General features: G+C 43.4%; 1 protein-coding gene, 1 long non-coding RNA gene and 2 pseudogenes across 4 annotated transcripts; 1 reads left to right on the top strand and 3 right to left on the bottom strand.

Annotated features, from left to right (window-relative positions):
* Nucleotides 1–6,878: 6,878 nt before the first annotated feature.
* Nucleotides 6,879–29,984, top strand: LOC147268803 (uncharacterized; annotated as a pseudogene).
* A 39-nt stretch (nucleotides 29,985–30,023) lies between these two features.
* On the bottom strand, nucleotides 30,024–32,505 carry LOC147268804 (uncharacterized). 3 transcript variants are annotated; one of them, XR_015119119.1, is made up of 7 exons: nucleotides 32,434–32,505; nucleotides 32,294–32,361; nucleotides 32,150–32,205; nucleotides 32,044–32,065; nucleotides 31,442–31,570; nucleotides 30,621–30,721; nucleotides 30,024–30,481 (listed from the first exon to the last, which is right to left on the bottom strand). It is a non-coding gene; the product is annotated as an uncharacterized LOC147268804 (long non-coding RNA). The 3 variants fall into 3 exon arrangements; XR_015119124.1 differs by having other exon boundaries at nucleotides 31,810–32,065; XR_015119126.1 differs by lacking the exon at nucleotides 32,044–32,065.
* A 1,472-nt stretch (nucleotides 32,506–33,977) lies between these two features.
* On the bottom strand, nucleotides 33,978–49,977 carry LOC147268805 (uncharacterized; annotated as a pseudogene).
* Nucleotides 49,978–63,360: 13,383 nt separating this feature from the next.
* Nucleotides 63,361–68,023, bottom strand: tlnrd1 (talin rod domain containing 1). The gene has a single exon (XM_086222991.1). The coding sequence runs from the start codon at nucleotides 65,021–65,023 to the stop codon at nucleotides 63,959–63,961; it is 1,065 nt and encodes a 354-aa protein (XP_086079117.1). The 5' UTR covers nucleotides 65,024–68,023; the 3' UTR covers nucleotides 63,361–63,958.
* Nucleotides 68,024–72,089: the final 4,066 nt, after the last annotated feature.

The following is a 72,089-nucleotide window of genomic DNA, read 5'->3' on the forward strand; positions in this document are numbered from 1 at the left end:
TAATCTTAGCGAAGAAGGCAGTCCTAGTCACATGCTTTATGTGGGAGCTGAAGGAAAGGTCCTGGTCAAAAATGACCCCAAGGTTCCTTGCAGTTGTACTCGGAGTTAGGGTGACGCCATCTAGAGTAGAGATCCGATTCAAGAGTGTATCCCTGTGGTGTTTAGGTCCAAAAATGATTACCTCAGTTTTATCTGAATTGAGCATTAAGAAGTTAGAGGACATCCAGGATTTAATGTCTTTCAGGCAGTCTTGCAGATTAGTAAGCTGGCTTGTGTCGTCTGGCTCCATCGACCAGTAAAGTTGTGTGTCATCTGCATAACAGTGGAAGTTGATCGAGTGCTTCCGGATTATGTCACCTAATGGGAGCATGTAAAGAGTGAAGAGAATCGGTCCTAAAACTGAACCCTGTGGTACACCATATGTAACTCTGCGATACTCAGAATAGTCATTATTAACATTAACAAACTGAAACCTGTTAGATAAGTAGGACTTAAACCATTTTAGGGCAGTTCCTTTAATCCCAATGCATGGATGGAAGGAGGAGAAAATAGATGAGTGTAAGCAGTTGGAGGGACATAATGAGGAAGAATGGGTGGAGGAGAAAGAAGGATGATAAATTGGAGGAGGGGGTGGAAGAAGGGCAGGAGGGAGAGGATGAGGAGACAGAAGAATGAGGAGGAGGAGAAATAGAATGAAGAGTGGGAGGAGGGGGAAGTGGAAGGAGAGCAGTGGACAGGTATTGAGCAGGAGGGTGGGAAGAAGAGAGAGAAGGAAGAGGAGGAGATGAGAGGAGCAGAAGAGTCAGGAAAGGGAAAGATGGGAGGAGGTGGAAGAAAGGAAGCAGGGGGATGGGATGAGGAGGAAGATTGGGAGGAGAACAAGGAGGATAAGTGGGTAGGTGGTGGAAGAATGGGAGGAGGAAAAAAATAGATGAAGAGTGTAGGGAGTTGGAGGGATATAATGAGGAAGAATGGGGAGGAGAAAGAAGGATGATAAACTGGAGGAGGGGGTGGAAGAAGGGCAGAAGGGAGAGGATGAGGACAGAAGAATGGGGAGGAGGAAAAACAGAATGAAGAGTGGGAGGAGGGGGAAGTGGAAGGAGAGCAGTGGACAGGTATTGAGCAGGAGGGTGGGAAGAAGAGAGAGAGGGAAGAGGAGGAGATGAGAGGAGCAGAAGAGGAAAGGGAAAGATGGGAGGAGGTGGAAGAAAGGAAGCAGGGGGAATGGGATGAGGAGGAAGATTGGGAGGAGGAAAAAATAGATGAAGAGTGGGAGGAGGTGGAGGGTTCGGAGGAGGAAGAACGGGTGATGGAGAAATGATAATGAATGGGAGGTGGGGATGGAAGAATGGCAGGAGGGAGATGAAGAGGAGGAAGAGTGGGAGGAGTGGAAAATAGACAAGGAGTGGGAGGAAGAATAATAATAATGGTAATAATCCATAAACGACTATGGAGACATTTAGACAAATACAACAGGAATTCTAATGATGACATTAATAATAATAATAATAATAATAATAGTAGTAGTAATAATAATAGTAATAGCAATAATAATAACAACAACAATATCAATAATAATAATAGCAATATTATTAATAATAACAATAATAATAAAAACAATATTATTACTATTATTATTATTAATAATAATAATAGTAATAATAATGTGATCAAATGTCAGTTAAACTGGGAACATCAGTCTTGCCTGCACCAGACAATGTGAGTAATGATCAGTGGTTCAAGACTGGAAATCCTAAGAAAGAAAAGTCTTGATTGGTGGAGAACGGAGATCCTGTTTTTATTGACTTGGTAGAGAATCAACACATCTAAAGAACAACATCAACCAGAGACGTCTTTGGTCCTGTGGACCGACCCAGAGTCCAAGTCAAGTTGATCCACTTCCTGTTCTGATCATGTGATTCTGAGAGGAACCAAACCCCAGTTTCTCCACTTGCTGACAGCAACATGTCCTGGAACGTCTGACCAAGAACTCATTTGCTGCTTCAAAGCCCATCTTTTCCTTCAAGTAGGAATTTCCAAACTCAGTCCTAGTTTTTCCACTCACTTTGATCCAGACATGACAAACCAGGCTCAACAGCTCATCAAACCCTTCTTCAGAAACACAGCACATCAAGAGGAACATCTTTGTTCAGAACCAAAAATCCTCTCAGAAAATGGATTCCTTTCTACCTGCACAACACCAGATGAAATCTATTGTTTCTTCCACGGCTCCTTTCTCTTTCCTCTAAACTGTTCAACATTTTTGTGAGTTTCAGATTTATTGATGACAACATCCAGTCAGTAAAGCTGAGCTTTTCTTTAATCCAACATGCAGCAGAAAACAGACCAGAGAACTGCAGCAATCAAAACTTGGAGCAACATCAAATCAGCAGCCATCAATGAAGAACCCAACCTGGAGGACCTCTGATGATGAAAAGATGGATCTCATCTTTATTGATTCACCCAGGAAATCTTTTTCTTCCCCTCAAACGGATAAGCAGCATAGAAAATGGAGGGATCTTTTTACTGCACATGAACGCAACACGAAGGACACCGGAAGCCAAGATTTTCAGCTGAGAAAAGCACTTTTACAAACTTCCAAGTTTTAAGTTGCTGGAGTTCCTTCATTGGAGGCATTCAAAGTGGAGGTTTTGAAGATTCCAGGTTTTGTTTCTGTCCTGCGTCTGCTTGGTTTATAGATGGAGTTGAAATGACAACAGACTGAGAGCTTCTGCTCCTGTAGGTAGCAGCTGCTGAGGTTCATTGGTTTAATTTAGGCCTTTTAATGATTATGAAGGGTTTTCAATGCAGCATCAAATATTATCAGACAAACAAATCCTAAACCTTCTCAAACTGAAGCTGATTTTCTGACCAATATCAAGCCTGAGCGGATTCACTTTGATTCAAATTTGACATCATTCACTCAGTGGCGGCCGCACTCAGATGGACTCAGATGGGAGGACCGGTGCACTACGGGCCCCCCATCATCTTCATAAAAACCCATTACTGGGTTGTTGTTTTTTTGTTTATCAGTGTGTGTTGTCAAAGTCACACACACACACACACACACACACACACACACACACACACACACACACACACACACACACACACACACACAAACAGACACAGAGACACAAGTGAAGGACAGGAACTGGTAAGAGAAGGTTTACGACGTTTCTTTAGCAACAAGTCTGAGCCATGTGTAGTAGCATGGCTACTAAACCAGTCAGGTTTTGTGTCAGGTTGGATTTATTGGACCAGAATTGCTCCTCCGTGTGACTCCACATGGCCCCGGCCCTGAGTTAGTGAGTGTGGTCCATTCTAATCTGATGTGCAAGCTGCAGCGAACAGTAAACACTTCATTAAAATGTGGCAAAGCCTGACAGGAGCTCTTCCTGTTTGTTGTAATCCTGAGAATAAATGCAGGATTACTCAACAACAAGGAGGCTCAAAATGATCATCAGAAAGCTGCACCAGTTACATAATGTGTTCCAGGGGTGAAGGGGGTATCAGGTCAAGTGCCTTCCACTTCTAACGCGCTGATGGTGTCTGTCTCAATGTGGAACACACATGAGGGGAGGGAGAGAACAGAGGAAAACAACGGGGAAAACAAAAATGTAAACTTGTGGTTGTTTCTGATCAAAATCCTGTAAATCTGTGTAAACCCCTTTGTATTCTGGTGCCGTCCTCCAAACTGGACATATTTTATCTTTTGGATCTGATCTGAACTAATACAATATACAGTACAACAGTGGCAGTGAAGGAGAGCTGCTCAGGGTTGGCGTGAAGTCAGGACAGTCATAAAATGGTCCCCTGCCTCCACCTTGTGGATGCCAGCTGGAACTGCAGTCAAAGGTTCTGACAGAGGGAGACGATTGTACACCAACCCTCACTCTGTCACTGGAGGAAGCCATCGATCCCGATTAATGCAGATGACATGACGCTAATGCTTGTAAAGGTTGAAGGTCGGCAGTGACCATGGCAGATGATGGGATGGTTGAAAACCTGCAAAGACAAAGTGGAGACGACCAAACACATCATAAGAGCCCGTAAACATCAGAAGAAACCAAATATACAAAGACAAACCCCAAGATTAGATTCTGAACTCATTCACGTAGTGATGAGGAGACACAAACGCAGAAATAACTTCTCCACATGACAGGCGACTGCAGATTTCAATCAGACTGTCATCACGCAGAGGAAAGACGCGTTTCCTCGTTGCCAAGCGCAGACGCAACTTCTCTATGTCCAGGATTCACTTCTGTCATTGCTGTTTGTTCACTGTTTAGGATTTCTTCCTCCATCAACCTGCTTCTGTTGGGAAAGGAACAAATCAGCAGACAGCTGCAGGTCAGCTGATCCGGTGCTTGGACACGGCTGAATGAAGCTGGGCTTTATTTTCTTCTCCATCGGATCACCGTCAGGCTGCAGATCGATAGAAACGTAGACCAGGTGCTTCCTTCAAAGTCACAGCAAGAACTGCAGCGTCCCCAGATCACCAGTCCCACTGTCAGGTCATTCAAACAGGAATCAACTAAACCCAACCGTCATCGGGCCTCAAAGAAATACCACTCTTAGAAGAATTAGGATTCTATTGTGATGAGATGTCTCAGAATCAGACTGAGTGTGTGCTTCTTCACAGCCATGATGAAGGTTCTGGTTCGTCCTGCAGTTTGCATAGACAGTAAGAACAGATAAGATTCATGGTGGGAGGCCAGCATTGCATCAGTTAGTGGGGTCATAAGGGAATAAAGGGTCTAGAGACGGTCTGGAAGATGTCACCTTGATTCAAAGACCTGAAGCTGGCCGTTACTGGGAGGACTGGAAAGATGTGTGATGATGTCTGTGGAGTGTGTGAGGAAACAGGAGGAGGCAGAAACGCCCAGGTGTGAGGGACATAAACTCAACTGTTAGCGCTCCAAAGTCAGCCTTTTCTTTGAGAACTTCACGTGTGTGTTGCATTGTAAAACACTCCCTCTTTACAAGAAAATACATTCAACTTCAATTCTTCAGATCCAGTCTCTATCATTAAAAGGTCTTTAAGAAGAAATTCTTGTGACAAACACTCCCCCTTCATGTCTGTCCTACGCAGACGTCTGTCTGATGACGTCACCTGCACGCACACACACACACACACACACACACACACACACACACACACACACACACACACACTCTCTTTCTGGCTGAACTTACAATGTGAATGAAGACTTTGTTACTCTTGCTGTCTCTGAGTCCAGGTTCCAGTAGGCAGGTCTCCCACAGTGCAGGTTTACATCAACATCTCTGAAGATGTACTTGTGGATAAATCTGGGCCGCCGGTGTTCCTCAACAGGTCTGGGTGGTTCCCTGGACCCAGATGATGAGAGGGACGTCTGGCTCTCGTGATCTGTCTCTGGTGAGGCGTCTGCTGTCCTCCTTTCTGTACTCTGTCTTTGGTTACCAGGGTCTGGACAGTCGTTTCCCTCGACTGGGACCTCTGGATATTCGGTTGAATCCTGAAGCACAAGACAAAAGTATAAAAGGTTCATCAGAGATCAGAAATGTCTGAGTTCTATTCAGCTTTCTTCAATGTTCCAAGCTTCACGTGTCAAAATGCATGTATTTAAAAACACAGAGATTTGTAAAAACACTCAGCATGATTCAACGTTCAAGCTTTAGAAAATAAAAATGCATGTCTCTAAAAAAATGCACGTGTTCCAATGATCTGAATCACTTACTGATTTGCCAGAGCTCCTCTGCTCCTCCAGCAGTGGCACCAGACTACCAGCCTCTGTGGCTGAAGGGAATTCCTCTTCTGTCTGAACCATCTTGGTCTCTGTTCCTGTGAATCAGACACGACCATGAGTGAGTGTTACAGTGGAAGCTGGTGCAGGGGAGGAGCACGGACCGAGGTAGAACCCAGTATAGAACCAGTCTGCACCATGGGGCAGATACATCCTCTTCATTAACACTGAAGGAATGGGTGAGGTGGACTACAGCGATGACATCACTGTCACTGTCAAATCCTTCTGTAGATTCACCTTTGAGTGCATGAATGAATGAATGAATGAATGAATGAATGAGGGAACGTGAACTGTGTGCTGACCTGCAGAAGGATATCCACTTGCCAAAGGCTCCTGTTGTCGTGAGTAAACATGTGAAAGAGGGATCAAGAGTGATTCCTCTTTTTGAAGCCCCTTGTTTTTTCTCCCTGTCAAAGAGAAAGGACTCAGATAATGAGCCATCAGTGTCAACTGAGAAGATCCAGAACAGCTGAGTCACTCAGGAGATTATGTTTGATACCTCTGTTGGTGGAAGGTTTGGGGAATTTCTGCAAGTAAATATTCCTCCGTTCCAGCTCTCTGTCTCGATCCTGTTTGATGAACAACACATGAAGTTACTGAAGGATTCCTCCGTATTCCAGCATCACACACATTACAACTGTTGACCCAAAGCTGATGAGGAAAATCAGTCTCCAATATTGGGTTCACTCAACATTAATATCAGCCTTCCAGCAAGGCTCACCTGTGCTAACGTCTAATTATTCAACGTGATCATTTATGTCCTCAAACGCCCAGAAACTGGACGCAGGTCGGGACGACGTGAGGTCAGATTGACTGCTCCTTTTTTGTCAATTTACAACTCGTGAGTCTAAATTACTTCAACTTCTATTTGTTTTTCAAGCTAAAATGAATAAAAATTCATGTGAGCATTCAAATGAGTGCAGTACAATCTGGAAATACCTCATTGTACATTTATGCATCTGCTCTCCAGGTTTGTTCCATGAGAGCCAGGATGAATCCATCCTGGCTGAGAGGGCTTTCCTCGAGGCCCGACGCCTAAGAAGGGCAGAAGAAACACAGAAGGAGGAGGAAAGAAAGGAGGAGAAGAGGATGACAAAAAAGACCAGAGACCAGGAGGAGCGGGAGGAGTTGGCCCCGTCAGCACGTCGGTCTCCCACCAATGAAGAAGGTGATGATTTACCTGGAGGCAAAGTGAACAAGGGAGGAAGAAGAGTAGAAACATGTTCTGGCTCCTCCTACTAGTCTGGTCACAAGGGAACAGAAAAACCTCAAACAAACAGACATCTTTTTCTTTCTGGTTCCAGTTTTCCTTTGTCCCAATGGACATGCAGCAGTGAAAGAGAGAGGGCTCCTCTTCTACTAATGACTGCATACGCTCATTAGGAGGTAATTAGCTGGAATAAGTAGAGAATCAGCTAATTACCTCGGTAACATTTCAATTCAAGAGGCATTGTTGAAATGTCTCCACTGTTACATGGGACGTCCTGGCCTCCCTCCCATTTTATCTTTCCTGCTCCCACGCTGCTGTGTTACAGGACCAGCTGTGTTGTTAGCATTAGCAGCAACAGGGAGTCAGTGGTCTTCAGTGGACCCTGACCTGTGACGGAGTCAGTCAGTCAGTCAATCAGTCAGTCAGTCACTCAATCAGTCAGTCAGTCAGTCAGTCACTCACTCAATCAGTCAGTAAGTCAGTCAGTCACTCACTCACTCAATCAGTCAGTCAGTCAGTCAATCAGTCAGTCAGTCACTCAATCAGTCAGTAAGTCACTCAATCAGTCAGTCAGTCAGTCAGTCAGTCACTCAATCAGTCAGTCAGTCACTTACTCAATCAGTCAGTAAGTCAGTCAGTCACTCACTCAATCAGTCAGTCAGTCAGTCAATCAGTCAGTCAGTCAGTCAATCAGTCAGTAAGTCAGTCACTCACTCACTCAATCAGTCAGTCAGTCACTCAATCAGTCAGTCAGTCAGTCAGTCAGTCAGTCACTCAATCAGTCAGTCAGTCACTCACTCAATCAGTCAGTAAGTCAGTCAGTCACTCACTCAATCAGTCAGTCAGTCAATCAGTCAGTCAGTCACTCAATCAGTCAGTAAGTCAGTCACTCACTCACTCAATCAGTCAGTCAGTCAGTCAGTCAGTCACTCAATCAGTCAGTCAGTCAATCAGTCAGTCAGTCACTCAATCAGTCAGTCACTCAATCAATCAGTCAGTCAGTCACTCAGTCAGTCAGTCAGTCACTCAATCAGTCAGTCAGTCACTCAATCAGTCAGTCAGTCAGTCACTCAATTAGTCAGTCAGTCACTCAGTCAATCAGTCACTCAATCAGTCAGTCAATCAGTCACTCAATCAGTCAGTCAGTCACTCAATCAGTCAGTCAGTCACTCAGTCAATCAGTCACTCAATCAGTCAGTCACTCAATCAGTCAGTCAATCAGTCACTCAATCAGTCAGTCAGTCACTCAATCAGTCAGTAAGTCGCCCCTGACTTCTCTCAAGGCTGCTGCCCAGTTTCTGAGTCAGACAAGTAAAAGTACTCGAAAGCTTCATGGCTAACCAACCAAAGAGGCACACCAGAACAAACAACTGTGTACTTGTACTACATGTGAACCTGTGGAAATTTCACTCACCAAACAAACCAACGAACCCTTTGGTCCTAGTTTAGAGCTCTGCTTAGGGACCCAGAGTGGCTCGCAGTGCTTTTGATTTACAAAATTAAAACTTTGACCTGATTCACTCCTTATAGGCATTTGGAGTATTAAGTATTCTTTTTTTTCAACAATACTTCACCCCAAAGCTGATCCATGCTGGTCAAGTACACACAAATACTGTAGGTGTTACGAGGTCATCATGGAATGTTTTTCCCCAGCTGCATTTCTACATTGAGGGTCTGAGGACAGATGATGTTGTTATGATGCCATGTGAAGCCCTTGAGACAAACTGTTTGTGAAAACGGGCTCTACAAATCAAATTGCCTTGCCTCTACAGGTAAACCCATCGCTCACAGATCTCTTATTATTAATCTTCTGTCTGCATTACTGCTACCAGCCTCAATAGCAGTATGCAAACGTCCAGCTCACACAAGGTCAGCTGACCCAGTGTCACAGTATAATGCAGCCTCAGTTACTGTTGCAAAATCTGCTGCTCTCTCACCTGTCTCCCCCATGTTGCAACTACACTTACCTATCTAGAATAACAGTTTTTCCTCTTAATGATGTCAATGGACACTTATCATCGAGGGGGCAAGGACACACAAAAGGGAGGAGTGGCATTGGTATGCCACCAGTACAGCATCAGGAGACCCAGGAGAAGATGACATCAAAACAGCCGAGATAAAACAGTGGATAATGCGTTTGTGTAACTATGGTTTGCTTTGGTTTTGTTTTTGTTCTGCTATTGTTTTTTTTTCCCTTCTTCCCTCCTTGGGTCTGTGATCAATGATTTGCCAGACTTAACATTTAATGTAATTCCTAAATATGTGTTTTTGACACGTTGTGTCACAAGGGAGGAATGTAGGAATTGACTTAATAGAGAGGTCAGAGGTCAGAGGTCGTAGTCTCAGGAAGTGTTTTATGAGTTCCTGTGGACACCCTGACCTCAAGGCACAAAAGGGCAATCGAACAGGATGAAGAGGGGAATTGAGAAGCAAATATTTAACAGGTGTTATTTCCTATACCCTATAGTCATTGCTTTGATGTGGATATCATCTGCCTCTTTGTTGTTGAATGGTATAAAAGGTTGGGTCATCGTACAGATCAGCAGAGAACACTCAGCAGCCTTCTCTCCATGCTGCATGCATTAAAGAGACTTGATTCATCACACCGTCTGTGATTCTTCAGAGAATTAGCAACTCTCAACGATCTACAAGGAGAATTTCCCGTACATATTCTCCTTCAACCTTGGTGGGGAGGGTTTTTCAATTTGCATGTTCCGCTCCCTGTCAAAACACAGCCAGACCATAACACACCCCTCCTGTCTTCCTCATGTCTTTTCTCTTCTTTCCTCCACTTCTTCCTTTCCAATAGCCCTGCCTGGTCACCCTTCTTTTTAGCCTCATCCACCTGTTCTCTCTCTCCTTCTCCCACAACAACTTACCAAGTTTATGCATCTTTCTATGGTTTCAGGTTGAAACTTGACTGAAAACTCACTTTGAACAAAAGTTATGGCATTTTTGTATCACAGGTCACAAATAGTGTTTTCTCAGCGAGAGAAGGCCAAAATGAACACTTCATGCAGAACTCCTGTATTTTGATGAAAACTCACTGAAATCAAGCTGTAACTTCAAGTTTATGCATCTTTCTATGCTTTCAGGTTGAAACTTGACTGAAAACTCACTTTGAACAAAAGTTATGGCTTTTTTGTATCACAGGTCACAAATAGTGTTTTCTCAGCGAGAGAAGGCCAAAATGAACACTTCATGAATAACTCCTGTATTTGGAGGAAAACTGAAATTCATCTGTTACTTCATCTGTAAGTATATGCATCTTTATATTTTTTAGGTTGAAATTTCACTGTAAAGTCATTTTGAGCAAAAGTTATGGCTTTGGTGATCACAGGTCACAAATATTGTTTTCTCAACTTTCACCCAGACAAAACGAAACCTGTGTTAAAGAATTAGTTCTCACACAGACACAGATTTAAGTATAAAAAACATTTTTTTGTCCATAATACTGTTAAATCAGCAGTTCCATCCGTTGTCTTCCGCTTATTCCTACATTAAGGGTCGCGGGGGGTGGAGCCTTTTTCATCGTCAACAGGCGAGAGGCAGGGTTCACCCTGCACAGGTCGCCAGTCCATCGCAGGGCCAACACACAGAAACAAACAACTCACATTCACATCTACGGTCAATTTAGAGTATCAATCAGCCTCGTCCCCTCTTGATGTCTTTTGACTGTGGAAGGAAGCTGGAGTACCAGAGAGAACCCATGCAGGCACGGGAGAACATGCAATCTCCACACAGAAAGAGCCCGTGCCCGAGCCAGGACTCGAATCACAACCTTCTTGCTGTGAGGCCACAGTGCTGACCACTGCACCACCGTGCAGCACATCAGCAGTTCCATTCATTCAAAAATAAAACGTGAAAGGAAAAGTGCATAGGCTATAACACCATCAGGCCTGCTCTCTCAAGTAACACAAGAATTGAAAAGAGAAAAAAAATGGTTGTATTGTTTCAGTTCCTTGTTGAATTGTCATCTTAAATTCACATATATCATTTCAACTACAATCGGGATTTATAAATAACACGTTTTAAAACATTGAAAAAGCTATCACTGGCATGAGGATCTGAAACCATATTGCTATAACATTTCAACTTCAAAATAATAACAAGGAAGTTATTGTCTCATTGTGGAACTACAGCTTTGATGAAACAAAAAAAAAAAATCAGTGCCATGAAATGTGCATAAGTGGTGCCAGTGTAATCAACAGTTATTTGGCTCTATTCATTTTAAGGAAACCACTTAGTGCCAACATGACCCTCGCTCTGTTGCGCTTTTCTCTGGTGAGGTCACCTGTGATGCTGAAAACCCTCTCTGTTAAAGCTTAGGAGGCTGGTATAGCCAACAAGTCCAATGCTGTTGCTGTGTCGCAGGTGATTAGGGTGTGAAAGCTCCTCTTAATACTTTCTGATCTGCTTACACTGATGCAGAGGCTTTCATTTTAGGCTTTATGCGAGACTTTGAAAAGAGCCTGAAGACTAGTTGCTTGGATGATGTTGATTGTGCTTGTTCTCGTTCTTCTGATTCCTTTTCATTCCCCTCTCCATCATCTTCAGGCTGGTCCTTATATTGTGGGTGTGAATGAGTACATTGGGCCACAAACTCCTCAGCCCGTTCCAGCAATTCCTGAGTATTGTCATCATCATCAGGTAAGGGTTCACAAACAGTAGGGTTGACAAAGCAGGCAGCTGCCACAAGTGGTGAGAACTTTTCATCGGTTGGGTCAAAGATCCAGGCAAAATGCTGGTTAATATTTGCTTTCATTTTCAGCACAAGAGCAGCAATTTCTCAATGATTTTTTTTCTCTTCAAAGTCAGCAAGGTGTCTGAGCAGATCAAAGATGGCAGCGACCACCAGTGACACGGACATAGTGTCACTCTTAAGGGTCTGAGTATGTTCTGCAAAAGGCAGCAGTAGTTCATGCAATGACTTCAGCTTTTGCCATTCACTCGGGAGCAAGCTATCCCATGCCATGCCGTTGGCAACTTGGAAAACTGAGTCTTTCACTTTGAGGAATCGCGCAACCAATGACTGCCCCAGCGTGTGGGGCAGTCATTGGTTGCACAACAATAAGGCCACATGCATCCAGTATCCTTTGTGTTGTAACTGAGGATGTGTGGAAAGGCTGAGGAATTGACCTTGTTTTATCAAGGACTCTCTTGATACCTGCCTCCCTCGGAATCATGTGAACCACAAGCTGCAACGTGTACACCACACATGGTGCCTGTTTTATATCCACATCACTGTGATGGCATCTAAAAACAAGAACGCGCACACACACACACACACACACACACACACACACACACACACACACACACACACACATATATCTATATATGTGTGTGTATAAGTATGATTAAAATTGTTATTTTGAACAGGCATATTCATAATAATGGAAATTATGACTAGATTTTTAATGATCATTATCTTCAGCCTCAGAGTTACTTTCAGCCATGGGGGGGCATTCTGGTTCGGAATCCTCAGAGCTGGTCTCTTCTCCCTCTGGTGTGATGGGTTTGAAAGCTGCCACCATATTACTCCCATTGTCTGTTATGACAGTGATGATCTTCTCTTGTGATATGCCCCAGTCTTGCATACATTTATCCACACATGCTTTGATTGTTAGTGTAGTGTGTGGATAGGCCACTTGTTCCAGTTCCAGCAATATGTGCTGTGGTGTCTGTTGTTCCGCACAAAAATAGCATGCACTCATAGCCAGGAAGGAAGCAGTCAGTCCTTTTTTTGTCCACAGATCAATTCCGATTGAAACCTTTCACACAGCAGCCAATCTCCTTTGGAATTTTTGTATTTCTGCTTCATAAAGTTTGCCTATCAGATTATTTTGCTCTTTTTGGAAAAGTCAATTTCTTATCTATTGCCTCCACCATAAGAATGAAGTCAACATCTTTAACTGTAGTAACTGGTAGTCCTGTGTATCTAATCCATTTTGCTATAGCCTCCTCCTTTGTATGTTGGTCTTTAGAGTCAGGTTTAGACTTTGAAACACTTAAAATAGCTGCTGAAATGTTTTGCTGGGCCACTTTCTGTTTCTTTGCACTCTGTGGCCCATGTTGGTCATCTGAGGTCAACTGTAGCTATTGTAAAGAAAACGAGGTAGAGTTATTTTTTTTCTTATTACAACATTTGTTGAAATGCATCACATGCACCTTAAATCTGCAGGTACCTTTAGCTTTACAGAACAGCAGTGGCGAGTTACATTCATTGCTTACAGGGCTCTATTAACATTAAATTCTGTATTCTGATTGGTATCAGATCCTCAGACGACCCACGCCATATATGATGAGTCACCGATCCAGATTGATTTGTCAAAGCCCTCGTTGAAAACTCGCCAAACTCCGCATATGGAGGAGAGGGGTTGGCAAAACAGTGAAAAATAACCAGACTCTAAGATTTGTCTATGCTAAATAATTGCTAAAGGTCATATTTTGGTGAAAATCATGTGTCAACTGCTATATAATTTCACTGACTTGTAAACTAAGCACGTCCATCCAACGACATTGGATAAGTTTGTGTGTTATAGGAAAATAAAGTGCTGAAGATGTATGCAATGGGTTCCATTAACCCCCCCCTCCCATCCCATGCCCCCATCCCTTGTTTAACATTCTTACCTGTGCATGTATTTCACAGTGGCTTGACTCCAAATGCCTCTTCAAATTTGTGATGTTTTTTCCCCAATATTTTCACGCTACAGTTTTTACAAACTGTTTTGCTTTCTTTTCCTAATCCTCCCGCCTCTTCCTCTCTGCCATTGACATTTCTCCAACTACTAGCCTGAACCCAAATAATCTCTCCAGACGTCTCTCAGAACTTTTTTTTTTTTAACCTGTCCTGTTCAGCAGCTGGGGCAGGCAGGATAAATATTCCTGTTGCCTTGCACTGTACAAAAATTTGTTGTCCGGGAAGATATGCTTTAGATGTTTATCTCTTTATCGACCCATGCTGCAAAATGTATTGATTTTTTATTTTGAAGAATGTGAGGATTGTTCCAGATAGGCGTGAGCCTGCGAGGGGAGTTTCAGAGCCCTGTTCAGTCATTCCCACCAGGCTATGAGGGTGTTGCTGATGCTAATGTACTTAAAGCAGCTGTGATGCTTGATAACAGGGCTGATAAAAGGGAGATCAGAGATTTGGATTTCTTTGCAGAATGTTTGTTCAATATCGCGCCATGCTTGGTCTAATGAGTTTGGCTTTAACCATTTTAGTATGTATTGTAATCTATTGGCCAAGTAGTAATTATAAGAATTTGGTAGTTCCAAGCCACCATAGTCTTTACTCTTTTGTAAAATCTTAAAGGTTTTGCCAATTTTTGGCAAGATCATCATTTTCACTGTTGCTACTCTTCCCATAAGTGATACGGCTAGTGTCCTCCACTGGGTGAGGTCATCCTCTATTTCTTTACTTAGGGTAATGCGATTTAGCCATGTCAGGTCAGAAAGTTTGGTGGAGATGTTGATGCCCTGGTATTTAATGTTTCCTGGCTGTAGTGGTGCGGCTGATGCACTCTGGAAACCTGAGTTTATGGGAAGGACAGTCGACTTGCTCCAATTAATAGAGTAGTCAGAAATGGTTGAGAATTTATCAACGAGTGCTATTGTTTCAGGGAGATCCGGCCCCTGGCATAAACAGTCCATGCGGTTGTTTAGGGCCACAATCACCAGAGGGGGCCACACACACACTGTGAACTCTGTGTTTCTAGCTCTTGTCGGACTTTTACAAAAAAAGTCTGTGTCGCTGTGGCTCCGCTACTCCGGCCCCCCCTACCCCACAGCACGCCTTCGGAGTACTGTAATGTGTCATATTTTACCGCAAAGCTCTGCTTCTAAGCTTTCTGAATCCTTACAGTAATCTGAATCTTGCTTGCTGTTTTTCTGTTGCCGGCAAGGCAACAGCGCTGTCTGCAGAGGGTCAGACTGTATGGTCCAAAATCATGGCTCCTAAGAGAAAATTTAGGAGCGGCGCTCAAGGGTGAAAAAGAAAGAGATGGAGCTGGAAAAAAATGGCAAAGGATAAAGGTATGTTATTGTTCACTCAAATCATTACTGTTAGGCGACTATGGATGGAACGACAGTCGTCGCCGGACGCACTTCTAGATAATAAAAAAAATGAGCTGCAGAGGAATGCCGATTCACATATTTATTAAAGCTAAAAACACAAACAGTGAAACATTCTCACAAAACCTAGCACCTAAAAATATCCAAAAACAATGTAATTTAGCGGTCAGCACAGTAGGACCTTTCCCCCTCACCCTCTAAGTTCATTCATTCATCAACAGGTGAAAAACAGCTGATTTTACTCCTGTGCTGACGTACCACCCACCTGACTCCTTTGACACACACAAAAATACTATGTGTGTCACGATCCCTGTCTCGTGCTTCCTGCTTTATTTTGTAGTCATGTCCTGTCTTCCTGACCTCCCTCCTGTGATTACCTCATGTGTCTCACCTGGGTGATTGCACCACCTGTGTCTGGTTTCCCTTCTTGTATTTAACCTGTGTGTCTCCTTAGTTCCTGGTTGGGTCATTGTCATCATTTGTCGTTTTTCGCTGTCATGGTAGTTGTCGTCCTTGTTTCACAGTTATAGTTTTGTCTCGTCACATCAAGCCTCCTGCCTCCCGTCAAGCCTCCAGCTCTCCCCGCCTCAAGCCTCCAGCTTGATGATTTTAGATCATTTACTTTTGCTAGCTAACAAGAGTGTTAGTTTTTTTTTTGTGAGTGTCAGAGTGACTGGTGCGTGGTCGTTGATGGCAATGGGGTGGATCTTAGCATCAAAGACGTCCTTCACAATTGAGTTACGAATTAAAAAAGTGGTCTAAATGGGAAGAAGAGTGTTGGACTGGCGAGTAGTAGGTGTATTCCTTAAGCGTGGGTTGGCGTGAGCGCCAGGCATCTCAAAGACCGAAATCACTCATATACTGCTTAATTATATTGGATGATTGGCAGTTGTGTTGACGAGCTGCTGTACTGATTCTGTCCACTTGTGGGTTCAATACCAGGTTGAAGTCCCCTCCTACTATGAGTGCTGTGTCTGAGTGGGCTGAGAGTGCAGTGAAGAAGCTGTGGAAGAAGGAGGGGTCATCAACATTGGACCATATATACTGGCCATGCATACCTCTGTGTTGTGTGTGGATATGGTGACCATAACAAACCTACCTTCTGGGTCTACGATGGTGTTCTTACAAGTGAACCTGACATTTTTGTGAATCACAATGGCTACGCCTCTTTGCTTGGTGTTAGAACTCGCTGTGTATGCGTGCGGGAACTGTGGGCTTTACAAATGATTACCTGTTTTAGGTAGATGGGTTTCCTGTAACAGTACAATGTCTGCTTGTAAATTTTGTAGGTGTGTTAAATTTTTAGCTGTTTTTCACGTGAGCCGATTCCACGCACATTCCAAGTGACAAACCATAGTTTGTTTGTGTCTAAACTAATCTACTGAGTGTAAATTGTAATAAGTAGGTGAGTAAGAGAAGGTGTACCTTTGTGTGCGTGTGCACAAGGCGCATGTTGTGCATGCTCATTAACAGCAAGAACAGTCTAGTACCAGGTTTTGAATGGGTGTGTATGTGAAAACCGGCTCCGGGCCGTCTGGCCGAGCTGCCTGGTGTGTTGGGGGGGGGGCCGGGACACTGTTTAGTGTGTGTTTTTAGTGCTGCTAATGTGTTGCTCTGCTGAGCAAACATAATAGGGCCTGAGCCTGAAGTACCTTCTGGCTCAGGCCCTAACAACATCTCCTGCACGTCTGTCCCTCCTGGTGAGGGATCCCTCCTCTGTTGCTCACCCTGAGGTTTCTCAGATTTTTCCCTGTTAAAAGGGTTTTCTATGGAGTTTTTCCTCCGTCGATGTGAGGGTCTGAGGGCAGAGGATGTTGTTATGATGCCATGTGAAGCCTTTGAGACAAACTGTTTGTGAAAACGGGCTCTACAAATAAAATTGCCTTGCCTTGCCTAATCATTTCTGGGTCTCCAGGACTGTTTCCATCACACAGACTGGGACCTGTTTCAGGAGGCCTGTGAGGATCTTGATGAACTCACTGATGTTGTCTCTTATGTGTCTTTTTGTGAGTCCTATTATTCTGTGAAAGGAAAATTTTGTTTACGACAACAATAAGCCATGGGTGACAAAAAATATTTCATAATAATTTAAATACGAGCAAACATAATAGGGTCTTTGCCTGAAGTACCTTCAGGCTCAGGCCTTAATTATAATTAATAAAGCATAATTACTCAAAAGAACATGGAGAACAGAGGGAGCTTCAAAAACTACTCAAAAAAGAGCTCAAACTTGCCACCTGTCTGTAATAAAGACAAAGTTGAGGAAAAAGCTAAGTGCAGGTAGCTCTCACCCTGCATGGGAGGGAGTAAAATCCATGATGGGGATGCAACCAAAGAAATATCATGTATCCCTACATGGAACGGTAGATCAGGCAGTTTCTAATGAGCTGATCTATTTTTTAACCATTTTAACATCTCTGATTTTGCCGATGAACTGTCAGCTTTTAGAAACATTCATTCAAACATTAGTGATGTTCGATACCACCAATTTCATTTTCAATACTGAGTAAAATTCATGCTGGTATCGGCGATACCGATCCGATACTGATACTTTGTGCAATTACACCTAATGTGTCTGGTAAATCTGAAAAAAAAAAAGTAGTGTATTTCAAATCATAGCCTCACAAAAATACAAGAAATCCAAGTCATTTCTTGTATATATTTCAAACTTGAGGCAGCAGCCTTCTTCTTATACAAGCCAACAGAAAAACAGAAAAAACAGAGGACACAGCCATATACAATATATGAAAATAGTCTCAAGTTCAAGAAGAAAAGAAAATATGTAAAATAATAAACCCTATTACTAATCCAAGATGAACTCATGCAACTATTTTTTTGAAGTGTGTATTTATCTTGTTACTTTTCATAACCATATTAATTTGAACAACTTCAACAGCAACAGTGCTGGGCACCGCTTAAGTTCCATATTTTTACTTGTTACCTGGATAGTGCCTGCCTGCAGCACAGAAGGACTCGGCCACAGACGTCTGTCTTGCCCTACCAGCAGCAGCACCTGAAGCTGCGCTCTCCTCTTCTGTCCGATTGACAGCAAATGCCTCATACTCTGTGTTGTGGGACAACCTCAGGTGTTTCACGAGGTTTGCTGTGTTGCCACAACTTCTTACTGTTTTCCCACATGTATCGCACACTGCCTCTTGGCTGTTTGTGGAGCTGCAGTAGCTCCACACAGCACTCCGCTTCCGCTCCGCCATTGCGAGTGAGTGACTGACTGAGCGAGAGCGAGCACCGCGTGCTGTGCTTCCGCATTACGCTCTTACCCAGGCGGAAGAAAAAGTAGTTCCCACCAACTATGTCATTTATCCAAGATCTCGAAAGTTTAAATATTTTCCACTTTGTTCTTGTTAATGATATACATAATCTCAAATGACTGAAGTATCAAAAGGATCGATATTTTGATTTGAGAATCGATTTTAGAACCTAGAGATCTGGTATTGGAAGTATCGATATTTCAGTATCGATCCTCACATCACTATCAAACATCTCAGAGCAGTGCTGTCATTGAGGAAAGCAACATTGGTAAGCTCTTTAGTAGAGTTAAGAAGAGAAAAGTCCTGGGACCTCATGTATCAATGCTGCTTACACAAGAAAAACTTGCATATGCCAGGATCAGTGCTCACATTTAGATGTACCAACGCGAAAAGTTTGTTGATTCCTGTGCCATTTCACACCAACTCTGGAGGTACCATAGAAGTTGGTGACAAGCCGATTCTTGCGTTGACTACACTTTGGTCCGTTGGCGACACTGTGTGGCGCTGTTTGGTGACTGACATTATTTGACAACCGCACATACATCAGGCACAAAAAAGCCATCAACACAAACACAAACACTTGTTGGCATTACTTAAGTGGCTATCAAAGAGCCTTCACGATTGTGCTGAATGTGCAACTTTCAACAATGGCAGCACTTGCGCTGTTGGAGGACGGGGTAAATGGTGCAATAAGATGGGAGCGACATTTCAGGGAGCAGGAGGACTTGCTCCACAATTCTGGCCGATGAGCCGTTTCCGGTTACTACGGGCCATCCTCCTGCAAATTTGTGAGGAGCTGCGACCGGTGCCAGTGCCGACACTGGTGCTGAGCAAGCTCGGCTTCTTGGCCACAGGCTCCTTCCAGCAGGAGATGGTGGACCGTTCCGGGGTGAGCCAGTCAACCCTCAGCTGGGCCTGCCCTTGGTGGTGGACCTGATCATCCGCCTCTCCCACAGGTACATTAAATTCCCTTACGGTGCAGTTGAACAGGCCAATATTAAAGCGCAATTTCACGACTCACACATTCACTTGTTTTGTTGGTGAGAGGCTGCAGGCAGGTGCGGTGACGGACTTCTGGCTGCTGGGTGAGCAAATGCTTAGTTATATTTTGTTATTCGAGAAACTTAACTTGCACCAGTCACTTAAACCAATAGTGTGCAACACTGTGCTTTCACTGCAGGTGACAGTGGCTACCCCCTGAGAACCTGGCTGATGACCCCTCTCCACAACTCCCACACTTGTCCAAAAGCGGAGGTACAACAACCTCCACTCCCGCACTCAGTCAGTGGTGGAGAGGCCATCGGCCAGCTGAAGGGTCAGTGCCGCTGTCTGGACCGGCTTCCTTCACAATGTGGCCAACCTGCACGGCATTCCCCCATAAGGCCAGAGGCTGGGGGGATGGACGCCAAGCTCGGCCGGGCAGCCGTCCTCGCACGGCAGAATTAAATTTCCACAATGTGAATGGGTAAGAAGCAATTACACGATTCATGAAGCCAGATGGTCAAGCTGCTCATTGATCCCCGTTATTCTCCTAATAATGTCCTCCTACGACTGCAGGACCACCTGTGTGATGACCCTCCCACTGGATCCGTGTGAGCCAGAGGATGTGCTGCTGGGTCTGGGTGGGCTGGAGGACCGTTTGCCGCTTGTTGGCCTGGTGCTGGTGCTGGGGCCGGCAGACGGGCTGACGGATCAATTTCTGTTAAACATTAAACATATTGGTTTATTTAAATGGCTGATTCTGTGTATTTGTTGCATTTACATCTGTGGCAAACCATGTGGAAATGTTGCATAAGAAATGGAGTTGCTGCTTACCCTCCAGGCTCTTGGAGTCAGTGTGGGTGGCGGCGACAGTCCCCCCCACCCCCCACAGAAGTGCTGCCCATGACTACTGCCACCCGCTGCTCAAATTCCATCAGGTGCCCCTCTCCCTGACCCTCACCTGTCTGGCCGACACTCCTCTGGAGTGCAGCTGTACGCCACTTGACCTCCACCTTGAGGTCCGACCACTTTTTTTAATCGGGAAACATGCGCGGATTCTGGTGCTCGCACAGATCAGATTGATCCTGATTTCTTTTTCTGCGTGTGCAAATTTCGAGATTCTTACGACCACGTTTTTTTTAGTTTGAGATCCATGTAAGTATTTATACATGCCCAGCTGGCAGCCATATTTATTAGGGCCTGAGGTCCTCCGGGGCGAAGACCCTATTATGTTTGCTCGACACACTCGGCACTTCAAAAGTTAATTTGACCCCCTAAACATGCTCGAAAAGTCACCAAATTTGGTAAAAACATCGGGTGTGATAATTACAAAAAAACAACGCTCTACTCAATAGCGCCACCTACATACACAAATAACGCAGCCAATACATCAGTCATAACATTTTGAAATTTGCAGATGACTCAGTCATTGTGTCCATGCTGAGCAGGGATGACCCAGATCATGGACCTGTAGTGACTGGTGTAAATCTTCCCTTTTAAGTATCACTACAAACAAAACAAAAGAAATGATTACTGACTCCAGAAAACCCTTCACATGTCTCTCCTGTCAACATAAAGAACCAAGCCGTGGAGACAGTTGATAATTAAGTGCCTCAGCATTCACTTGGATAACAAGCCGTCCTTTGAGATTCATGTTGACGCTGTGTGTAAGAAGGCTCATCAGTGCTTGTATTTTTATCGAAAGATTTGTGGTATGAATGTTGACAGTATTTTTATGAAAATGTTTTACTCATGTTTTATTGAATCCCTTTTAACATTCTGTTTTATTTGTTGGTACGGTTCCCTTCCTCTTTAAAATAAAACCATTGTAAAACAGTGACAATTGCAGGGATCAATCTAAATGATCTCTCTGCCCTGTATCAAAGTATCCTTTGCAAGGCCTGTTCCAATCTGGCGGATCAGAGCCACCTGCTGGCTCATGAGTTCCCACTGCTTCTGTCAGGGGGGAGGTATGTCCTGCCAAAATGAAGGCCAAAAAGATTTAAACACTCTTTTGTACCTGCTGCCATTGCTCTGCTGAATAAGTCGATTTATTTTTATTCATCACTGGCCTTTGCTGCTTTTTTGTCTGGTTTTGTTTTAGCTATTTTTCTGTTATGTTGTGCTTTGTCAAAGTTGTTAGGTATGACTGCTGTAGCCATTTATGGACTGCTTGCTGTGGACCAAATTACCCCTCGGGATAATACAGATTCCTTGAACCTTGAACTAAAGCAGTGTTCCATGCACAAATTCAAACTGAAAGGGTAATCGGGTCACATTTATATATTTTAAAATTATTTTCTAATTAGTAGGCTACATAATTACCATACGGATTTGACGTGATGCACACATCTTCATCAGTGACACAACATTTGCTGTTAAAACAAGTCTTTGACACCCCCACCATGAACCACAAGTCACCTCACGTCAAATCCAAATTTGTGTACAAGAACTCAGACCTGTCATAAAATTTCATCGCAGAATACACTCAAATTGATAAATTCCACAGTTTGCATAGAAATAAATGTACACACGTTTTACACTTATCTTACACTCGCCTTTTGATAAATGAGGACCAGTGAGTGGCTTCATGTACAGACTGATGGAAACCAATCGAGTCTAGAAGAGAGTTAAAGACAGTACCCAGACCATCATTATCAACATCCACATGAATATTGAAGTCACCTACAATAATTATTACTTTATCTGTTTTAAGAACTAAACTGGATATAAACTCTGAGAATTCAAATAAGAATTATTATGCAAAATGCAGAAAATTGCAGTAAATTGCTTCTGAAACCTATAGGTTAAGTCAGAAAAATACATAATATTTTTGAACAGCTTGAATGAATGAATGAATGAATGACACTTTATTCACATAAGATATATGCAATGCTTTAGGGTGCTCTTACAAACCATCTGTTGGTTGTAGCCACTGAAAAAACAACACATAACAAGTTTCAACAGACACACATAAATATAGACAAACACATCCTTTGAAAACAACTGTATGTGTCTGGGTCTGATGAATAACAGAGGAAATATTTTTTTCAAAAAATAAAGCGTCATATTCTGCCATGCTCGACATGGTGGTGCAGTGGTCAGCACTGTTGCCTCACAGCAAGAGGGTTCCTGGTTCGAGTCCTGGCTCGGGCAAGGGATCTCTGAGTACTCTGGGACAATGTTAAATTGAAAATGAAGACCAAATCATTACTCCTGTGGAATCATTTGCAGTCCCATGATTGCATTTGATGACTACAAGTGACAAATGTTAAATCAAAGGCAAAATTATATGATTTGTTAAGAGCTGTATTTGTTAGAAAGGTATGACTATGACACCTCCATACATCATCTGTATTCAAAAGAAACCCATTTTGAAGACCCTATTATGTTTTAACAAATAATATTGTTAATGATATGAGATTCACTCACAGTGGTGTAACAGCATCCAGATGTCACTTGGGTGGATCTACACATTTCTAGATGTGTGTTATGTGGTTGTTTGTCTGATTATTCAAGTGTTTTTTGTTTTTGTTTGCTAGAGGTTCTGGAGGAAATGAATGAGAAGAATCAAATAGTTGATCCTGTGTTAATGACTGATTCAATTGCAAGGCTTCTTGTAATAACCACAGCATAACCCTGATCACGCAGACACAGACTTAGAAATTTGTAGCGTGAAAATAATAACAACAGTAACAATAACAGCAATTGGTTATTGGCCAGATTTCCTCGTCAGCCATTAAATCGAGAAAACAACGTTATAGGTAATTTTTAAAACATTACTGGCAAGATAAAATACATCACTTACAAACCTTTGTGCTGTGGAGACACATCCATCTTGGCACTGACATCCTGCAGGGACAACTTAGCCTGGACTCTGGCTTGCGCTTACTTATGGTTGATGTTGGCAGACAGAAAAAAAGAGTAAAACATGTTCTAGTCAAACAAGCCTAAATAAGTTAAAAATGTGTGAAATGCACTAGGCACACTACACAATTAGGCGCATACATGTGCGTACAGGGCATATTTATGTGAAGCATACTTTGCTAAATATACCATTTACCCATATCCATTTTTCCAGGCACATATCCACATGTGCTTACCTAACTTAAAGTTTCTTGGGGGAAAATGAATTTACCTTACCAGCAAGCAAACTCAAACTTAGCTTAGCCCGGGCTGTTTGATTTAAATATTGGGTAGTACCACCATGATAAAAAGGATTCAAGGATCTTTATTGTCATACCGCTCACATTTCCATGTTTGTGGTATGAAAATCAGAACTAAGGTCAAGGGACAGCAAAAGATAGAAAAAATAGTAAAGACAGAGTAAAAACAGAATATGGGTTAAAGTGTGTCAATATAAGTTAGGTATTGTCGTTGTCGTTGTCCTCCACTTTATCCGGTAGGTCCGGGTCGTGGGGGCAGCAGCCTTAGCAAGAAAGCCCAGACTGTCCTCTCTCCAGCCACTTCGACCAGCTCTTCCGGGGTATCCCGAGGCATTCCCAGGCCAGCCAAGAGATTTCATCCCTCCAGCATGTCCTCGGTTGGCCTCGAGGCCTCCTCCTGGTTAGGCATGCACCCTCCCTTGGGAGGTGTCCAGGAGGCATCCTCACCAGATGCCCGAACCACCTCAACTGGCTCCTCTCAACATGGAGGAGCAGCGGTTCTACTCTGAGTCCCTCCCGAATGACTGAGCTTCTCACCCTGTCTCTAAGGGGGAGCCCAGCCACACTGCAGAGGAAACTAATTTCGGGCGCTTGTATTCACGATCTTGTTCTTTCGGTCATTACCCAAAGCTCATGACCATAGGTGAGGGTTGGAACGTAGATTAACCGGGAAATCGAGAGCCTCGCCTTCTGACTAAGCTCCCTCTTCACCACAACGGACTGGTTTAGCCCCTGCTTCACTGCGGACGCCGCCGCAATCCGCCTGTCAGTCTCCCACTCCATCCTACCCTCAACTTGTGAACAAGACCCTGAGATACTGAAACTCCTGCACCTGAGATAGGACCTACCCCTCCGACCTTGAGTGGGAAAACCACCCTTTTCTGGCTGAGGAGCATGGCCTCAGATTGTAAATATAGTAAATATGTTAGCTAATGTTAGCTTTATGGTTAGAAATTTATATATATATATATAAAATACAGTATAATAGTATATTAATATCAGTTTAAGGTAGATTTAGAGTAGATAAAAAATACGTGATTAATTGTGAGTTAACTATGGACAACCATTAATTGGATGAATTTTTTTTTATCGACTGACAGGTATAATTATATATATATATTATATATAATTATATAAAATTATGTAAATATAATTATATATATATATAAATAAATATATATAAATATAGAAATAAAAATATATATAAATATAGAAATAAATATATATAAATATATATAAATATATATATAAATATATATAAATAAATATATATATAAATATATATATATAAATATATATATAAATATATATAAAAATATATAAATATATATAAAAATATATATAAATATATATATATAAATATATATATATAAAATATATAAATATACATATAAATATATATATATAAAAATATATATATGGTGGGCAGTTCTCTGGCCCTCTTATTTTGAAAAGGAACACAAGTGTGATTTGCAGCGAAAACACATAAGCAATTATCAATTTGCAGTGGTGTGATACATTGACTTGGAAACACAGTGTGTGGAATTTATTTAGAGCACAAGGGAGTCCGGGTTTGCACGACGATTTGTCTGCTTCTTAGTCTTCTTTTGAGTGTTCCCCGGGAAGATCTGCCCCTTGATGAGAGATTTTAATCAAGGACCTATAAGACTGAGGGTTAAATTTGAAAATATAATTTTTTTCTATCAGAGTTCTATACCAGAGTTTTCTCTTTTTATCTCCCTTTCCCTCTTACTTATAGGATGAGACCAAAACATAGCAATAATAACCCGGAGTCATAGGACTTCTGGAAATAATGGTCGAACAATACATTACAATGAGCCTACCAACAATACCATTACCAGGATATATTTCAAACTGATCCAGGCAATCCACCATAATCACATCATCCAGGAATCCACGACAAATAATTCCTTTCCTAGAGGCATGATGAGACAGGTGAATAGACTAACCTTATTTATTAAACCAGCCTCTCCAAATGAATATACAACACAACAGATTAAACAGAACACCAATCAATGGATGTTCAATAACATGAAAATATTACAAAATCACTATGACACAATAATTTCAAACATACTATCGGAGCCACCTAACTTCGAACCCCAATCAGCGGAGAAAGCTTGGTTTTTTGCAACCATAAGATACAAGAAACACCTGCGGCCTGAAACGAGAGTGGAATTCAATAATTTGATTCAATTGGAACCAACACACTCTCCTACTAACACAGACCTGGACCGAGAGAATTGGCCTCCGCTACCAACTGCGGCTCAACCTTGCGGAGGGTCTTGGCGGCTTTCACCCCCCCAAAGACACATGAGGAAGAATTCCACTCATCGGACCAGTCCTCCTCCTACAGAGGGGAGAAAAGGGAAATCCAGCTGTCTCAGAGAAATTCTTTACCCAGGACTTCGTCTGCTTCCTCCTCTCATGTACCTCAACACATTACTACTAACCAAACCCCCATCACGAGCTCCAACTTGCTTCAGATTTCTCCTTCCCACTCCAATTTGGAACAACCCCCTGCCTTCTTACCTAACCCTACTCCCAACTTTAGTGGGACAGGTGACAGACCTTCCACTCTACCACCTACCCCTATCCCTTACCCTAACCTTACCCCTGATCCCTTGCCTAAACCTAACCCTCAGGGGGGACTGGGTCAATCCCCTGTCCTTTTACCTAACCCTAACCCTCAGAGAGGACTGGGCCAATCCCCTGTCCCTTTACCTGACCCTAACCCTCAGGGAGGACTGGGCCAATCCCCTGTCCCTTTACCTGACCCTAACCCTCAGGGAGGACTGGGTCAATCCCCTGTCCCTTTACCTAACCCTAACCCTCAGGGAGGACTGGGTCAATCCCCTGTCCCTTTACCTAACCCTAACCCTCAGGGAGGACTGGGTCAATCCCCTGTCCTTTTACCTAACCCTAACCCTCAGAGAGGACTGGGCCAATCCCCTGTCCCTTTACCTGACCCTAACCCTCAGGGAGGACTGGGCCAATCCCCTGTCCCTTTACCTGACCCTAACCCTCAGGGAGGACTGGGTCAATCCCCTGTCCCTTTACCTAACCCTAACCCTCAGGGAGGACTGGGCCAATCCCCTGTCCCTTTACCTGACCCTAACCCTCAGAGAGGACTGAGCCAATCCCCTGTCCCTTTACCTGACCTTAGCCCTAACCTTACCCCTGATTTCTTGCCTAAACCTAACCCTCAGGGAGGACTGAGCCAATCCCCTGTCCTTTTATCTAACACTAACCCTCAGGGAGGACTGGATCAATCCCCGGTCCTCTTACCTAATCCTAACCCTCAGAGAAGACTGGACCAATCACCTGTCCTTTTACCAAATCCTGACCCCCTAGAGGGATCTTGCCAATCCCCTACCCAGCTATCTGAATCAACCCCTCTGGGAGTTCCTGGACAACCTTCTTCTTTAGCCCGAACCCATCAAACGGATACAGAGAAGGTTCAAACTCCCTTAACCTCTAAAACTTACCGTTCTTCAGCTCTGCCTCACACCATCCATCCCTTGCCGCAGGATATCTCTCCAAAACCTCAAAGAGATCCCCGCCATCATAAGACCTCTCAATGGAAAGGAGAAACACTCAGAATTCCCTCCCTGAACTTAGGGGGTCTCACGGAGGAATACACCAAACACTTACCTCTTTCAGACCGGGATGGAACCCCTAAAAGGACGATGACCACCACGGCAGATGTCCATATGGACCAACGTCCAGCCTCTCCAAATCTGCACCAAAGACAAGAAAGGAATATTCAGGGAGGGCCATCTACACGGACCCCAATAGGTGGGAAAAACAATAATAAAAAAACACAGCCTGCACCGACCATGCCATTCTCTAATGTCGCGGTGTTGCTGGAGGATTTCCTCTCCGCCTCCTGGTCGGATACAGTGGCGCTGCATGGCCTGAACCATCCCCCCTCCTCCACACCTGCGTCTCCCGGGGTCCCTCCGAATATAGAAGTGGATATCAAAACGCGGAGGGAACTTGGACAAACCCGACAGATGGACAATGGTTCCCGTTCCCCCCAAACACGACAACCTGTTTTGAATACCGACCTAATTAACATCGAACTTAATACTGATAATACAGGGGCTTACTTACCGTTAATTACGACTTCGACTGTAAATGACGACGCCTTCACCTCAGGGGACCCTCTTTCTGCTCCCCCTAAAACAAATCAAAGAACGGCCACTTACCTTGGGGGCGACGGCTAACCTTGTGCTGCAGGATTCGGGTGCCCGGAAGTCCAATTTAAACCCCAGCTTCTTGGACCGAGGGGAGTTCACGGTCCCTTCAAGGGGCTCAGAAAATTCTAACCCTACCTCATCTGCGAGACCAGCCCACTCCGCCCACAGAAAAAAACCCACATGCCATGAGAGAACATTTTATAAGATCTCTACATGGAATTTAAAAGTGGAGTCACCTTTTTTAATCGTGGGGGACTCAAATCTGGCCAGAATCCCCCGTTTTGACATTCCAGATCTTCAAGTTGACAGCTTTCCTGGGGCACAGGCTCATCATTTAACAAGAATTATTAGGAAATTACCAATACATCCGAATACCCATAAAGTCATCTTGGCTGTAGGTCTCAATAATGTGATGATGGAAACAGTCATAAAACAATTTCACCAGCTTTATTAAGCGGCAAAGGACATCTTCCCACATGCAGAAATATTCTTCCCGTTGATCCAGGTTTCTAAAAACCAAAACAGAAAAACTCAGGACAGGATGACTCAATTAAACCAATTTAATAAAAAATACAGAATTCTACACGGCATCCAGGACAGCAACTTCAAGGTGAAGCCGGACCAGGTACACTGGACAGCATCTACAGCAGATGCCATCCTTACAAATGTTAGACCAGTTAAACTGCTGAGGGAGCGTACGGGACTTCCCGACCCTGTGGATAGTAATATCCTGAACCTCTCCCTCTCATACGTCCTGAATAACGCTGAACACAGCGTACTAGAGAAAGGTCTCTTTGTTCCGACTCCAACTACTACAAATAAAAATGACCTACGTCGCAGTCTCTATGATTTCCATAGACGACTAAAACTAAGATATTACTTTAGAGATGCTGTCTCCAGTCAGTGAGCCAAGATTCACTGGGCCCTCATTCTGGGAACCCTCTGGTACCAACAGTCCACCGGAACAAGAAAGGATGATAGAGCGGGACAATTTTATGTTGGAGGAATTCCACCTAAAAAAAGAATCAGAATTCAATTTAACACCTCTGGAAAAAGAAGCTGTAAAACAACTACAACAAAACCTTGATTTAATTATTAAACCGGCGGACAAGGGTTCTAAAATTGTTATACAGGACAAAACACAGTATCTAATTGAAGCAGACAGACACCTTAGGAACACGCTGCATTATAAACCCCTACAAGCAGAAACCCAACATCAGCTGCACCTCATTATAGAAGACCTATACAAACAGAAATTAATTTCATATAAACAAAAAAACTTACCTCAAAGGTCCAGCTCTCCTGCGTCCGAGGAAACTCTCCCTCCTACCAAAAATACACAAAGACCCAGAGACCTGGACAGTTCCACATCGGATTCCACCTGGTAGACCCATCGTCTCTGATTGTGGGAGCGAATCCTATCGGATCGCAGAATATATCGACTCCCACATAAATCCTCTCTTTCTCAGAAACATGGCAGCTATATCAAAGACACATATGATTTCTTGGAAAAGATCAGTTCGATCGAAGTTCCTCCTGACACGCTACTCTTCTCAATCGACGTAGACTCACTGTATACCAACATCGATACCAATCTAGGACTCCACGCAGTTAGGGAGGTTTTTTCCAGATTTCCGGATCCCTCTAGTCCAGATGATGCTCTCCTGGAACTGTTGGAAATCAGTCTTAAGAAGAATGACTTCATCTTCAACTCTTCCTCTTACCTTCAAGTCCACGGGACAGCGATGGGGAAGAAGTTTGCACCCACGTATGCCAACATATATATGGCGGAATGGGAGAGGACGGCATTCTTGAAGTGCTCTAAACTCCCCATTCTTTACCTAAGATATCTGGATGACATATTCGGCATTTGGAGTCATTCCCGTGAGGACTTTAATCATTTTTTTAACATCTTGAATGAACATCATAACACGATTAAACTGAAGGCTAGTGTACAGACAGAGGAACTCCAGTTTTTAGACACAACGATCTTTTTTAAGAAACATAGGAACCATTGGAATCTGGCAACCCGCGTGTATTTTAAAGCCACAGACACACACGCACTCCTACATAAACACAGCTTTCATCCCCGACACACTTTTAAAGGCATTGTTAAATCCCAGTTGATAAGATTCCACCGCTTGTGCACAGGTCAGGAGGATGTAGAAAAAGCCACAACCACTCTTTTCAAGGCTTTATGTCAGAGGGGCTACAGTAGGTCTTTCCTGAGGGAAATCAAAAGGGAAACATTAGGCAGAACAACTGTCCCCGCTTCCCAACCTACTGAAAACAGGATTATTAACCTCGTAACTCCTTTTTCCTCCTCCTCTGTTACATTAACCTACAAAAGAGACGGAATTTTACTCAACTTCAAAATGACATGCCATTCTTTTCACAATTCTCCATTATCACAGCTTACCGCAGAAACAAAAACCTCAAAGACCTTCTCGTCCATGCAGGATTTACTAACGAAAGGGAGACAAACAATGTACATTTTAGAAGACAAAATTTTATTTATAACCCACATAGCAACAAAGGAACCCCATTGGATGACACACTACAGTTAGATTCATCCAACCTGGTTTACATCATCTTGTGCAAACATTGCCAAAAACTCTATGTGGGACAAACAAAAAACAAACTGAAAGACAGACTATCAACATCTATATTGTATTCGTAAAGAAACCGAGCCAGCTCTCCTCCATCGCCACTTCAGAGCGCATGTGTTACCAACCTGGTCCTCTTGGGGGCACTGTCCACCGCATCCCTGTCACTCCGCGGGAGGAGAGCAAAGGAATCAGAGACGACCCCCCTTTTTTTAAATACTGCTTTTTAATCACTAAGGATCCCCCCCCCCTTTTTTAAACTTTCTTCAATTGAACTACAAAATGCACATCTTTACCTACCTGTTGAGATCCACTGGTGGCAGAGAGGGTATTGCTCTTACCACCAGTCCAAAAATTGCAGGATCGATTCCAAGGCCAGCACAGAAGGATGACGTACAGGTCTTCAAAATAACATAGTCAAGGGTTATATATGACCTCCTGTTATGATCGTTTACAAAAAAAAGGATCAAATAGAGGATATTTAAGGTATGCGACAAGCCCGTGCTTTTCCTCTTCTTAACAGATAAGGAATTTTCCCTTCCCCTAACCCTAACCCATCAGAACCCTATGCACCAACTTTCAGCCTCCTACACCTTACGGTTCCAAAGTGCACCACTTTGGGTGGGGTGGTACTCTTACCTTATACCTAACCCAAACTCTAACCCTAACCCTAAACCTAACCTTAAGCTTAACCCTAATAGTTGCTTGTTCGTCAATAACTCCACCCCCTTTGCTCCAATCAACTTGAAACTTTCACCAATCACTCTGCCGACCATCAGAACCCTATGCCCTAACTTTCAGCCTCCTACACTTTACAGTTCCAAAGTGCACCACTTTGGGTGGGGTGGTATTCTTACCTTATACCTAACCCTAACGCTAACCCTAACCCATCAGAACCCTATGCACCAACTTTCAGCCTCCTACACCTTACGGTTCCAAAGTGAACCACTTTGGGTGGGATGGTACTCTTACCTAGGACAGGACTGTGATTTCCAATTATAAAAACACTTTTATTAGAAAAATATTTTAAAATGAGCAACAGACTAAATGAATACCAATGGATATAATAAGGAGTGCAAGAGGAATTACCGAAAGGAAAAGGGGACAGGGCTGGGGCTTACCACGACAGCTGTAACGAAAAGGGGAGGGATCCAAAAAAACTACACTGCACCCGTGACACAGCAAACCAAAAAAAACATGAATAAGGAACCACCAGCAGGGGGACCGCTGCCGCTCTGGGCCCTCAACACCTGTCAAAGAAAAGAAAAGAACACCATTAAAAACATGAAATCAAGGCGAACCTCACACACGAACAAAATATCGCCACCACAAACCCAACAGAAACTATTTTACATCCAAATGATCAAATGGGGAACAAAAGGCAATAATAATAATAATAATAATAATAATAATAATAATAATGGTTCTAAACAATAAATCAGATATAACCCACAAAACTTAACAATAATAATTCAAAGAAAGAACTAACAAATAGAAAAGGAATAAACTCAAGTAATTGAGGAAATGTCTCCAAGAGGGATGGCTCAGCGCCGATGAGGGTCGGGATGCCCTCTCTTGGCCCACGTTGAGGCTCTTATAAAGGCCGTAGTGCACGGCTTTAACCGCCATTACTGGGAGCAGAGCCGTTATGAGCCGAATCAGCAAGTATCAAGAATGAAGAGGAGAAAAGAAGAAGAAGAACCAAGACAGCAGCGAGGCTCACAGCGGCAATTGACGGCCGCGCACTGCAAAATAAACAAGTTAACCTAATTAAAATGTGGATGAAGGGCATGACAGAATAACAAAAGCTAAGAATAAACATTTCCTACCGGAGAGCAGAATCGTGGCATCAGACGAGGTAGGAGGAGGAAGCCCGCAGCCCAGACTACACAAACCATGTCCGGGAGAGGATAATCAAAACACCACGGAACATCGGCAGCTTGACAACGAAGGCAGACAATTACGCATCTTACCCACAGAAACTGTACCACGCACACACCGGCCCAAGGGAGACAACCCAGCTCCCGGTAACACCACACCGCTGGACCGAGCAAAACCGGAGTAAACACGGGGCCCAGGACACTGAATAATCGAGCAGAGAAAGCATGCATACCTTTGTGTTGTAACCCGATTTGTTTACCAGCGAGACGCCACCACGCACGGCTGTCGGCTCCGTAAAGGAGGGAGAGGAAGCGGAAAGGACGGAGAAGGGTCCGACCAGGTCTATTTATAGGCGACCACTCACTAATTGTCTGCCACACTGCCCCTCACGGTGGGAAGTGTAGCGCCATCCTGCCACACATGCACCAGTTTCTCAGCATCACTCTGGGAAAGGATATTCCTAATCTTAGCGATACTTGGCAGATGGAAGAAGGCGGTCCTAGTCACATGCTTTATGTGGGAGCTGAAGGAAAGGTCCTGGTCAAAAATGACCCCAAGGTTCCTTGCACTTGTACTCGGTGTCAGGGTGATGCCATCTAGAGCAGTGATCCGATTCAAGAGCGTGTCCCTGAGGTGTTTAGGTCCAAACACGATGACCTCAGTTTTATCTGAATTGAGCATTAAGAAGTTAGAGGACATCCAGGATTTAATGTCTTTTAGGCAGTCTTGAAGATTAGTAAGCTGGCTTGTGTCGTCTGGCTCCATCGACAAGTAGAGTTGCGTGCCATCCGCATAACAGTGGAAGTTGATTGAGTGCTTCCATATTATGTCACCTAATGGGAGCATGTAAAGAGTGAGGAGAATCGGTCCTAAAACTGAACCCTGTGGTACACCATATGTAACTCTGCTGTACTCTGAATAGTCATTATTAACATGAACAAACTGAAACCTATCTGATAAGTAGGACTTAAACCATTTTAGGGCAGTTCCTTTAATCCCAATTTCAAGGTCTAGTCTCTGAAGCAGGATGTTGGATTCACATGCAGCAATGAGGTCCAAAAGGACAAGTACAGAGACGAGACCTCTGTCTGAAGCTCTAAGAAGATCAGTCGAGACTCTGACCAGTGCTGTTTCAGTGCTATGGTGTTCCCTGAATCCAGACTGGAAGGCTTCAAAGAGCTTGTTGCTGTGCAGATGTTCATGTTGCTGCTCCAGGACAACCTTCTCAAGGATCTTGGAGATGTAGGGGAGGTTGGATATCGGCCTATAGTTGGCAAACACATCTGGGTCAAGAGAAGGTTTTTTTCAGTCAAGGGTTGATGACAGCCACCTTAAAGGCCTGTGGCACATAACCTGTGACTAAGGAAAGATTAATTAGGGCCTGAGCCTGAAGGTACTTCAGGCGAAGTAGGAAGCCACACAACTAAAAGATAATTTGAGATAATCTGGAGCGCTATAACTCCTCCCACGAATGTATACCCTCAATAAATGGCCTATTTTAAAACTTTTTTCATATATAGGGCGCACCGCATTATAAGGCGCATGGAATAGAAATGACTGTAGTGGCTGGGGTTGCGTTATGCATCCACTAGATAGAGCTGTGCTAAAGGGAATGTCAACAAAACAGTCAGATAAGTCAGTCAGTCAAACTTTATTAATAGAATACAAACCAACGTTCTGACAACTCCGTTCACTCCCAAAACAAGTTAGTGCATTCACAAAAATGGAGGGGAACTTTTCCCTGATTCTGTAAACACGTAAAAGAAACTGATATCGCTATGGTAAATCAAACGTTAGTGCAATCACAATATAGTAACTCTCGAAATACCCCGCAAAGTGGGCATTAAAGAGGTTGAATGCATCTGGCAAGGAGGGGTCCCTTAGGCATTGTGCATTCCTGGTGTTGTAGTCCGTGATGCACTTGATGCCCTTCCACATGCGCCGGGGTTCATTTGTGTTGAAGTGACCTTGGATTTTCTGGGCGTATGTGGCTTTAACCCTCGCGATGCCTGCCTTCAATACTCACCTCTCTGAGTGCTGATGCCTCACCTGCCTTGAATGCAGCGTCCCTGGCTTTCAGCAGCACTCTCACTTCAGCATTCAGCCAGCGTTTCTGGTTAGGGTAGCAGGTTCCTGTCCTGGTGGTGGTGACATCATCAGCACACTTGGAGATGAAGCCAAGGATGGAGGAGGTGTATTCCTCCAGATCCACCTCTCCCTCATAGGTAGCTGCCTCTCTGAAGACATGCCAGTCTGTGCACTGAAAACAGTTCTGGAGCACAGAGGCTGCATCACTAGGCCACACAGTGACTGTCTTCGTTGTTGGCCTGATCCGTCTCAGCAGGGGGTGGTACGTTTAGCGCCAGCAGGACGGAGATGTGGTCTGAGAGGCTAAGATGGGGCGTGGAAGAGCTCTGTACGCACCATAAATGTTGCTGTAAACACAGTCCAGAGTGTTTTCTCCCCGTGAGGGGAAGTTGACATGCGTTACGGCCACAGCCGTTTGGAGGTTCTCCCCCTTTTGTGTGAGTGTTGCGAGAGTGCATGTGGGTGTGCGTGTGATCGCTCCCAGGGATGATACCGCTGATCCTGGACACCTGTGCGGACGGCCCCTGATTGGACGGACGATCAGCCAATCACCAGCAGGCTGCCTCATAAGAAGTTGACCGACCAACACTCCGTAGCAAGCTGTAGCCAGCCATGCTCATGTGCCTACTTGTTCAGATGGACTACTGTGTTACTGTAACTTTGTGAAACTTGTGATTGTGTGAGGCACTAGTTTTGTAGTATTAGACACACTAGGTTTGGATGCTGTTAGTTTTGGTTGTGTGATCTACCCTTTTTTGTACTAGTTAGTTACCCTATAACTCTAGGTTAGAGTCTCCCTTTGTTCTCATTTTGTTGCCTTGCAGTAATCCCTTAGTTATCTGCCTCACTTTCATTGTCCAAACAAGCGACTTTATTAATTAAATACTTTTTTGAACCCTTTCTTGGTTCATTTTATGTTACTTCCCCTTTTCCCTTAAAACGAGCTGGTTGTAACAACATGCTGGTAAAAATTGGTCCATCAGTTTCACCTGATTAAAGTCTCCTGCAACCACACACAACCCCTGCGGGTGTTTTGCTTGAAGCGAGCTAATGGTGTCGTGCAGCTCCTTCAAGGCGTCATTAGCATTAGCAGCCGGCGGGATGTAAACAATGGTGACAAACACTCAAACTCTCATGGCAGATAGTACGACAGACATTTCACAGCCATTAGTTCTATTGCCTCGGAGCAGTGGCACAGTTTGAACACCAACGTTCATTCACGTACATACAGAGCCCTCCTCCTGTGTTTTCCAAGATCTGTGGTCGCGGTCTGCTCGAATAGCCCGTCGATCTGGAAGGCTGAGTCCAGCATGTTTTTGTTGAGCCAAGTTTCCGTGAGGCAGAGAACAGCACAGTTCCTCATGTCTACATAAACACTGATGAAGCAAATCCATCTTGATGTCCAGTGAGTGGACATTGGCCAGAAAAAGAGTTGGTATCGGTGGTCTGCTAGCCTTTAGTTGGGCTATCACGCCAGCATGCTTCCCTCTCTTTTGTTGTCGGGCACACCGCTTCCTCTTGCCGGCTGCTCGCCTTACTCTGCTGCGCCACTGCTTTGACCTTAGAACCCTCAGTCTTCCAAGTATCAATTTCAGCTTCGGTGAAATAGTGATAGCTGAGCTGTCTTTGATGGCCATCAGTTTGGCTGGGCTGTATTTGATGGATGAAAAAGACAAAAGGGATGAAGACAAAGGCTTAATACCAGGAGTTTGAGAAGCCGCTACACCGCTGTGCACCGCCATCTTGTCAAGAACTGACCCAACACGGAGACAAAATTCAAATGAGTACTTGGTCCATGGTCAGTGTCCTACATCTTCATCATTCAATCCCTGCTGCATGTTCTTTGAATGTATATGTCTTCTGAATTGCATCTGTATGTTATTTTCTGGGGGGGTTGAATGCAATGAGTGGAGGTAGTCTTTGAGACAAACCATCTGGCATGCAAGGTTACTAAAATTGCAGTATCTATCTGGGTGACAGTCCATTCATTTTGATTTGTTGATGATTAGAATCACTCAACTCATTGCATTCATTGCAAGCAAATAAAGTATGACCAAATTTATTTTGCATTTATCTCACTTAAAGTATATGATGTCCATTTCAGATTTCAAGTCAATTCAAGTCAAGTCAATTTTATTCATTTCACACCAAATCACAACAAAAATTATCTCATGACACTTTACAAATAGAGCAGTTCTAGTACCACACTCCTTCAATGAATTGTCAGGTTTCAAGTTTCAGGTATCAGACACATTTTGTTGTAATTTTCTGCTTTTTTACATAATAATCTCTTATAGTGGTACATAAGTGCCTTTGAATGCATGACAAGTATTACACTTTGCACCTACAACAAAATGTTATAATGAAGTGTGCATGTTGTCATAATGTACTGTATTTTGAATACCTTTACAATGCACATCAATAAAAAATTGCAATTACACACAAAATAGGCAAAACATGGCAAAAGTTGGCCTGATTATAATGAAACTTGCCCCGAGGGTTGGCCATGTCGTGTAAAGCACAAAATGGAAAAACTAACTTGCATCAATGAACATTTGTGCAAAATGTTGCCACAACCGGTGCCAAAACTTCAAATAAATCATATCTAAAGATCAAAGTCCAGTTGATACTAAATTTCGTGCAAGGGTTCACTTTACCATACTGAGCTTACAAAATTAAAAATGACAAATTTCTGCTGATATTTGTCAAGTAAAGTCAGTTTTATTTATATAGTGCCAAATCATAACAAAAGTTATCTTATGACACTTTAAAAGTAGAGCAGGTGTAGTACCAAATTCCTTCAATGAATCTACACCCAACAATTCTCCATCAGCAAGCACATCAGGCAGCTGCAAAAATGAAAACCTTCCTTTTAACAGGCAGGAACGTCGAGCAGATCCAAGCTCAATGGGGACGGCGTTCTGCTTTGACCAGTTGGGGGGAAAGAGAGCAGGAGAGCAGGACAGAGAAAAAGACAGATAATGGAGAAAGGCAGATATACAGAAGGAGAAGGGCAGACATAAAGAGATAGAGAAAGGAGGAGAGACTGATGGAAAGACGAGGACGTGAGCAGGTGGTGCTTTGGGTGGTAGCTTGAGCCTCTTCAGGTCTGTAGCCTCCTTCAGCAGTGACCGGGATCTGGAATGCAGAGAGCCTGAAGGCCCGAATAAGACAAGTTAGTAACACATATGTGTATGATTATATATGACACATATAGGAGGACAGAGAGGAAAGAGAGGAGGAGAGAGAAGCCTAAGACTGTCTAGTAGTTTAAGCCTATAACAGCATATCTAAGGGCCAGCCTAAGCAGCCCAACTATAAGCCTGATCAAAAAGGAAGGTCTTAAGTCCATTCTTGAAGTTAGAGACGGTGTCTGCATCCCTGACTGAAACTGGGAGACGGTTCCACAGGAGGGGAGCCTGATACCTGAAGGCTCTGGCTCCCATTCTACTTTTAGAAACTCTAGGAACCAGCAGTAACCCTGCATCCTGGGAGGGAAGAGTTCTAGCTGGATAATAAGGGACCATGAGTTCTGTCAAATATGAAGGTGCCTGACTGTTTGGTGCAGTTATTAAATCTTTTTTTAATAGGGGTTACAATTAGCCATCTATGACAACAACAGAAAATTACAAATTTTAGCCACAAGATGTTGCTTTAATGACAGATAATGCATTTTGTCCTTAAACTCCCATTGGCAACATTGCTCCATTTAAAAGCTTATTTTGGTGTGAAAAATGATTAAAAAAATGTTATATTACTTTCAAAACAGACAGTGTTGTGTATCTTGGAAAAAAAATGGTCCTGTTTCTATTAAATGAGACTGAGTGAGACTGCGCAGATTCGCCGCTGTCTGTCTTGTGCTATCTGTCCAAAGATGTCCAAAGCACAGAGAAAAACCATGCACAAAGTACCTACTCTCACTTTAAATGAGTGGGTCCAGTTGGAGGGCATAGGCTTATCCACTGATTGACCCAATACTAAGTTTGTTGGGATAGCACAGATGTGTGAATAAAGTGTTGCAGAAGGTGAAAATGATTGAAATTGAACAACATGCTAATTTGCTGTGGAATTCTGAAGGAAACTTGATCTGAGGAGTCCTGGATTTGTTGCTATCATTATCAGCACGTCTATAGACTCTCATTTTGTTGTGTAATGTTAACTGCATTAGAACAATACCAGCAATTGCAGTATCAGCCAAAGATATAAATAATTCACATAGGATCAGCTAACTCTTCTCAGGTTGCTGTAATATATCCTGTTAACAGTGTGCTTGCATCAACCACCAGAAAAAAAAATACTAGTGGGCAGGTGATATCCCCATCTTATCCAGCATGTCTTGTTTTTGGTTGAGTGAGGATTTAGGCTCCAGTCTCTTCTTGAACAATGGCAACTTCCACACATTGTGACATCAGTGCTGCAGGCATTGAAATCCTCTAGGGAAAATGATATGCAAGCGTTTCTCTTTTGCAACAGGAAATGGGCAAAACCTTGCCTGAAATAATGACGATAGCATTTTGTTGTGTGAAGGAAGCCACTCCTGACAGCAGAGGCTAAAGGTTTCCTGTTGTGAGCTTCACCGAGTGCTGACGGGATGGCTAAAGAATGCTTGGTCAAGAGCTCCTGAGAGCCTGTGTTTCATAACTATATACCAAAATACATAATTCAATTTAGGTTTCGTTATGCATTCAGGAGGTAGTATTTGTAAATCAGAATCCAAACTCCTGTTTAGGTTTCTATGTTTTCAAGGTATTAAAAGTTTGACTCTAAAAACTAAAACTAAACTTTTTACTTTCTGACAGAAATGTTTATTTTCCAGTTCAGACTCGCTTGAATTCATATCCCCTGGAATGTTCCCATGTATGAAACAAAAAGTTTTGTCTGAACCCTCCCCCATTGGACAACTTGATGAGACAAAATCTCATCTATCACATATCATGAGACATACTTGGAGCAAGTAGACCTCATAATAAAATATTGTTTTGCTTTTTAGTGAAATTTTCTCTAACACTTTCTGTGAGTACTGCATCTATTGTGTATTAAAAGGCCATTCATAGCCCATTATGTCAACACACATAAACACATAATCTATTAGTATGCATTATATCAACAGATTTAAAACATTATAGATGAAGTTTTTAATGCATTAAGTCTAAATGTTCAAGATCAAATACTCATGACAACTTATTAACTTGATGTTAATTGTGTTTAGAATACATTATAAGCATCTTTACACACTCAACAATCAACAGTAGTAAGGATTCAAAATTATATAATACACTATGCAGTATCATAAATTATCATTGTATGTTAAGTAAAGTGAGGCACATGTTTATGCATCTGAAATCAATAATGCTTCATTATGATTTTGTAGGTGCTAGGTAAAGTGTAATACTTTTTCCTGCACTCAAAGGAATTTATGCCCCTTTTTAAGTGGTTATGATGCAAAAAGCAGAAAACTGTAGTGAAATGTTTATGAAGCCTTTACATCAGTACCGTTTACGACTGTACCTATAGTGTTGTCACAAACCAGGAGCATGCAGTATCAGTACCTGACTATTTGCGGGAAAATTAGTGATGAGGTACAATACTTCAAATACTCCACTATTTCAAATTCTTCCAAATATTTTAGCAAATCATGTGTTTATTTTGTCTGGTCATTGGTCCACCAGGAGGACGTGCATGTGGATGTGGAAACTGCAGGAAATGGAAAATCTAAGCTGCAGGAGGGAAACTCTTCTCCCTGTACAGCCTGAAATCAAATTTTAAAAAAGCGCTCCACTACTAGCACAATGGATTATAAAAAATGTACAAATGTTATCATAATACATTTGATGTGTTGGCACTCAATCGATATGAATCATAAAGAAATCATGAGGGTGTTTTGGTTGTTTTTTAAAATTTTTTTATATCATCAAAAATTCAAAAATGAGCAGCCTGAGGAAAAGTATAACAGCTATGACAGTTCTTACATGACAGTACACAATATATACATATTGTGTCATGGTGGTTTTGAATGATCTGTAAATTAATACAGTCTCTTCGATCATGAACGTGCAAATGTTCACAAGCTGTTGCTCTGTTCACCGAGGGGAAGTGAGGATCAAACCAGTGACCCTTTCATTGCTAGATAGCCCCTTTCACCTCTGACCCATGACAACCCTGTATTCATATTAATCATGTAAAATAAATAAAATAAAACTAATGACAAGTCCCCCAGTCAGTACGGAAAACCTTGGAAAAGAGACTAATGCTTTGGTCAAGTTTTTCGCAAGATTTCAGAGCTAGTGGTTTTTTGGTTGCTCACACATATGCAAGAGATATCTGAGATAAGGCTGGTCTGGAGCTGGAATTTGTGTTTTCAGAGCAAAGACAGCAAAAGGAAAGGGCAATGTTTGATGAAAGTTGTAAGAGTTTGAGCCTTTGCTGGGTGACAGTCAGGTTTGAGCCTGACAATTTTTAAAATTGTTTTGCTGGTCAAAATCCCTGGATCGGACTCATTAAACTTGGTCATCAAGCCACATATAATAAACCAAAACACCATGGAAATTGAATTTTAAAATTAAAATTAAGCAACACACTAGTCAAGTCCATGGTGTTTGTATAGCGCAAAATCACAACAAAACTTATTTTATGGTACATTTAGGAGTTATTTCTATTGTTTAATCCATTTTATTATTTGTCATTTAGACTACCTACCTAATTCATTTATTTTCTTTTACCATACAAACCTTAGACCTTAGACATTTTGTTGATTATGTAGTTTTATCCTACTGCCAGTTACCACATATAAGAGAGTCAACTGGATACATAGCTGTCTGCGTGGTAATCTATTAAATTTCTCTACCTGTCAATTTATTCAGCTAAAGAGGACGGAATAGTAAAAAAAAATGCTTCTGGAACATGAAGGCAAGTCTTTTTCCGAGATGTCAAAAAAAAAGTAATCAGGCTCTCAGTCATTACAGACAAGGTCTCAGGAAAAATTCAAAATGGAACAAGCACATAAAGGACACTGCCTCTAAGTCTACAATGGCACTTACACTGACAGTGTTGTACAGTGTCAGACTGACTACTACACAATCTCGTGTTCAGGATGAGAGACCTAGTTATGGCCAGCATCCTCAGGTTGGTACTTTCTTGGCTGGTTGTCAAATAGGGCACAGTAACACTCACATCACAAACTTAAGATAGAAAACTCCAGAAGCTGTTGCGTTCAAAAGAAGACATTTCAACAGTATGGAGGGGCTAAGCAGGGTAATCCTGCTGTCAATCAGGGCGTAACTGACTTCATCAGGTTTTTTTTCGTGAGATGCAAACTTGCGACATCACGGCTTCTGCAGTCAAAAAATGTTAAGATCCCAAAAAATTGCAGAGCATGGCAAGGCAAGGCAATTTTATTTGTAGAGCCCGTTTTCACAAACAGTTTGTCTCAAAGGGCTTCACATGGCATCATAACAACATCCTCTGTTCTTAGACCCTCACATCGACTGAGGAAAAACTCCATAGAAAACCCTTTTAACAGGGAAAAATCTGAGAAACCTCAGGGTGAGCAACAGAGCAGGGATCCCTCACCCAGGACGGACAGACGTGCAGTAGATGTTGTTACAGACAAGAAAACCGTTTATAATACAAAATGTGGGAAACATGGAAATGTTAACAGTTGAAGAAGGAAGCTTCTGGACAGCATCATTCCTGAATGCCATACAAGGTCTAAACCTTACAGAGAGTGAAGAGATGGTCTTCTAGGTGAAGTGGCTTGGAGCTGAGTCAGCTGAACAGTTAAGAAGGATAAGAGCTATGCATGTCAATCACCCAGAGGCAAGGCTTCAAATGGCTTGAGACAGGCTTGATAACTGCATTTGGTTGCAAAAGATGATTGAAAATTCCCTGTTCCCAACAATCTCTCTAACAAGGATTACAGAAACCTATGGGAGCCAGGTGATTTGTTACTGGAACTTGAAGTTGCTAAATCTGATGGGGACCTACCCGGACTCGCCTAGAACACAACCTGTGGCATCAACCTGATCATGCAGAAGCTTCCATGTAATTTGCAAGAGAAATGGAACTCACATGGCTGTAGGTTCAAGGCAGAGTAGTGCATTAGTTACACATTACAAATGTTGTTCTCCAAACTGGGCTTTCATTAAAACTGCCAAGAAGCCCAGGGAGGACAGGAAAGATGAAGCCCAAAAGAAGAGGAGCATTGTCATCCCATATGCGGCAGGGGTTTCAGAGAAACTCAGAAGGATCTTTAACATGCATCAGATCCCTGTGCACTTTAAACCCAACAACACCCTGAGGCAAAAACTTGTCCATCATAAAGGCAAGGTTCCAAGGCATTAACAGAGTAATGTTGTTTATGCAGTCCAGTGTAACCAGGAGTGCTCGGACCTCTACATAGGGGAGACGAAACAACAACTGCACAAACGCATTGCACAACACAGGAGGGCCACAACCACAGGCCAGGACTCAGCAGTCCACCTCCATCTCAAGGAGAAGGGGCACTCCTTTGAAGACCACAAGGTATGCGTTCTAGCCAGGGAGGACAGATGGTTTGAAAGAGGGGTGAAGGAAGCTATTCATGTCAAAAGAGAACGTCCATCTTTGAACAGAGGAGGGGGCCTCAGACACCACTTATCACCCACATACAATGCCATCCTTAGATCCCTGCCTAGGAGGTGCAGTCAGCCTTCACGCCTTCATTCAGGTGACCGGAACGACCATCCAAGAGGGCTGGAAGTCATAGCTTGTTGCAGCCCCAGGAATTTTGTTTGGTTTATTAGTTGTTTATGTTGAAGTGAACAGGATTTATTTTGTATTTATTTTGTGAATTTTGTGGATGTTTATTTACCTTTGTTTTTTGTGTTTATTTGGGTTAATTTGTTGTCCTCTTATTACTTAAAATATATTGCTTTGGTGTGTGTGTGTGTGTGTGTGTGTGTGTGTGTGTGTGTGTGTGTGTGTGTGCAAAGAAGGGTTTGTTTGTGTGTGGGCTGTGTTCATTGGAGGCCTGTTTTTACAATTTTCTTCTTTTTCTTCATGGACAGGTGCTGTGGGCCAAGGCGGCAAACCAAATCCCTGGTGGTGATCCTTTTCTTCTTCACAGGCCCCTTGTGTATATGCGTGTGTGGGTATGCAGTGCCATGGGTGTTTTTCATGAGTTTAGTCCTCGCTTGATTTGAGTGGGCGGCCATGGTGAGCCACCAGCCCTGTTCACCCCCTTCATTTTGGCTCCAGTTTAGGTATTACTCAGCCAATGTTAAATGGATGTATTTTATTGATCAATGATGAAATAAACTTTTTATATATATATATATTCTTCTAAAAAAATGTCTCACTGTGGTATTTCAAACTTGTGACTGCCTTTAATGGAGTAGAGGTATCCATCTAGTTTTTGTCAGATTATTTAACTATTTCCTGGGGTGAACCTCCCCAGGTGGCATTGTCGGCATTATTTTCTTCCACCTTCCACGTGGCACAAGAGATTGGCAAAGACCCAAGGCAATTTGTTGAAAAAGACTTTCATGTTTTACTTTTATGTTTGCTCCAACCTCAGGTGACCAAAAATAGTCTCAAATAGCAAAGAGTTTATGAAGGCTTTCCCTTTTGAGGACCATGCCAATGACCTAAAATGTCTGGAACTTGGTGTTGACTCTGTATTGTAGCCTTGGGCTCTACTGGGAGTTGAAGAAAGACACTTTCCAGGTGGCAGACAAAGGAAACCTTTAATTCGCCGGGGAGTGTTATCAACAGCGAACAGCTGTACAACACATTGAGATTCATAGCCCCTGTCACCATACAAGGCAAGGCCTTACACTGAAAACTCTCAGTGGAAATGAATGATTGGGATGCTCTTATTCCACCAGACAAAGAAGAACACTGTGAGAAATGGAGAGAATCCTGAAAAGAGCTTCAAAACCTAAAGATCTCAAGGCCATATACAAGTGTGTCTCAAAGAGAGGCTCAGGAAAAGGAACTTTGTCTTTTCTGATTCTTCAGAGAAGGCAATAGCTGCAGTTACTGATTTAAATACCTCAGATGCAGAAGGGAACAGCCATACTGACTTTATATTAGGGAAGGTATGATTGGCTTTATGCCCAGAACAATCCATACCTCTGTTAGAGTTGTGTGCTGCAGTCATGGTTGTGGACATGGAAGACCTAATAACCTCTGAGATTGGCATTAAATTTGATGCTGTCACATCTCTACAGACAGAAAGGTAGTTTCAATTTACAGTTTACAGTGAGAAATGGTGATTTTTACATTTATGTCAACAATCAAATCCAGTGGATCAGGACAGGAACATAGTCAAGTCAAGGCAATTTTAATTGTATAGCGCCAAATCACAACAAAAGTTATCTCATGGCACTTGACAACTACAGAAGGTTCAGTACCACATCTCAACGAACCAAACAAGTCTCCATGAGCAAGGACATCCTGCAACAGTGGTGAAGAAAACCTTCCTTTTAAAAGGCAGGAATGTTAAGCAGATCCAGGCTCAATGGGAACCGCCATCTGCTTTGACCAGTTGGGGGGAAAGAGAGCAGGGGCCTCATGTATCAACGCAGTTTATGCAAGAAAAACTTGCGTACGCCAGGATTGGCGCTCACGTTCAGATGTATCAACGCGAAATGTTCGTCGATTCTTGCGCTGTTTCACGCCAACTCCGGAGGTGCCATAGAAGTTGGCAGAAAGCCGATTCTTGTGTGAACTGCACTTTGGTCTGTTGGCGACACCCTGTGCCGGTGTTTGGTAACTGACATTATTTGATAACCGCACATACATCAGGCACAAAAAAGCCTTCCAGCGGGAGATGGCGGACCGTTCTGGGGTGAGTCAGTCGACCCTCAACCGGGCCATGCCCTGGGTGGTGGACCTGATCATTGAATGATATTACATAAAATTTTAAAGCGCAATTTGCATCAATAGCCAGATTCTCTATGTAATCGGAGCCACTGACAGCACTCATGTTGCCATAAAAGCGCTGTCCCATGAGGAACACGCTTACGTTCATCGTAAGGGTTTCCACTCCATCAATGTGCAGATCATTTGTAATGCGCAGAGGCTGGAGGGATGGACGCTGATCCCGGCCGGGCAGCTGTCCTCGCACGCCAGAATTTCATTTCCACAATGTGAAAGGGTAAGAAGCTACTACACGATTCATGAAGCCATATTAACTTACTTTGTCCATGAAACGTTCTAGAACATTTATCAGCCGATTGAGCCGCTCATTGTCCCCGTTTTTCTCCAATAATATCCTTCTGCGACCACAGGACCCCCCGGAGATTTGTTTACTGTGGGTGACAAAGGACAGTTCCTGTTTAAAGACAACCCCTAGGTTCCTTACTGTAGTGCTGAGTTAGATAAGGTTGTCCGAAGGTGTTTTGGGCCAAGCAAACTTCAGTTTTATCAGAGTTTAACAGAGCTATGTTGTCAGGGCCATTTCACCCCTGGTAGGGTCACCCAAGGCAAACTGCTTCTAGGTGAAGGGCCTGACAGAGAACAGTTCAAAAGACCCTTCATGAGAGAGAACAAAAAGAGACTGTGTACCCAGCCCCATGGGTTACCGGGTTGTGAGTTGGATCAGATGGCAGGGGAAGACGCCATGCAGACCTGGTAGGCCCAAAGGAATAGTGAGGGTCTGCTAGGTACGCCTGGAGGAAGGACCTGTCCTGTATTAAATTCCAACTCGGGCAGAGCTTTGACTACATCCGTCTACACTACACTAAGTCTTCAGCATCCTGTCCTACGCTGTGGTGTGCTGGGGGGAAGTGTGACGAAGGCAGACCTCTCCAGGCTGGAGAAGCTGATCAGGCGGGCCAGCTCAGTGGTCGGGATGAAACTGGACCCGCTGGCAACAGTAGCAGAGCTGCTGGTCATCCTGGACAATGTCAGCCACCGTCTGCACACTATCATCACCAGCCAGAGAAGCCTATTCAGCCAGAGGTTGCTCCTTCCCAAGTGCAGGACCAACAGACTGAAGAACTCCTTCATCCCCCGAGCCATCAAACTGTAAAACTCCTCACTGGAGGGGGGGGGGGGGGGGGGCATCAGAAGGACTATAGGAGAGGGCTGAGCACCAATAACCTGCCATGATAACAACCGGACACTCATGTGCAATATGTATATACATATATTCCTCTATTCTTTTTACCTTTATGGTAACAGTACTGTGACTTTGTAGGAGAGTGCAATTTCCCTGGCGGAATGTCTAAAAGGGATTAATAAAGTAATCTGTCTGTCTGTCCTAGGTGCAGTGGGGGACATTGAGAGAGAATGAATCCTGTTCCGCTCTGCCGTTGTTGAGGCGGCTATTGTGAGCTCTGAAATGAGGTTCCTCTGCAGGGTGGCTGGGCTGTCCCTTATATTGTGTTCACACCAAATGCAAATTTGCACGTTTGCCCAGACAGTTTCCATACAAAGTCAATGCAAACATGCGAATGATGTGAATTTTCAGTGAGGCAGCGTGAATCGTGAAAATTAGCCATTGGCCCAAGTTGAAAATATTCAACTTTGGAGAAAAATATGCGTTAAGTTCGGTCACAAAAGCCAATCAGCATTGAGGTTTTCTTGACGTCCCTGCTGACATTCTGACACTGTGTCACAAGATGGAGGAAACATTGATTGTGGCTGTGTGTGGGTACCCAGTGCTGTTCGACACTACATGTTCACAGTCTAAGAACCGATTGAAGAAGGAGCAGGCATGGAAGAAAGTGAGTTAGGAGACTGGACTGTCTGGTGAGTTCTGAAAATACGTGTCTGTTGCTTGTTAATAACTCATAACTTACTATGATCCAAGTTAGCACTAACGTTAACTCTGGTTAGCACAACTGCTAGCACAGCCAGTTTTCCCAGCATTTACTTGCCTGGATTTAGATTAAACAGCTCATGTTTACATGTGTTTCTTGACAGATTACGTATGCAGAAAAAAGTAGAAGGGCCTCAGGGACACCTACCTGAAGGAGAGGAGGAAGGAGACAGAGAGGAGGAGTTGGTCAGCGGAAGGGCAAATCAACAAGTGGAAGTACTCTGGGGTCCAGTCTTTCCTCAACCCCTTTGTGACCCTAAGAGAGACCAGCAGCAATATGGGAAGCGGGGACAGGACCCCAGAGTACACAGAGCAGGATGCAGGGCCAGATGAGGAGGAGGAGGAGGCAGCAGCTGGGCCTTCAGGGATTGACAAAGGAGGTTGGCTTAGAAGTGAAGATAGGACATATTGGAACTGTATGAGATGAATATGGGTGCATTAATGAAATGCTTTATGTTCTGTAATTGACAAAGCTAGAATGACAAGTTTTATTGGCCAATTCATATATCTGCCAAACAAAAACATGACATTTAATATATTGTCTACAGACAAACTTGATCAGTCATTAGCCACCAGTGAGGTGGAGAGTGCTGCTGCTGCCTCTGCCTCAACAGAGAAACCACTCCCAGGTATTTTTATGACAAAAATTGGATTATGTTTGTATATATTACTGCACAAAGTTGCAGTATTTTTCAAAAGTTTGTTTTTATTTCATACAGTGACAAGGACGTACAAGCGGACCGGGAGGAATGACAGGGAGAGAGTGATCGAGGAGCTACTGATCGAGAGCTTGAGGAGGGCTTCTCCACCTCCCCCACCTCCACTGACAGAGGACAAAATGATCCTGAAAAGCCTGCATTCCTTGCAGAAATTGTTGCCCCAAAGGAAGGAATTTGTGAAATTTCAAATTTATAAATCAATATACGAAAACAGCACTTTTGAGCTAAAATTGGAATCGTTTTTTTTTTGTTCTATTAACTTTTTCTTACTACTGCCATCTTAAATAAATTTCTCAAATCTGACTTCCGTCATGTTCTTTATTTACAAAATACAGTTGACACAAAGGAAACAATTTAATTTGCATTTCATTATGATGATCTGACATACAATAACACAGGTATATTTATTTTGGTGCTGATATACAAAATAGTAATATTTCAGAATGTTTGCTCAATAGCAATGTGGTGGCTCTTAAAAGAGCCGTTTTGGGTGTGCTGGTGCACTAGATGCTGTCTTGCCATGGAACCATTCCCTGCGCAGAGAAGTAGGCTGTGAAGGTCTCTCTGACCCTGATGGCTTCTCTTGCTGAGTTGTTTGCAGCAAGTCTTCCCAGACCAGACAGTGGCTCCACCTCTCCAAATGAGTTACATCCCCTCACTGCAGCAGTCTGGGTTGTCTGTCGCAGGAAATTATGGAGAAGGTGGTCTTCACACACATCTCTGAAACATCTGGACAGACCCCTTCTGGACAAACCCCAATCGCACGCCTGTACATTCTCCACTGGGCTCTCAAAGGCATTCTCCACAACCAGCCGAGCTCGGGACAGATGGTAGTTGAAAAACCTCTTGGCAGGTTGCGCACAGGGAATGGCCTCATGAGTTTTTTTACTGAGTGGAAACCCTTCATCTGCAATGAAGACATGCGGCTGGGGTCCTTGGTGGTCAGCTCCTGGTAGTGGCAGGTCAGCAGGCAGTTGGAGGTTGCCAGATCTGAGTGCTTGACCAAAATCTGAGTTGGCCAGAATCCTACCATTGCTTGTCCTCCCAAAGCCCCTAATATCAATCACCCTGAAACAATAATGAGCATCTACAACGGCCAAGAGAACAACAGAAAATGTTCCCTTGTAACTGTAGATCTGGGATCCTGAGTTGGCAAGGGCTTTGAGAGTGACATGCTTGCCATCCAGAGCTCCACAGCAGAGAGGAAAATTTCACCGCTCCTCAAATCCCACTGCAATAGACCTCTGCTCCTCTATGGTGGGCACAGCCATGAACTCCTCCACAAGGCAGTCCCAGATAGCAGCAGCAACATCTGGCTCAATCTTGCACACAGGGGGAAACCCCAACATGAAAGCTATTGCCGATGGACCTGAAGAAGTCACTGGTGGATAAGTATCTACAGTAGAGAAAACATGTAATTTAGTGAAAATACATAAATAGGTTGTTTGTGGTAGTAACATTATATGGTAGTAGTTTAAGTACATGGCTGCACTGGTGGTCCAGGGTAAACAATGAGTTTATACTATAACTTTATTGTGGTGGATAAAAGAGTTAATTTTCCTTAAAACAGCACCAGCAGATCATGAACTTTAACAAATTGTACAAAAACCACAACGAAGAAAAATGGACATGGAGAAGTGCAACAATCACATATATTTTGCGTCATGTGTACAGAAATACAGTTTATTCTGAATTACTTATACTGGTTTTAACTTAATGTGCATGTTAATCTTGAAGAGGACTGCACAACCTGGTAATGTGTGGCTAAAAATCATGTAAATTTGACTAAAATTAAGGTACAGTACATTTGGATATGATGTGAATGTTACATATCAAACCAACAGGAAATTGGATGTGATAATGTTCATTACAGGAAACGATTCATTCATTTTGACACAACAATTTATTGCCACTCACAGGAGACAGTTGGACAGATGCTCAACTGCTGGGATGGAGTGCCTGTAGTTGGTGTCCATCCGTGAAATTTTGTCACAGATCCTAGCTAGCAGGTTGTCAAACTGGCCAATCATCATCAAAAAATACTGCTGGAGCGGCAGTTATCCAGATGCAGCTCCTGGAGCAGCCAGTGAAATTCAACGAGCTGTGCGTACCTCTGGATGGTGTTGTGAACACAGATACAATGGCGGTTGGTTGTATATATCATATATATTCATGGTGAAATGGTGCAAAGAAATGTTGTTGATATAAACAGCCACTCCTCCTCTTCTTTCTGGAAATAGTCGCTAATCGCGCAAGTTAGCGAATTCGCTTACCAGTCTTTTTCAAAACCAACCAACGACCAATTTAGCAACTTTTTCTGGTGTTATTGAAGACATTTTAAGACTCTGACAAGAAAGCACATATCATTCTCATCTTTGTTAACAAGTCCCTCCCCTGTCCTGACACATTAATAGTCAGCCCTGTCCTCATGCAGCAGAAAGTCCCTCCTAGCCATGGTCAAGCAAGAGATGTTGACTCCTCTGTGTCCGAAGTCTAGACTGCAAATCAAGCATGTGTGAAGCCACTGCTTCCTGATCCTGCTAGTGTTGCAAATTCACAATTTTATATTGCAGGAGAGTTTACAGACCCCCTCTGTGGCTTCAATTGTGAAAAGCAACTAGTGACAAATCTAGAAACTTTTTCTGATCTTTTGGAGAATGTTTGTTTTGACACTAGGGGTGCAACTGTTTACGGTTTAAAACCGAACCATAGGGTACACCCTGGAGCACAGTTGTTCGGTCTCGCAATTAATTAATTTCTAACAGCTGTGGGACATATTTGTCTAGCCAGCGCCTGCTCTCCAGCTCTGCAGACAACCCCTCCTCCCCCTCCTGGCACAGCTCTGGACAAAACCCCGCCCCGCGAGTAAATACCCAATCGCTCTCAATATTGTTTAATATGAGCCGAGCCCATGGCAGAACAGCAGCTTGTCTCACTTACTAGCTCACACTGTTACAAATGTTATGGCGAGCGGATGGTTAGAAAGAACGGAGTTTGAAGAAACACCAGCTTCATTCAGATCTGCGGTGTGGGGACATTTCGGTTTCCCTGTAAATTTTAACAACGAGGGAGAGAAAACAGTGGTCAAAAATAACTTACTGTTTTTTTTTAATGCAAAACACAAACCGAAACCATACCTAAACCATGATCCCAAAACTGAGGTACAAACCGTGGGCTAACTGAACCGTTGCAACCCTTGTTGACACAAATAAATTTTAGCATGATGTGAAAGCACATTTCTCTGTTCTCGACACGATAAAGCATTCACTCCAGAATTAACAGTAAATACCTGGCAAAAAAGTTACCAGTTTGACATTGAAAATTTGCAGTTACATCGTTGGTGTCATTGTCTTCCACTTATCTGGGTTCGGGTCTTTGGGGCAGCAGCCTCAGCAAGGAAATCCAGACCACCCTCTCCTCAGCCACATCCACCAGCTCTCCTGGGGGAATCCCCAGGGCATTCCCAGGCCAGCCGAGAGAGATAATCCCTCCGGCGTGTGCTGGGTCAGCCCTAAGACATCAGATGCTCGAACCACCTCAAATGACTCCTCTCAGCATGGAGCAGTGGCTCTTCTAAGAATCCCTCACATAAGTCCAAGCTTCTCACCGTATCTTTAAGGAAGAGCCCAGCCACGCTGCAGAGGAAAGTCATTTCAGCCACTTGTGTTCATGATCTTGTTCTTTCTCGCCTTTTGGCAAAACTCCCTCTTTACCACAATAGACTGCTTTAGCACCCGCATCACTGCGGATGCCACCTTAATCCGCCTGTCAATCTCATGCTCTGTCCTACCCTCACTCGTGAACAAGACCCCAATATACTTAAACTCCTCCACCTGAGGCAGGACCTCGCCCAACCTGGAGTTGGCAGGCCACCCTTTTTCTGGCTGAGAACCATGGCCTCAGACTTGGAGGTGCTGATTCCCATCCCAGCCGCTTCACATTTGGCTGCAAACTGTCCCAGCTGGAGCTGGAGGTCATGGCTTGATGGAGCTAAGAGGACCACATCGTCCACAAAAAGCAGAAATGACATCCTCCCACCACCAAACTAAACCCCAACCAGCACCTTCCATAGAAATTCTGTCCACAAAAGTTATGAACAGAACTGCTAACAAAGGGCAGCCTTGGTGGAGTCCAACGCGAACTAGACTCTCATTTCTTCGGTAGAAAGACTGAATGGCCCTTTGTAAAGGTTCATCCACCCCATACCCCCCACACAGGGTGCTCCAGGGAGCACGGTCATAAGCCTTCTCCAAATCCATAAAACACAGGTGGACTTGTTGGGCAAACTCCCATGCCCCCTCCAGCACCCTAGCGAGGGTGAAGAGCTGATCCATGGTTCCAAGGCTGGGATGAAAACCACATGGCTCCTCCTCAATTTGTGGTTCGACTATCACTCTAACCCTCCTCTCCAGTACCAGGGCGTAGACCTTTCCAACGTGGCAAAGCAGTGTGATCCCCCAATAGTTGGAACACACCCTCCGGTCCCATTTCCTAAAGATGGGGACCCCAACCCCAGTCTGCCACTCCAAAGTCACTGCCCCCGGATGAAGTTCCCCAGTAGGACAATGGAGTCCTGAAATCGGGTTGCAATCCAGCACCCTTCCAAGGGACTTCAGAAAAGGTGGGTATTCTGACCTGCTGTTTGCCGCATAAGCGCAGATAACAGTCAGGACCCGTTCCCCAACCCGAAGGCACAGTGAAGCGACCTTTCATCCACTAGGGTAAACCCTAACCTACAGGCGAAGAGTCTGGGGGCGATCAAAAAGCCCACCCCAGTGCGCCCACCTGAAGCAACTCAAGCGAAGAAGAGAGTCCAACCCTCTCAAGAACTTGAGTTCCGGACCCAGAGCTATGTGTCAAGGTGAGGCCAATTATATCGAGCTGGTAATGCTCAACCTCTTCCACCAGCTCCGGCTCCTTCCTCACCAGAGAGGTGGGTATTCTGAATTGCTGTTTGCCGCATAAGCGCAGACAACACTCAGGACCCGTCCCCGAACCGAAGGCACAGCGAAGCAACCTTTCGTCCACTGGGGTAAACCCCAACGTACAGGCAGAGAGTCTGGGGGCTATCAGAAAGCCCACCACAGTGCTCTGCCTCTCACCTGGACCAACTCCAGTGAAGAGAGAGTCCAACCCCTCTCAAGAACTTAGGTTCTCGACCAAAGCTATGTGTCAAGGTGAGGCCGACCATATCTAGCTGGTAATGCTCAACTTCTTCCACCAGCTCTGGCTCCTTTCTTGCCAGAGAGGTGATGTCCCATGTCCCAAAAGCCAGCTTACTTGTCTGGAGATCAGACAGCCAGAGCTATGTGTTAAGGTGAGGCCGACCACATCTAGCTGGTAACGCTCAACCTCTTCCACCAGCTCTGACTCCTTCCTTGCCAGAGAGGTGACGTCCCATGTCCCAAAAGCCAGCTTACATGTCTGGAGATCAGACAGCCAAGGCCCCCCTTTGATCTGCTGCCCAAACCACTATGCACTGGACTCTTCCAGTCTCTCCTGCGGGTGGTGGGTCCACAGGGGAACGAGTCCATGTAGCCTTGTTCGGCTGCCCCCCGCCAGACCCCATGGGCTAAGGCCGCACCACCAGGCACTCACTTATGGGCCCTCACCAGGACAGGGCCCCAGTGCTTCTCCGGGCTGGGTCCACAAACTCCTAGGTGTTGCTTCCATGAGTGGTCTGTTAAACTTTTCTTTGTCTGGCCCTTCACCTAGGACCAGTCTGCCTTGAGTCACCCTACCAGGGGCAAAATGCCCTAACAGCATAGCTCCTAGTTTTATTAGGGCACTCAAACTCCTCCACCACGATACAGTTCCAGGAGGAGTTCAAGGAGTTTAGTCAGTGCGATTTTTCTTTTTGCTGGAGCTTTTTCAATCTCATTTTTCCTCCTTTACCTAGTAGTCTTGTCTCTGTCTTGAATTTCTTTTGAGCCCATTTTTTTCTCATTAGGTGTCTAGATTTTCGTTGCCTATTACCTCACTATTTTAAGTAATGTGAAGTAATGTGAATTTGTTCCTTTGCTACTTTATGTAACAGAAGCAACCAAGTTTTTTCAGAAACTAATTTAATATCTGCCAAGCTCCATAAAGCTCATAACTTCATCATTCCAGGATTGTACTTTTTTTCTAGCAACCATCTCTTCGCTGAGTAACTGTGTTCCGCCTGATTAATGTAATTAAGTCTTTGAAGGAAGACTAAGCCCTAGAATGCTGACTAATGCTTACACCAGTGAAGCCATCTCTGTGAGAGAGAAGAACATAAGGCGCAGTTTGTTCATCTCAGTCTGTGACGTGAGAATCCAAGATCCCCATGCCGCGACGTTACTCGGCCAATACGTTACGCACCACTTGGACCTTCGAGAATATCATTCCCCAAAACCACTCCATGTACACCAGAGATCTTCTGCTGCACAGCAGACCTGAGCAATGGCTGAAAAGTAAACTGTATATACCCTCACTTCTTGCTTTCCATCATAAAGTTTGGTGTTGCATTAGTTACCTTTATAATCTCCCCACCGCCCAATCTCAAATAGATTGGCAATTCTAAATTAATTTGAAATAGGTACAGTAACCAACCTGAAAGCAAATTACCTTTGTTTCACTCCCAGACATAGTTTAGGGTTCTGTTCCTCTTTAACTTTGTTTCCTTTTTTACACAACATGCACTCACTGACATACACATCAGTTCATTGCTGATTTTGTTTACATGGGAAATTACCATGTCGTGCTAAGTTTGTCTGTTCTTTTTTAGACAAAAATAAATGCAAATTAAACCTTGTTGTTTGATCTGATTTGTTAAGAAGTGATTCAAGTCACTGCATGCTGCCAAAGACTCCATAAAATTAAACAATTGGGACTCTCCACCCGGAACTCACCTGATTCAGCCGAGAATTGTATTAGCATGATGAAGGTCATGGATTAAGGTAACACCAGTTTCTCTCATTCGTTGTTTTTTTTGTGTGTGTTTTTTTTTCTTTCTCTTTCAATACTGTGTTAAGCCTAAAACATAAAAACGCACATGGTAGACTGCTACATGCCGAGTTTACTCACGAGTGTGTATTTATGTGAGTATTTATGTGTGTATTTATGTCTCCCCTTTGTCTTTCCTTTCGTTGTTCTGTGTTACATGTTATTTTTAAATGTAATGTTTATATGGTTTGTAGTGCAGGGATATAATATTGTTACATTTGCCACACACATGCACTCTCATCCTCTCTGGCGCCACGACACACACGCACACGTGCACGAAGATACAGGTACACATTCTCTCTCTCACTCACCTACTTGTTACAACTTACACTCAGTAGATTAGTTTAGACACGAACAAACTACGGTTTGTCACTTGGAATGTACGTGGAATCGGCTCACGTGAAAAACGGCTAAAAATTTAACACACCTACAAAATTTACAAGCAGACATTGTCCTGTTACAGGAAACCCATCTACCTAAAACAGGTAATCATGTGTTAAGCCCACAGTTCCCGCACACATACACAGCGAGTTATAACACCAAGCAAAGAGGCGTAGCCATTCTGATTCACAAAAACGTCAGGTTCACTTGTAAAAACACCATTGTAGACCCAGAAGGTATGTTTATAATAGTCACCATATCCACACACAACACAGAGGTATGTATTGCCAGTATATATGGTCCAAATGTTGATGACCCCTCCTTCTTCCACAGCTTCTTCACTGCACTTTCAGCCCACTCAGACACAGCACTCATAGTGGGAGGGGACTTCAACCTGGTATTGAACCCACAAGTGGACAGAATCAGTAGAGCAGCTAGTCAGCGCAACTCCCAATCATCCGACATAATAAAGCAGTACATGAGTGATTTCGGTCTTTGCGATGCTTGGCGCTCACACCACCCCACGCTTAAGGAATACACCTACTACTCACCAGTGCACCACTCCTCCTCTCGTTTGGACCACTTTTTAATTAGCAACTCAATTGTGAAGGATGTCTTTGACACCAAGATTCACCCCATTGTCATTAGCGACCACGCACCAGTCACTCTGACACTCACAAAAAAAACTAGAACACCGCTTTCTAAACAATGGAGATTTAAAACATCATTGCTCAAGGACCCCAATTTTATTAAATGCTTTAAGGAGGAATGGACAATATTCTGTGAGATAAATGACCAGCCTGATGTCTCAGCTTGTGTGCTGTGGCAGGGGGCAAAAGCAGTCATGTGGGGCAAAATAATATCTTACTCTTCATATAAGAAAAAACAGGAGAAAGCTCTCGAAACAGAATTAAATGAAAAAATTAAAGCCTTGGAGACAATTTATGCCGCCTCCCAAGAGGAACACCTACTGAGAGAATTAAGGGAATTAAAACTAAAACTAAATAATTTACTCGACATCAAAACACAATTTCAGCTGCAGAGACTACGCTTGGAGAACTTTGAACATAACAATAAATCCAGCAGATTTTTAGCGAACCAACTAAAACGGAACAAAGAAAGAGCAACAATATCCTCCATTAAGGACTCCAATGGGGAAACAACCTGTGACCCAGAAGAAATCAATTACATTTTTAGGGAATTCTATAAAAAACTTTACTCACCTGAGATTAACCCATCCAAATCTTGCATTGAAAACTTTCTAAGCACAATTGACTTGCCAAAATTAAATCAAGACCAAATAATGGCTCTGGAGTCACCTATTTCTATCGAGGAACTTAAAGAAGCCCTTAAACATATGCCAAACAAGAAAGCCCCGGGACCGGATGGCTTTCCTGCAGAATTCTACAAAGAGTTTTGGCTTGAGCTTGCACCAATATTTTACAAAGTGTTCACTGAAATACAGGAAACCTCGACCATGCCACCCGACATGAACCATGCAATTATTAGCCTTCTCCTTAAACTGGACAAAGACCCAGCACTTCCATCAAGCTATCGTCCAATATCACTTATAAATGCAGATATTAAAGTCATCAGCAAGGCGCTAGCTAGAAGGCTTGAAAAAGTAACACCTCACATAATACATCCTGACCAGACCGGGTTTATTAAAGGACGGCACTCTACTAACAAACCACGTAGACTTATCAACCTGATAGACTACTGTAACAATCAGAGCAAGGATGCCATAATTGTCTCCCTAGATGCAGAAAAAGCATTCGACAGGGTAAATTGGAACTTTCTCCTCACCACATTACAAAAGTTTGGGTTTGGAGATAACTTTGTGAACTGGATCAAAATATTTTACCGCGCTCCCAGTGCTTGTGTCAGAACAAATGATCAAACTTGTCCAAGCTTCTCTCTCCAAAGAGGAACCAGACAGGTTTGTCCACTTTCCCCTTCCCTTTTTGCTATATTCATAGAGCCACTCGCAGCTGCAGTCCGGCAAAACAACAACATCAAGGGAATTGACACTACAAATGTGATCCATAAGATAAGCCTTTATGCTGATGATGTATTACTTTTCCTACGGAATGCACAATCATCTCTCCCTGAAACGATAGCACTCATTGACAAATTCTCAACCATTTCTGACTACTCTATGAATTGGAGCAAGTCAACTGTTCTTCCCATCAACTCAGGTTTCCAGAGTACGCTCGCCGCACCACTACGGCCAGGAAACATGAAATACCTGGGCATCAACATCTCTGCCAAATTGTCTGACTTGACACGGCTAAATCATACCGCCCTAATCAAAGAAATAGAGGACGACCTCACCCAGTGGCGCACACTACCCATATCACTTATGGGAAGAATAGCAACAGTAAAAATGATGATCTTGCCAAAAATCAACTATGTTTTCTCGATGGTTCCGACCCAACCTCCCCGGACTTGGTTCAAAACACTCGACTCTAACATCTCCAAATTTCTCTGGAAAGCTAAGCCACCACGTATAAGCTTAAAGACTTTACAAAAGAGTAAAGACTATGGTGGCTTGGAACTACCAAATTTTTATAATTACTACTTGGCCAATAGATTACAATACATGCTAAAATGGTTAAAGCCAAACTCATTAGACCAAGCATGGCGTGATATTGAACAAACATTCTGCAAAGAAATCCAAATATCTGATCTCCCTTTTATCAGCCCTGTTATCAAGCATCACAGCTGCTTTAAGTACATTAGCATCAGCAACACCCTCATAGCCTGGTGGGAATTTCTCAAAAGCAATGGGCTCTCGAACACCCCTTGCAGGCTCATGCCTATCTGGAACAATCCTGACATCCTGCAAAATAAAAAAACAATACATTTTGCTGCATGGGCCAATAAAGGGATTAAAAATCTAGAGCATATCTTCCAAGACAAAGAATTCATAGAATTTAACCAAATTACAGCAAATTATGGTATCAACAAAAACAAATTTCTGGAATATCTTCAGCTCAAATCTATAATACAGGCACGGTTTGACCTTACCCAGTTAGACTTAGAGCTTCCACCTAGAATAACAGATTTTCTACAAATTTCACCCCCTGAACTACTGTCTAAAATTAACTCAATAGTTTCAACAACAGAATTTATAATCTCTATTCCTTCATCCAAATGGGAGAAAGATCTGTCGATCAACCCACACCCTAACTTTTGGATAGAAATCTGCTCCAACACATTTAGAATGATTCGCAGTGGTAACATACAATTAATAAATTACAAGGTTCTCCACAGAACACACTACACAGGACAAAGGATGTTCCAGATGGGCCTCACACAAACAAACATTTGTCCATATTGTGCGACTGGCTCACCAGACTGCTATCTGCATGCTATATGGCTTTGTACACCTGTTAACAATTTTTGGCAGAGGGTTTGTAAAGACCTATCACGGTGGTTAGGGTACCCCATCCCCACCTCCCCCTCACTTTGTCTACTAGGTGACCTCACTAATGTTAATATGGAAGTAAACAAATCCTGCATGCTCCTCACTGCTCTAAGCATCGCAAAGAAGGCCATCCTGATGAATTGGAAATCAAAGAACAACCTAAGCATTACTCAATATAGAAACCTTTTATTAGACCACATTTCCATGGAGAGAATATCTGCTTGGGAGGAAAGTCGATCGTCAGAGTTCGAACAAATCTGGTCCCCGATAATTAAATCCATCACATAGTTTTGATTAGGGGGGGCTGGGCTTCGTGGCTCTGGCCCCGGGGTGGGTGGCTATGGACGCTGGCTGCCTTGGGTGTCCGGTGGCTCGCTGGGCTGGTGGGCCTGGGGTTACTGCCTTCTGGGGCGGCTTTGAGTCTCGCCTGTTGAGGGACGACGTGGGGGGCGTGGGGGGTGGCGGTCCTGGGCGTGCGTGCCTTCGGCTCACCCCGGTGGGTGGGCTGGACCTTTCCGGGGAGTGGGGGGTCCCGGCTGGCTGGCTGGTGGTGCCCTATAGCCTGAAACCCTCCTGCTCTGGTGGGAGGGGGAGAACAGGGGATGAGTAGAGGGGATGGGGATCGAGGGTTGGGGGGGGGGGGGGATAGCTCTGTTCGGGGGCGGTGGGCCTGGTTGTTGTGGTGGGCTGTGGCTGCCCCGCCTGGGTGTGGGGTGTGGGTGGGTGTCAGCCTCGCCGCTGGCGGACCCCTTGGGGGGCTCTGGTCGGGTCTCGGGCTGGGGGGCCCTGTGCCCCTGGGCTCTGCTCATGCTGTGGTGGGGGGAGTGCCCGGCGGGACCGGGGTCATCTCTGCCCCGTCTCTCTGTGGATTGCTTCCGGGTGGGGGTTGCTGCTCCTATGCTTTCCTATGGGTCCTGGCATGGGTTGGGCCTGTGGCTGTTTCCTGGGGGAGGGGTGGCCTGGGGCTCCCCATGTCCTGGGGATTTCGGGGTGCTCTGGTGACCTGGTCCTGACCTACCTGCCATCCTGGACTGGGGGTGCGATGTCCTGGCCCCCCACATCAGCTACAGCCAGCTACGCACAGCATCCAAGATAAACCGTAGCACACACACATACACGTACACACGCGTATACACACATACACGCATGGAGCGCACAACTGACCCATAAACACACACTCAGACATTTATCTTAAAATTATATTAAACCAAATGGTAAGCCTGCACCGAAATTCTGCAACCATTGTTTTTTTCTTTTTCTTTCTTTTTCTTTTGTTGTTGTTACTTTTTCTTTGTTTGTTTATTTGTTTTTTGTTTGTTTTTTGTCTTCGTTTGTTTTAGTGTTTTTGTTGTTGTTGTTGTTGTTTTCTGCTATTGCTGTTGTTGTTTTTTTTTCTCCCCCCTCCCCCTTGTCTTCCCTATCCTGTCCTTGTTCTCTCTTCCTATCCACTCCTGAGCCTCAGTCCGGTCGCTTCATCAATGAACCAGTACCATTCCTAATAAAGTTAAACATAAATGGCAATAGGAGGAGTTTATCAGATTCCTCCTATGCAGAATAAAACTGCTTCAGTACAACAAGGCACCAGGAACACTGATGCTGCTTGCCTCAGCTACTTAACAGGACAGGTTAAAAAACAAAAAAACAAAAAAAACAAAAAACAAAACAAAACAATTGGGACTGAAAGTGATGTGCCTTGCCTCCGTTATCAAAACAATAAGGCAAGTGATGCCCCATAGTGTTAATTATTACATCAAATTACATCATATTTCTTCACATATATTTCCGGTGACCTGTTTTAAGATTAATAAAATCAATAGTTTCAAAATTCATTTTTAGTCTTAGTGGTGCAGTGGTTAGCACTGTTGCCTCACAGGTTCCAGGTTTGAGGGTCTTTCACAGGGTCTTTCTGTGTGGCGTTTGCATGTTCTCCCTGTGCCTGGGTGGGTTCTGTCCAGGTACTCTGGCTCCTCCCACAGCCTAAAGACTAGCAAGAGGGGACTAGGCGAATTGGATACTCTAAAAGACCGTAGGCATGGCTGTGTGTTAATTGTTGTCTGTCTATGTGTGTTGGCCATGCAATGGAGTGGCGAGTCATCCAGGGTGTACCCCACCTCTTGCCCAAAAGCTGCTGGGGTCGGCTCCAGCCCCGTGACCCTTAACAGGATAAGCAGTAGAAAACGGATGGATTTATATTATTCCACTTCATAATAATGGGTATTGTGAATTTAATCAATTTTAGTACAGTTAAAAAAAGAAGAAATACTGAGTACTGTACAAAATTGTGCAGGATCCTCTGACAGTTTACATATGGGCATGATATTTGTAAATAATATAAATGATTTGGTTATTTAACCATTTACAAACATAAGCGATATTTAATTTTCAACAGGAATATTTCCCACATACACAATTAAGATAAGAATGTTTTCTTCACTTATGACCAGTATCCTTGCTTTCATAATTTTTTAAAACATTAGAGAAATTTTTTGTGACCCGAGTAGATAAATTCCTACACAGATTGAATGCTAAGCAGTAGTCAGTATAGATCTTGAACAAATCACTTCACATCAATGGCACTTAACTAAAAAAAAAAATCCTCCTCAGTAGCGCAGAAGCATTATTTCATACAAATGCAAGCAAAAAGGTTTTTGATATCATAGATCATATCGTACTTCTTATTAAACTAAACAGACTTGGTATCAGAGGGGTGGAACATCAGTGCATTTGAAGCAACTGAAATGGGTCAAGTTTGAGTACATTACTGATTATTATTACAATTTTTTTTTTTTAAATCCCGATAACAAGAACATAGGAATGTTATTGGTTGTGTGGGCCTGACGCTCTTTTGCTTTTTTTTTTTTACATTATGCTATTTCTAAATTGATTTCTTGGTATAAATACAACATTTTCTTCTTTCTGCTCCCTTTCATTCAGGATTTAGGAACATTTTCTGTTTATATGATTCAAGATTCAAGAGTTGTCATATGCACAGCAAAACATGAAGTTATACTACGCAATAAAATTTGTATTCTGTTCATCTCCCTAAAAAAAAGTGACTCATTAAAATAAATAAGATCAGGAGGAAAAAAAAACATAATAACAATAAAAACAACAATAAACAATTAAAACCAATATTAAAGTGTTCAGTTTATGAATATGTGTGTGTGTTGCTGCTACCTGATCCTGCGCTGCAGTAATCCGAAGCTGCTTCTTTCACCAATTTTAGCCCCTGGTCTCCTCTCTCTGCTGTCTTGCTGCTTGTGACCTGGAAATTGATCTCAGTGTGTTGTTTGTTGGAAGTCTCAATTCTTAAAATGCATCTGGAGGAGAGAGGAGGTTTTCTGGAGGAGCTTTGTAAAATAATTCACAGGTGTATCCTTTGTGGACATCTTTTCAGCACCCATGACCAAACAAGAGGCACGGCAGACAGCAGGTATATACAATAAAATGTGTACATGGCGGTATGTAAAGAGTACGTCACAAATTTACGAGTGAACTTATACAATTCACAGTTCTGGGTCCCGTTCTTAACTTTCTTATTGGCAAGTTTGGTCCTGTTTTTGTTACATGTCCATCAGAGCTAACTTGATATAACTTTGTAGTTTATTTTTTCATGTCATGTGCTGTATTGGCTACTGTATGCATAAGTTATCTTGCATTAAAAATATTGTGGTCATTGTTTTGTTGACAAGAGAAAGGCATTTTCCCGCAACCCTTAACAGTATAATTGCAAGAAAATGGATGGATGGACAGTAATTAAACAGTTACTTTTTCTTTACCAGAAAGCCACACTGTATTCAAATATTCTCAGGACAAGACATCAATGTTTTGGGTGACATACAATTTTACAGGACATTAACTTCCATTGAAACCTGTTTGCCTAAATTCCATCCCCCTGCTCCATGTCGTAGGGGTGTCAATTCATGCAGATAGCTTTCTTTTTACGTACCTCCTAGGTATGGAGATGAACATCTTTGAGATTTCTACCTCAAATACCAAACAACACCGTGGAGGTGAATATAATCCATCCATCCATTTTCTACAGTTTATCCTGTTAAGGGTCACAGCAGGGGGTGTGTCGGGCGAAAGGCGGGGTTCACCCTGGACGGGTCGCCAGTCTATCGCAGGGACGACACATAGACAGACAACCATTCACACTCACAGCCATGCTTACAGTCAATTTACAGTATCCAATCAGTCTAGTCACCTCTTGATATCTTTGGACTATGTGAGGAAGCCGGAGTATCCGGAAAGAACCCACGCAGGCACAGGGGAGCATGCACACTCCACACAGAAATATGCCGCGCTGGACCCGGGGCTCAAACCTGTAACCCTCTCGCTGTGAGGCGACAGTGCTAACCATTCCACCAGCATGCTGTTGTGAAAATATCATCTTGTTTGGTAATTAATTTGAATGATTCTAAGTCAATTCAAATTGTGGATGAGATCTGTTGCAGCCAAATAACATCTGGCCACTGATGCCTGAAGATGCGTTTTCTTTTTTGTGCTCATAAGACAATATCTTATAGGCAGGTTAAACAAGAATATTATGTTAGAAATATCTCTTACAATTTAATGAATCCTGACCACTAAGAACATGTTGTAAAATAAATCAAAATTTGACACAACCAGATAAACCCAACTGCAGTTCACGTCAATAGCTTTCAGTGACTAAGGCTTTGGTCATCTGATTTTTTTCAAACAGTATGCACAGAGCACATAACAGATTTTCCTCTTCCACACTGACATTGTCCAATCAAGTCAAAGTAGCCCTTTGAAGTGTGTCTGCTTGTCAAAGCAAATATACCAAACAACAGCATATCTGAAACAGCATTTTTAATAGTTGAAATAAATACTCCAATACGTGCATCATCAAAATACATTAAAATACTATGGGTAGACTAGTAAATAGTGTAAAACCTATGGCACACGCTCAAAGCAGCTTTTACCAATTAAGAATCCTCACACATTGACAGAAATACAAGCATTGAGACGCTCTTCACTCTTCCCAGTAATAGATTCACACAGCGAGGTTACATCCATCATCAAGGTTGGTTTTTCTCACCAGAGCAGAAAACTGAGGTAAACCTTTCAGGTACGAAGGCTGTTGTCTGTTGGTGAAGAGAAGGGCTGTCAGCTAAGCCCGCCCATGGGGAGATGGTCCATTTATCGAGGTTTGAGTCACATCCAGCGCGACACAATAACCCTGTAGCAGTTGTTAGTGCTTTGTCAACATTTTATCACACTTCAACAGACCTACTGACATCCTTCTTCAAAACCTGATGCACAGGGACTCCACAGGAGAATCTCTTTGGTATGTCAAAACAGGACAGAGGGATTGGAGATTACATTTTCTCCTCCTGAACTAATTCACAGAATGAGAGTTGACTGGCGGCAAAGTCCTTGGAGAGGAGCGTTCTCTGAGTGCCTGAGTGAGCAGAGTGCAGCCATCTGATACAGCACATGCAGAGTTACGCAGACGCTCCCGGTAGTCTGCCATTTTGGAGCTATTCTCAGGATGCTGAGCAACGTCCCTGAGGCCCTGAGTGAGGAGGACACATGCTGAAACCACACTCATGGCCCCCCCTAAAACTGCTGTCTGTACCCCCTTGCCTTCACTTGAGATACTTGCGGCTCTTCCCAGGAACTGAGGCTCAGTAGCAAACCCAACCAGAGCACTGACGGCCTGGACTAGCGCTGCACTGAAGAAAACACAACGATTCCTGGTCAGCTCACTGGGCTGGGTTTTCACCTCTTTAACACAAGCCAAGAAGGCTGTGCCACTTGTGCTCATGCTCTTCACACTCAGTTTGAACTGCTCTTTTGCAAAGCGGTCTCTGGACCTCTCGCTGGCCAGCGATGAGATGTCTGTCAGAGTCTTGAGGTTGGTGGAGATGTTCTGCGAGAGCTCAAGGAGAAGCTGTGGGGTGAGGTCCAGCAGGGGTGTGACTCGGAGGATGCCACAGCTTTGCTCCACCTCATGCCGACAACGAGTCACCTTGTAACGATCCACCAGACCTGGTAAGCAAGGTTGGGATCCAGTGGTCTCCACTGCTGCCAGGTAAGCAGCATGGGCAGAGTATTCGGTCAAGGAAACCACTAGATCAGCCATCTCCAACAGGCGGTCCCCCACATCAGTGAAACGGCCCATGTTGAGCTGGCTCTGTATGTCATGGGTAAGAATGGATAGCTCTTTAGTTCTGGCGATGACTGTGTCACGGCACTGGTCAAAGGTGTCAGCCACTGCCACACCGTCAGAAGACATGACTGGCCTGGTCTCACTGGCCAGCAGGAGAAGGTCTGCCACCAGCTGCATCTTGCCCTTACATGTGTCACAGATGGAGGAGAGCCGCTTCCTCTGCTGCAAACTGCCACTGGGTATGTTGGTGGACCCCTCACTAGCAGACTTGCCAGAACCTCCACTAGCCATAATCAGGGGGAGTGGGGGCTGAGGAGGGTCAAACTGCTCTTCTGAAGGGGTTCAATTTTTTAGTTTCCTGCTGCTCCACATTATTTAAGCAACTTCCAATTCAGCTTCAGGTTACTGCAATTCAAAATCTTTAAATAACTGGCCACACAGTCTTCCTTCAAAGTGTGGATACATTACATGATTAGATACAGGAATTTAATTTCAATACGTATCAAAAAAATAAAATTAAATGGAGAACAAAATTACTGCATTACTGGAATGGCATCTCCACTGTCACCAAGTATATTTCTGAATTCTGTTATTGTCAAAGTAGCTGAACTACGGGCTGGCATATTCCTAGAATAATTTATCTTGGTTGTTAGAATTGTTAAAAACATATACTATAGTCTCTATCTAGACATATTAACTTAAATGCCCTGAACAATAGTCCCATGTTTTTTTGTGGAACAGAAACATTCACAGGTTGTTTGAGATCACACACAAGCTGTAGTGCCACCAAGATGCCTTCTACTAAGAAAAGTGCAGTTTGAGAATTTCAAATACATACATATATATATATAAATATATATATATATTTTTGAAAAACATATCCCAAATTTAATTTGTTGAAAAGTCAATGTGTTATTTTCGTAACGTTTCAATGTTTATATTAAGGATCTGGCTACAATAAAAAAACAACACTATATTTATTATATGCCTTTCCTTTTCTTTTACTGTATTTATTGGAATATCATTTTGTGTCCACTCGCAAGAGAGCAAGTAACCTGTAACAGCATCGGGATCTTGTCCGACTCGTTCCCAATGAGTTTGACCGGCCTGGAGTAATCATGCTGGTTAGAGATAGGGCACCACCCGGGCAGCACTTCAGGACAGCGGGAGGAGTTGGGTTTCCCTCAAGCACCGTCATTTCATGAATGTTTCTCGAGTAAAATCAACCAGACAGGCCACTGTCCAATCGCACAGTCCAGTTTCAATCTCTTCTTTTTCAAACACAACCCTGAGTTACAAGCTAGCAGTTGCTCCGTTCGCTTCGACTCCATATGCATCGTCCGTATGTCCACTTCCTCCTCCTCCTCTTCTGCGTCTTAGCTCCGGACAAGAGTGTGTGTGAACCCGCATATCCTCCGTGAATGCTTGCTTCTTATATCCATGGTAGTCGAGGATCATCCAACATTTTGTGACATTTTAGGGCGTGCTCTGATGTATTAGAACTATAAAGGCATCAGGAAGAAGAGGCCGTTATTCCCAGACATTCAAAGTGGTACTGCGCGCTCCCGCTGCAGCACTATGAGGAAGCGGGGAGGGTGTGGCCGCGACTGAACGGCTGCTCCGAATGAGTCAAGTTGTAAGGACTCACAATAAGTTGCCATCTGCGTATAATTGAATATCCACCATGGTTGGCCGTAGTCTCACATTAACAGCGTCCGCCAGGAGATTCCCGTTACAGTAGCCGATGAGCTTCAACATGAACGACCTAACGACTCCTTTTTACTTGCAAAACTGCTAGCTGCTCTATCATGAGACACCCGCGCTGCGTCAAGTTAACTGGTAGACAGTAAGACCGGATATGTCTTTTCAAAACAAAGGCACTACCTTGGTATAGTGGCAGAAGTCTATTCTTCGTCATTTTCTTTTCGACGACGACTACTACTTCTTCTTCCTCATGTAATATGTCGAATGCAGAACTGACATTTGTGCATCTTACTGCCACCTACTGTGCCGGAATAGTATTTGTCTATCTATCTAGATTCTAGATAGTTATTTCTACACTGTTGGGGATGTAGGTGTGTCTATTCATTCTTCAGTACTACACAGGTATTTTAATTTAATTACTGTCTATTTCAGTGTAATTATTATTACATTTCATGAAATGTTGCAACATTTGGGTTAAAAGGGTTGGTGATTCCCATTGTCAATTTTCTTAGCTGAAGGCCAAGTGTAACATTCAGAAGTTACACAAGCTTTTATAATTTGTATAAACATAAAGGTCTTGATTTAACCATTGACTTTCAGTTCGATTCAGTGTTTTCTGTATTGTTTCCAATTGCTTGTTCTTCCCCTTTCTGTGTTCAACTTAATGTTTGTTTTATTTTGAAATACCTTACTCCTTTTGTCTTTGAACGTTTTCTTCCCGTCCTTATCTTCCCCCACCCCTTTTTACATGATCATAAGTGTCTTGTAAATTAATAAGTCCTCCCTTCCTATCCTTTGTGTTCTCCCACCAGTTTCTTTTCAGTGTTTCCCCTTCCACTGTGTTGAGAATGCCCAGTCCCTCCAACTAGCACACCCGCAGGGTCCACAAATAAGGCATCATCGATATCTTGGTGAATAGTCCGACAAGTGGCAGTTAAAGGTTATGTGGTTTGTTAGTTTTTTTTAAAGCCAGGACCACGAACACTCCAGTTAAAATTTGAAATTTCCGACACCAAGGGGCTGTCAGCCCTCAGGCTTGTATTTCCTTTAGAACCAGGCGAGCATTTAATAACCCAAGAGGGAAAAAAACACTAAATTCAAATTAAAATTTAATACAATTAAAAAGTATAAAAGGGTGTCACTACCTGAATTAAAAACTACAAAATCAGTAAAAATTACATACAAAGATAAAACAGTCACAACGATGTCGAAGGCCAGCAATCTTCTCCGTGTCTGTGTGACCAGCCCTGAATGCATCGACTCGGCTCCTCTACTCTACAACCACTCCAGGCGGCGGTAGGTCACAGACAGCTGGGATTGGTGCGGTCCACAGTTTAGCATTTTCCTCCCTTGCATGCGTCTACGCGCGCCTCTCAAAAATGCGACAAGCTATTCTCGCGGATTTCCTGGGTAGCCGCTCACAGCCCATGCAAGCTTGAGTGAAGGTCCAGCGGCAGGCATGGGCCGCTACGTGTCGTCCCTTGGCCTCTCGCACGCTTCCTGCGGTATTCTTCTGCTGGGCGATCCCTCGCCATCCCAGGACCTCATCTTTTCCGGCGCCTCTGGTCTTGTGGACTCGCCCTCGCCTTCTCTCCCTCTCTGTCTATTTCGTAGGGGATCGCGATCAACTTCGAGGTACATACCGCCACCTACCTTACAAGAGTGTGCAACACAAAAAACAAAATATACAACTTATCCCCACACCTTCTCTGACACCGCCCTCACTCAACTATTGACCCACCTCTCGCTTTATCCTGCAGCCTAAGTTTTTTTTTTTACTTGGTTTATTGAATGTTCCACATTTTTCTTTCATCCCGCAGCTTTTCTGCTTGTCCGTGTTCCTTTTCCCTACCACAAATGCAGCACTTTTTAATCCTGCGTGATCCACTCTGAGTCTGGTTAAACTGATTTCCTCCCTTCTGCTCGAGAGCGATTATATTTCTATTCAGGTCTTTGTAATTGATTAACTATGTCACAGTTCACTCCTGTCTGGGGAAATGAACAATTCAAACTGGGTAGATTGGATGGGAGATTTGAATTATGGGCTTGAAAAGGTATTGGGTTTCTGATCTTTATTTTGAAGGTACCTTTCTTACATTTGAAGAACTTTGTTAGAGGAACCAGGTTCCCCAAAAACACTTTTTCAAATACTCACATTTAAGATGTTTTATAGCATTGAAGTGTGAGACAATTACGACCGCATCCGCACTATCAGTCATTGAGGAAACTGTGTTTAAAAATGTGGATGGTAAGAAACATTCATCTAGATTCCATAACCTCTTCAGAACCGGCATCAACTGGATTAAATGCTTGGAGAACAGACACACAAACTGAGATCATACTATCATAGGGATTGGGAGATGTTTGAACAAGATCGAAACTGTGCAGTATAAATGGCTAATGAGGGTCCCTGTTAAACTTCACCATTTTTCACCTAACACTCCAGATGTCTGTGTTAAATGCCTGACTGAAAAGGGAACTTTGATTCACTGCTTATGGGAATGCCCTAAAATTCTGTCATTCTGGCTGATGACCAAGTGTAATATTCCCTTGATGCCATCCGTCTGTATACTTGGAATATTCCCCAAACACACTATCAGAACAACAAAATAATCAAAAATGGTTGATTTTGGACTTCTCTTTTTGGGGAGAATGATTGCACTACATTGGAAAAATGTTGAACCACCACTATTTGGATTATGGAAGAAGGAGCTGATGACAGATCTTGGACCAGAGAGGCTGACATACATTGCTAAAGGTGAACATAGGGGGTTTGTAGACATTTGGGACTCATTTATGTCTTTCTAGACCAACGGAATGCATAACTTGAACTGAAAATACTTCTACTGACAACACGAAAGAATTGATCCTGCCTTTTACTTTTATTTTATTTTTATTTTATTGCACCCGATCAGTGTGATGTCGATCGTCATCACTTTTTCCTGTCCATATAAATATGTGACTGTTTGAGGGGATCTATATGCATATTTTGAAAAGTCTGTACATGTAACACAAGTTATGATATACATTTTGAATTTCAATGATAAAGTATTGATAAACAAAAAAACTGTTTGCTGAGACTTTCAGTGCAAAAACCTGCAATGCTCCCTGGGTCCAGGAAGGCGTAGGTTTGACAGCTGTTAGACAACTTTACTTGAACAAGAAGCAGCTCCTGTTTTCTTCTCCAAAGAAACCAAAGTGCAATTTATTAACCAACAGCTTTTTTGTTGCCAAAAAAGATAAAGCCAGAGCATGTCAACCCAAACAACAGTAAAACCCGGTGTGAAAGTGAGCCGGAACGCAGTTCCGGTAAAATATTCATGGCCGTAACGGAGTTCCGTTAAAGGAGGAGAAGGGAGCTTTCAATATCCCATATTAAATAAAGAAAACACGTCTGAAGTCGGTTTCACACTGAACGCGGCAGACGCGGCGCGCTGCGCGGGGTGGGGCGCAAGCACGCGCAGTGGTACCTAGATGCTGGGCTTGGTTCGCGCTCCTGTGACGTAACAGCGTGCCAACATACACAATGAATGGACTTCCCCCGCGCATTGCGCTTTCAGTGTGAAACCGCCTTGACGCGGAGTCGTGCCCACGAGCATAGACTCCGCATCCGAGGCGTTTCTGGTTGGCTGACAGACGGACAGACACGTGGGTCACTTTCCCAGCATTGTTAGTTTTGATTGGTTAAAACCACTTCGCAGAACGAAAAAAGAGAAAGAAAATAAAACAGAGGGCAAAATCCATCCATCCATCGTCATCTTCCACTTATTCCTACACATTAAGGGTTGCGGGGGGGCTGGAACCTATCCCAGCATCAATGGGCGAGAGGCGGGGTTCACCCTGGACAGGTCACCAGTCCATCACAGGGCCAACATAGAGAGACGAACAACCATTCACACTCACGTTCATACCTACGGTCAATTTAGAGAATCAATCAGCCTCGTCCCCAATTGATGTCTTTGGACTGTGGGAGGAAGCCGGAGTACCAGAGAGAACCCACACAGACATGGGGAGAACATGGAGACTCCACACAGAAAGATCCCGTGCCTGAGCCGGGACTCGAACCCGGAACCTTCTTGCTGTGAGACGACAGTGCTGACCACTGCACCACCGTGCAGCCCCAGAGGGCAAAATCAAATTAGTGATTGTTGTTGAAATGTTCCTCATGTTTTGAGTTGTGTCTCTCACTGTAAAATGTAAACTGATATTTTGCTAAATAAATCATTGAGTGATATTGATGATCTGTTTTTTCATGTCTGCCTGTTGTTAGCAGTGTAGTGGGTAATTACTGTAAAAAGCAGTTTTCAACGCATTTCCAGGGGTAGTGCGGGAAGGGTGGGGCTATGGGGGCTGCAGTTGTGTGGGGAATAGACACCTGAAAACTGGAATAAAAATCACCCAAAACCGATTAAAAACCGTAAAACTTTGTCGGCGGCGCGCACCCTTTGGGTGTGCATACAGTTGCGGCAAGACTTTTAAGCCACTTTCACCCCTGGGTATAACCTATGCTAGAGCGCCACACATCAGGCAACATGGGTGTTGAACAGGAGCAAGATGTTGTGAAAAAGGTCTCTGAGAAGGTGAAGAAGGAGTATGCATTCCAGGTGAGAGATGGAGAATGAGTATCCTGCCAGGGTGCAATGTAAACATTGAAGGCCTGATGGCGGCCTTCAGAGCAACCACTCATATAATCATGGGGGTTCATTTGGTGGATATGACAAAAATAACCCAGTCTGCATGGTTTACTGTCCTAAAAGTGGGAGGATTGAATTGAATTGAATTGAATTGAATGCCTTTTATTGTCATTATACAAGTATAATGAGATTAGAGCCAGAACCATTTTCAGTGCAAGAATAAAAGGAAAAGAATGAGAGAATAAATAAAAAACAGGGAAATAAATAATTTACAATATTAAAAATATAGAAGATATAAAAATATATATATATATAGATAAGGTATGTACAGTACACATATATACATATATGACATAAAACGTAACAAAACATAAAAGGATCCAGAAGTACAGACTCGTAAAGGTTGTGACCAAAACAAATGTAGAACAGAAGAAAGACATTTCACCTGAGGATCAAGGGTCATTTATTGTCAGTGCATTTCTACAACAAAACTTTGTTGGCACCTCTCAAAATAACACCAGACGACAACAACAGTAAAAGCAACTAGACAAATAAAAGACAAACAATAAATAGAGCAAACCTAAAAAAGTATACAAAGTATTTACAGTAGTATATAGTGCAAAAAAATCTACATGAAAGTGTCTGATATGGTGAACTTAAACAATCAGGTGGAATGAGCAGGTCAGTGCACCATAACAGATTGTGCCAAAGGGTTAAACAGGAGTGTTTGGCAGGGACCATCGAGATAGTGGATAGAAACATTATTCATGTCATTAGCCACAGCAAACAATGCATGTGTAAACAAAATTGATACTGGACAAAATCATATTTGGGGCAATGATGTGCAGTCAACACAATGACACCTCCATGCTCTGTCATGCACCACATCCGGCACATGTGCACTAGAGTGGCCTTTACAACAATAACATCCCTCCATTTTCTACCACTTACCCTGTGAAGGGTCATGGGGGGGTGGAGCCTATCCCATTAGCCTTTGAGCGAGAGGCAGGTTTCACCCT

Source organism: Aulostomus chinensis, chromosome 2 (genome assembly GCF_037954235.1).
Source record: "Aulostomus chinensis isolate RoL2024-O1b breed Wild chromosome 2, RoL_Achi_v1.0, whole genome shotgun sequence".
NCBI lineage: Eukaryota > Metazoa > Chordata > Actinopteri > Syngnathiformes > Aulostomidae > Aulostomus > Aulostomus chinensis.

What these genes read in the sequence shown, in the direction of transcription:
- tlnrd1 (XM_086222991.1), bottom strand. Translation starts at nt 65,023, where the DNA reads ATGGCTAGTGGAGGTTCTGGCAAGTCTGCTAGTGAGGGGTCCACCAAC.